The sequence below is a fragment of the Amblyraja radiata genome, chromosome 45 (genome assembly GCF_010909765.2).
Source record: "Amblyraja radiata isolate CabotCenter1 chromosome 45, sAmbRad1.1.pri, whole genome shotgun sequence".
Lineage (NCBI taxonomy): Eukaryota > Metazoa > Chordata > Chondrichthyes > Rajiformes > Rajidae > Amblyraja > Amblyraja radiata.
Window position 1 is genome coordinate 5223093 of NC_046000.1, and position 72089 is coordinate 5295181.

General features: G+C 45.5%; 1 long non-coding RNA gene and 1 pseudogene across 1 annotated transcript; both read right to left on the reverse strand.

Annotated features, from left to right (window-relative positions):
• Window positions 1–33270: 33270 nt before the first annotated feature.
• LOC116968636 lies at window positions 33271–53752 on the reverse strand. Its single transcript, XR_004410493.1, has 3 exons — window positions 53694–53752; window positions 39764–39769; window positions 33271–33280 (listed from the first exon to the last, which is right to left on the reverse strand). It is a non-coding gene; the product is annotated as an uncharacterized LOC116968636 (long non-coding RNA).
• A 9173-nt stretch (window positions 53753–62925) lies between these two features.
• LOC116968437 lies at window positions 62926–63261 on the reverse strand (annotated as a pseudogene).
• Window positions 63262–72089: the final 8828 nt, after the last annotated feature.

Here is a 72089-nt window from a genome sequence, read left to right on the forward strand (position 1 = left end):
CATTCTGCGCCTACGGCCCCTCCGACCACCACCAATCACTCACACACATTCACACACAGGCAAAGGTGGGTGAAGTGTCTTGCCCAAGGACACAACGACAGAATGCACTCCAAGCGGGATTCGAACCGGCCACCTTCCGGTCGCCAGCCGAACACGTAGCCCATTGTCGTCCCAGCTATGGGCACCCGCATGGGCCCCAGCTATGCCTGTTTCTTTGAAGGGTACATTGAACAATCCCTGTTCAAGGCATACACTGGCCCTATCCCCGAACTCTATGTCTGTTACATTGATGACTGCATCGGTGCTACCTCCTGTATTCATGCAGAACTCATGGACCAACTTCACCACCAATTTTTATCCTGCACTAAAATGTACTTGGACCATCTCTGACACCTCCCTCCCCTTTCTTGATCTCACAGTCTCCATCACAAGAAATAGACTGACTGACATCTATTACAAACCCACTGACTCTCAGAACCATCTCGACTACGCATCTTCCCACCCTGCTTCCTGCAAAGACTCTATCCCTTACTGCCAATTCCTCTGTCAATGCCCGTCCATGCATCTGTGCCCAAGATGAGATGTTCCATACTAGAACATCCGAGATGTCCTCATTCTTTAGGGAATGGGGGTTCCCCTCTCCCATCATAAACGAGGTCCTCACTCATGTCTCCTCGCTACCGCTTGCTCTGACCTTCCTCCCCCTCCCCTAGTCACAACCGAGACAGAGACCCCTAGTCCTTACCTTCCTCCCCATCAACCGTCGCATACAACACATAATCCTCTGAAATTTCCGCCACCTCCAACGGGATCCCAGCATTAGCCACATTTTCCCATCTCCACCCCTTTCCGACTGATGCAGAGACCATTCCCTCTGCAACTCCCTGGTTCATTCATCCCTTCCCACCCAAAACACCCCCTCCCCAGGTACCTTCACATGCAACTGCAAAGATTCAACATCTGTCGCTATACCTCCTCTGTCGACCCTGTCCAGGGACCCTGACAGTCCTTTCAGGTTAGGCAGAGGTTCATTTGCACCAACTCCATCCTCATCTACTGTATCCATATTTCAAGATGTCGACTTACAGGCGATACCAAACACAGACTGGGCGATCGTTTCGCGGAACACCTTCGCTCAGCTCACATGAACCAACCTGATCTCCCGATTGCTGGACACTTTAATTTTCCTTTCCATTCCTGTGCAGACCTTTCTGTCCTTGGTCTCCTCCATTGTCAGAGTGAGGCTAAACGCAAATTGGAGGAGCAGCATCTCATATTCCTCTTAGGCAGCTTACAGCCCAGTGGTATTAATATTGATTTATCTCACTTCAGGAAGCCCCAGCATTCCCTCTCGATATCAAAGATCTGCTATGGGAACTTTGCTCGATATGGGGGTTGCACGCAAGGTCATCGGGTCAAAGCGCGTGATGCACGGAGCAGCTCAATCCATTTGGAGGACATGGCAGCTTCCGGCATACACTGTTTACACATGAAACAGTACATTGTTACCTGTTAAAAACCGCCGAAATGGCCAATTTTCCACTGTTAATAATTGTGGAAGGTGACAGAGCGCTCTGAAACAAATGCTCTAGTATTTTTGCTCTAAACCCGAGCACCAAGGTGTAAGCAGCTGAAGGAGCGCATCCCTCGGGACAGCCCCCACTCTCTCCCCGGGGTCAGCATTGTCCGGCCACGGCCACCTTATACCCACCCTGCCCCCACCCTCCTCCTGTGTGGCCGCACTGTCACGGGCTCTGGATCAACAATCCCCACACACGGGGCCGGGTGGAGCGGGGCCACGGCTCCGGGCAGCGGACACACGCGGACGAAAACCTGGCAACTTCCCCGTCAGCTGCAGCAGAGTTGGGGACAACCTGGTCTCTCTACCCACCGAGAGTCACTGACCCACCCCCCCCCCCCATCCAATGACCACCCACCCCCACCGGCCATCCCTGCCCACCAGGCATCGTCCCCGTCAGCTGCAGCAGAGTTGGGGACAGTCTGGTCCCTCCGCCACCCAGAGTCACTGACCCTCCCCCCCCACTGCCCATCCTCCGCCACCCAGATTCACTGACCGCGCTATATCAGCATCCCCCCCCCCCCACCGAACTCCTCCCCACCCCCGGCCGCGGGGATAGACGGCCCGGGATCCGCGAGTGTGGAACCAGTCAGCGTGGAGTCTGGATGCTGGGACAGAAGATGGGCCCGCTACACTGGAATCCATGGTAAGTGTTTACCTGCAGTTAACCGTGTGTACTCCAGTTGGTGTTGTGTGGCAACATTACAGGTCATGGGTCGTGACCCGACTGCCGTGCAACCTCCACCACCCAAGTTGTACTAGCTTCTCATTTTCACCCTATAAACATAGAAACATAGAAAATAGGTGCAGGAGCAGGCCATTCGGCCCTTGAAGCCTGCACCGCCATTCGATATGATCATGGCTGATCATCCAACTCAGTATCCCATCCCTGCCTTCTCTCCATACCCCCTGATCCCTTTAGTCACAAGGGCCACATCTCTCTTAAATATAGCTAACAAACAGCTTACAATGACCTGTTTCCTTTATCATCGTTACTTTTTTGCATATCTTTCATTCATTGTTCTTTATCGATCCACATCACCGTCTATATCTCACGTTTCCCTTATCCCCAACCAGTGTGAAGAAGGGTGTGGACCAGAAACGTCCCCCATCCCTTCTCTACAGAGATGCTGCTGCCTGTCCCGCTGAGTTGCTACATCTTTTTGTGTCCACATTCACTAAGCAATTTGCGCGTTGACGTCACTCACAGAGGCCGCGTCCCGTCACTGACGTCGTTGCCACGGCAACCGGCCGGTCCGGGCGCGGGTCGGCGACGAGGCCCACGGAGGGGGAGCGGCCTGGGCCCGGGGATGGAGCCTGAGGTTAAGGACGGAACTGAAGTGGGGTCGCTCGCTCGCTCGCTCGCTCGGTACTTGTGGTGTTTAGACGAATGAGAGGTGATCGCACGGATGCTCTTGTGGTTTGCAGAGATAGAGAAGGCGGCGATTGTATCAGACGAGCTGGTCCTTGCTCTCTGCCATTCTCGTGTGGATCTGCGGCCTGACTGGTGGAGTCTTGTGGGCCTAACTGCTCCTCCACTGTGGACATCCATCGGGGTCTTCTCTTCCTCCTTGCCGGGCAGTGAACAGTGAGTGTGTGTTAGTGCCTCACTCTATCGGCTCCCTCCCTCCCTCACTCACTTTTACCATTCTCATCCTTGTGCAGCAACCCCTCCTTCACCCTCTCCCCTCACTCTGCCTGTAATCTCCTCCATTTCTAGTGACCCCCTGAAATCTCTGCTCGTTGATGTTGATGTTGCTGTTGTTCACAATGTTGGTGGTGCTGCATATGTATTGTGTTCAGATTTAGTCACCAAGGTCAATGAAAGATGCCAGTAAAATGGAAAGAGTGCAGAGGAGATTTACATGGATGTTGTCTGAACCTGAAGTTATGGGGTGAGATTGGACAGGAACTTTATTCCTTAGATCGTGGAAATCTGAGAAAAGGTCTTCGAGGTTTATAAAATTCTGAGGGATGTAGAGAGGGTGATCCCACATAGTCCTTTTGCCAGGGTATGGGAATCAGGAACTGGAGGGCATGGATTTGAGGTGAGACAGGAAAGATTTAATAGACACCCAAGGGCCATTGTTTTCACATGGAGGGTGATGGTATGTGGAACTAGTTAACTGAGGAAATAGACAAAGTGGTATGGAAGTCGCTCCTAGTGGCCAAGTATGGAAGTCGCTCCTAGTGGCCAAGCGTCTGAAGAAGGGTTTCGGCCCGAAACGTCGCCTATTTCCTTCGCTCCATAGATGCTGCTGCACCCGCTGAGTTTCCCCAGCAATTTTGTGTAACTGAGGAAATAGTTCAGGCAGGCACGATCACAATATTTAAAGACATTTTAGGACATTTAGGACATTTACTATTTTGAGGAAGGACATTGCTATTAAGGGAGTAGGTTCACAAGGTTAATTCCTGGGATGGTGGGACTGTCATCTGATCAAAGAATTGAGCAACTGGGCTTGTATTCACCGGAATTTAGAAGGATTAGAGGGGATGTTATAGAAGCATATAAAATTATTAGGGGATTGGACAAGCTAGATGCAGGAAACATGTTCCCGATGTTGGAGTCCAGAACCAGGGGCACAGTTTAAGAATAAGGGATAGGCCATTTAGAACTGAGATGAGGAAAAATCTTTTCACACAGATAGTTGTGAATTTCTGGAATTTTCTGCCTCGGAAGGCAGTGGAGACCGATACACTGGATGGATTCAAAAGAGAGTTAGATGGAGCTCTTAGGGCTAGCAGAAAGATTCAAGGGGTATGGGGAGAAGGCAGGAAGGGGGTGCTAACTGTGGGTGATCAGCCATGATCATATTGAATGGCAGTACTGACTCGAAGGGCCAAATGGCCTACTCCTGCACCTATTGTCTATGTACATATATGTATTTGGATGTGTACATGGATGGGAATGGTTTAAAGGTATATCGGTCAAATAAGAGGAAATGGGATTTGCTTGGATGATATTCTTAATCAGCTTGGTGAGTTGGGCCAAAGTGCCTGTTTTCCAGCTGGATCAAGTCAAGTCAAGTCACTTTTATTTCTATAGCACATTTAAAAAACAACTCTCGTTGACTAAAGTGGGGTTACTAACGTTGTACAACATTGGTTCATAGATTAAGTACATACATCAATACATACATATAGCCCTCCCTAAGAGGACGTCAGGAAAGGTTTGAGAGTAAAGATGAGTTTTAAGTCTCAAATTAAAGAGTCGATGGAGGGGGCATTTCTGATGGGAAGAGGGATTCTGTTCCACAGTCTAGGAGCTGCAACCGCAAAGGTACGGTCGCCCCTGAGCTTATGCTGAGACCTCGGGATGTTCAGTAACCCCAAGTCGGCCGATCTGAGAGACCTGAAGTGGTGTGGTGGGTAAGCAGACTTTTGATGTAGGTGGGTGCAAACCCATTAAGGGATTTGTAAACATAAAGAAGGATCTTGAAATTTATTCGGAACCGCATAGGGAGCCAGTGGAGAGAGGCCAGAATCGGGGTGATGTGTTCCCTTTTTCGGGTGCCCGTCAGGAGTCTCGCTGTGGCGTTTTGGACCAGTTGCAGGCGGGTCAGGGAAGATTGGCTGATGCCAGTGTAAAGGGAATTGCAGTATGTTGATCATTCTATGTTGATATTCTGAGGGACCCAGGGATTTCAATAGACTACCGACAATAGGTGCAGAAAAAAGGCCATTCGGCCCTTCGAGCCAGCACTACCATTCACTGTGATCATGGCTGATCATCCACATTCAGTACCCCGTTCCTGCTTTCTCACCATATCCCCCGATTCTTTAAGAGCTCTATCTAACTCTCTCTTGAAAGCATCTAGAGAATTGGCCTCCAATGCCTTCTGAGTCTGACGCAGAGAATTCTACACATTTGGAACTCTCTGGTAAAAATGTTTTTCCTCATCTCCATTTTAAATGGCCTACTGCTCTTACTCTTAAACGGTGGCCCCTGGTTCTGTACTCCCCCAACATCGGGAACATGTTTCCTGCCTCTCACGTGTCCAATCCCTTAACAATCTTATATGTTTCAATAAGTTCCGCTCTCATCCTTCTGAATTCCAGAGTATACAAGCCCAGCCGCTCCATTCTATCAATATATGACAGTCCCGCCATCCTGGGAATTAACCTGGTGAACCTACGCTGCACTCCCTCAATAGCAAGAATGTCCTTCCTCAAATCTGGAGACCAAAACTGCACACAATACTCCAGGTGTGGTCTCACTTGGGCCCTGCACAACTGCAAAAGGACTTATTTGCTCCTATACTCAACTCCTCTTGTTATGAAGGCCAACTAGGAAAATGGACAAGGGAGAGACAGTGGATGTAGTGTACCTGGACTTTCAGAAAGCATTTGATAAGGTCCCACATAGGAGATTAGCGGGCAAGAGGGGTAAGGGGGTAGAGTGCTGACATGGATAGAGCCGTGGTTGGCAGACAGGAAACAGAGTAGGGATTAACGGGTCCCATTCAGAATGGCAGGCAGTGACTAGTGGGGTACCGCAAGGCTCGGTCCAGGGACCACAGCTATTTACAATATACATAAATGATTTGGATGAAGGGATTCAAGGTAACATGAGCAAATTTGCGGATGGGCGGCGCGGCTCTCGTCAGCAGCGGCCTCTGCAGTCCGTCTGTGTTTTATTATTTTTTGTCTCGTTTTTATGTAGGTTTTTTTTTTTTTTTTGGGGGGTATGTGTGTGTGGGGGGGAGGGGGTAACTTTAAAATCTTTCCCCTGCACGGGAGACCCGACCTTTTCTTTGTCGGGTCTCCGTTGTCGTTGGGGCTGCAACGTGGAGCGGCCTCCAACAGGAACGACCTGGGGTTCCAGCTGCGGAGCTGCCGACTACTCACCGTCACGGGGCTGGCCGAGTCCGGAGCGGTGGTGGAGCGCTGCTGCCACCCGACCTCCGGAGTTTCGGAGGCTGCGACTGCGAGTTTGGCGGTCGGGTGCACCGGGAGCCCGCGGGTCCCTGCTGGGTGACCGCTTTTCGGGGCTTCCGCAGCGGCGACTTCTCCCGCCCGAGTTGCGGGGTTGAAGAGCACCTGAGCGGGGCCTTACACCATCGCCCCGCGCGGCTTGGAATGGCCGCGGGACTTTGCGAGCGCACGCCGGGGGCTCTAACACCAAGACCCGGTGCGCGACCTTGCATCACCCGGCGTGGCTTTGGTGGCCGCGGGACAATCGCCATCGCCAGCCGGGGGCTTTGACTTTGACTCTGACTCTGACACCGGGGGGGAGAGTGCAGTGGAGAGATAAGTTTTTGTTTTTTTTTGCCTTCCATCACAACAATGTAATGGATGTTTGTGTAAACTGTGTTGTGTCTCGGGTCTTTTTGTTTTGTAATGTATGGCTGCAGAAACGACATTTCGTTTGGACCTCAAGGGGTCCAAATGACAATAAATTGAATTGTATTGTATTGTATTATACAAAGCTGGGTGGCAGTGTGAACTGTGAGGAGGATGCTATGAGTGCAGGGTGACTTGGACAGGTTGGTGGAGTGGGCAGATGCATGGCAGATGAAGTTTAATGCGGACAAATGTGAGGCTATCCACTTTGTTAGCAAAAACAGGAAGGCAGATTACTATCTGAATGGCGCCAAGTGTGGAAAAGGGGAAGTACAACGGGATCTGGGGGTCCTTGTACATCAGTCTATGAAAGTAAGCATGCAGGTGCAGCAGGCAGTGAAGAAAGCGAATGGCATGTTGGCTTTTATAATAAGAGGAATCGAATATTGGAACAAAGAGGTCCTTCTGCAGTTGCACAGAGCCTAAAGCGGCCTTTTCACGGGGCGAGTTGACGCAAGATGTCACCAGAGTGAAGAGGTCGTGGTCCAGCACGAGTCTCGCACGATATAACGGCAGTAGATAAAGAGTTCCCACGGTACTCGGCATTTCTGCTATTTGTGCGAGTGACTTGTCCGTTTCCCGAGCTGTCCCGTTAAATCTTGAATGAACATCGTGAACTACACGTGACACAAATGATGTAACTTTTTTTTTCACACACTATATATATCCTCCCTTGGTTGAATTGGCTCATTTGGAGACATATTTTACTGTGTATGTGGGAGACACAGATGGATTGAGCACAGTACCTCGGTCTTACTGTGTGTGGGAGAGGGGGAGAAAGAGACGTACACTCACAGAGGCAGAGTCTCTCAGCCTGTGTAAGAGGGAGGGAGAGAGAGAGAGAGGCACACACAAGGTGGATGTGAAATCTCACCTGCCTGTTTCAGTGACAGACACCCGCCGTCAGTAAATGAAGACACCCCCATCTGTCTCCCCCTCCTCTCCCTCGACTCCCCCACCTTTCTCTCCCAACTCCAGTCCCGTCCCGACCCCCTGGGAAACTGAATAGAGCAACAGTCAACTGCTGCCTGTGCGCTGATATGACAATAAAGGCTACTTTACTTTACTGAGTTAAAGAGTTCCCACGGTAGACTGTAAAACTGGGACCCTGGTTCTGGACTCCCCCAACACCGGAACCCTTCTTCAGACAGCCTAATCGGAATTGAGTCTGAAGATGTGTCTCGTCCCGAAACATCAGCTTTTTTTCTCCAGAGATGCTGCTTGACTCGCTGAGTTACTCCAGCTTTTTGTGTCTGTCTTCGGTTTAAACCAGCATGTACAGTTCACTCCTTACACGGGTCTCTGTACAACATTGATTGGTAGCGTTCCGGACCCCTGGACCCGAGGACTCCGACCTGTATCTCTCAAAGAAGTACATGTGAAAAATTTCTCACGGACCATAAAAATGCGTAACCTTTCAGTAAAGTCCCTTTTAAAGTCCCTTTTAAAGATTATAGTTATTTTCTTGAATCTCATTAACATAACTCATGAATAAGTTGATGTCCATATGCGGATGCAAATCTTTATTTTTATTTATTTTTTAAATTCAATCCCACATAAGATAATTTTTACTCACCTTCTGTTCCCTCTGTCCAGCTTCCGGGTTCACCGTTCGCAGGAGTTCCCACGGTACCCGCAAGAGTTATTACGGATATCGCACTGGCCACTACGTTCATATAATGTTGCAATACTCAACCACAAGTGTACAAGTCAATCTTGGAGAAATTCAAACTTTCTTGAATTTTCTCCCGAGTGACCAAGTTACACGATGACCTGCCGTTAGCGCTACGGTGGTCCACGGTGGTCCACGAATGCCGCACTGTTATCGCACGAGGTTCCCACGATGTTAAACTCCGGTTAACTCTTGCGTCAAGTCGCCCCGTGAAAAGGCCGCTTTAGTGAGACCACACCTTTTGGTCCCCTAATTTGAGGAAAGACATTCTTGCTATTGAGGGAGTGCAGCGTAGGTTTACAAGGTTAATTCCCGGGATGGCGGGACTGTCATATGCTGAGAGAATGGAGCAGCTGGGCTTGTACACTCTGGTGTTTAGAAGGATGAGAGGGGATCTCATTGAAACATATAGAATTGTTAAGGGTATGGACATGCTAGAGGCAGGAAACATGTTCCCGATGTTGGGGGAGTCCAGAATCAGGGACCACAGTTTAAGAATAAGGAGTAAGCCATTTAGAACGGAGACGAGGAAACACTTTTTCTCACAAAGAGTGGTGAGTCTGGAATTCTCTGCCTCAGAGAGGCGGGTTCTCTGGATGCTTTCAAGAGAGAGCTAGATAGGGCTCTTAAAAATAGCGGAGTCAGGAGATATGGGGAGAAGGCAGGAACGGGGTACTGATTGTGGTGACAGTGGCGGCGCGGCTCTGGCTGCAGCGGCTCTCCGGCAGTCCTGTTTGTTTTGTGTTTTTTGGTTTGTTTATTTTCGTTTTGGTTAGTCTAGTTTTGGTTTTTAGTTTGTGTTTTGGGGGGGGGGGTTGAAACGGGGCTTGCTGTCTCTCCCTGCGGGGGAATGCGACTTTTTTGTCGTATTCCCCTTCTCTGCCTCCGTCTGCGCTGAGGCCTAATGGCGGAGCTGGCGACCTCGAGGCTCAGGAGGCAGAGCCCGCCAGGACACGCACTGAGCTCGCTCCCGTGAGGACGGCCCGGCTCGGGGCTGGAACAGGGCTTTCGTGAAGGGCTGTGACGGCCGGCCAGAGGAAGGAACGGTGCTCCCATCGGAGTGGCCGAGCTCGGGGAGGTACGGCGTTCCCAGCCCGAGGGAGGAGCAGCGCCCGGTCGGGGCGGCCCAGCCCGAGGGAGGAGCGGCGCCCGGTCGGGGCGGCCCAGCCCGAGGGAGAAGCGGCGCCCGGTCGGGGCGGCCCAGCCCGAGGGAGGAGCGGTGCCCGGTCGGGGCGGCCCAGCCCGAGGGAGAAGCGGCGCCCGGTCGGGGCGGCCCAGCCCGAGGGAGGAGCGGCGCCCGGACGGGGCGGCCCAGCCCGAGGGAGGAGCGGCGCCCAGTCGGGGCGGCCCAGCCCGAGGGAGGAGCAGCGGCCTGGCGCGAGGCTGAGACGGTGGCAGTACTCACGTGAGGGCGATCCGGCTCGGGGCTGGAACGATGCTCCGGGGGCTGGGACGGCAGTTCTGGTGGCGGTGACCTGAGTCCGGGGTTCGGCCGCGGGCCAGCGGCTGCGTCAGCAGGTCTGGTGAGCGGCAGCTTCGACCACCCCGGGCCGCGGGACAGGTTTTAACATCGCCCGGGGGGTATCGCCTCAGCGCAGAAGGAGAAGAGGAGGGAAGAGACTGCAGCCCTAAGACTTTTGCCTCCATCACAGTGAGGAGATGTTGGGTGGACTCACTGTGGTGGATGTTAATATGTGTTTATTGTTGTTTTTTATTGTATTGTATTGTATGTATGACTGCTTCAATTTCGTTCAGACTTCGGTCTGGATGACAATAAAAGGCTATCTAATCTAATCTAATCTAATCTGATTGGGGATGATCTACCATGATCACATTGAATGGTGGTGCTGGCTCGAAGGGCCGAATGGGCTACTCCTGCACCTATTGTCTATTGTCTATAACATGCCATTAGCTTTCTTCACTGCCTGCTGTACCTGCATGCTTACTTTCAGTGAGTGATGAACAAGGACTTTCCCTTTTCCCAACGACACCATTCAGATAATAATCTGCCTTCCTGTTTTTGCCATCAAAATGGATAACCTCACATTTATCCACATTAAACTGCTTCTACCATGCATCCGCCCACTCACCCAACCTGTCCAAGTCACCCTGCATCGTCATAGCATCCTCCTCACAGTTCACACTGCCACCCAGCTTTGTGTCATCTGCAAATTTGCTGATGTTACTTTGAATCCCTTCATCTAAATCATTGATGTATATTGTGAGTAACTGCAGACCCAGCATTTCCCCAGGTCAAATGTCTGGATTCAACGTTCAGAGTAAGGGGCAGGCATTTTTGACTGGTGCAAAATCTCCTCACTAGGAGTGCACTGATTTACCCCACAGAGATTGGTGAGGACTTGCATAGGAAGTGTCAGGGACAATAACAACTTTAAAAAATACACTTGGACAGGTACATTGGTCAGGACAATTCAGAGTGATATGGACCAAATGCAGTAGTAGAGCTGCTCCATGCCTTGGTGCCAAATCCGGCTCATATTCTAGCTTTGATTCCAGCGGAAGCTAAGATCTTTTCAATTGTGGACCTGCAACATGCCTTCTTCTCATTACCTCTGGACAAGAACAGCCAGTATCTATTTGCCTTTTCTCACAGGGGACAATGATATATGTGGACAAGACTACCGCAGGGATTTATTAATTCGCCTACCTTGTTTTCTCGATGTCTTCAAGAACAGTTAAGCACTTTGAGTTTTAAAAGGAAACCCACATTAGTACAGTATGTGGACGATTTGCTGGTGGCTGATGTAGATCAGCAGAGCATCGTGAGGACACTGCTCAATTATTGAATCATCTGGCAAATGTAGGATATGTGGTCTCTCAGTCCAAACTATTGATGGCTCAACAAAAAGTAATGTTTCTCGGAGTAATAATTTAGGCTACGGAGAGAAGCATAGAAAAGAGCAAACTGGAACCAATTTGCGAATTTCCTATTCCAAAAGAGGCGAAGCAAATCTTACAGTGGCTCGGTATGGTGAACTACTGCCGACCCTGAATCCCTAATAATTGTGCTGAAGGGCCTGTTTCTTTTATGATTCTTTGACTCTTTCAATCTTTACGACGGTCCACCTTGGGAATGTGGAGCCTCTGTCACTGATGCCACTCGAAGCCCAGCTCAATAGATCTTCTTCTTATTGAGTCCACACACAAGATTAGAAGTTGTTCAGCCCGAGCTGAACACCCCTCTCGGTAACTACATACAATGGTGTCTGTCTTGTCGCTTCTTGTGCATGGCGGTGGAAAGATTGGTGGAAACAGTGCCGCGACATGAACGCTCTTTCCTTGACCGCAGCTCAATAAGCGAGTTCGGTATTCCGAAAAATGCAAGGAATCATGGGATTTGTCAACGGTCACAAGCGATAAAAACTCTCGGCAGCTGTGCCGTGGCATGGACATAGACCTGTGCCTCATCCACAGCCAGGATCGATCCCGGTTCTCCAGCGAAGCAATCGCTGCCGAACCGCCAATGGACCTTCCCCGTCCACTACCGAATGCCTCCCTCCCCCGTCCGTCCGTCCGGGGGCGGCCAGAGACGTCGGGAGTCAGACAGGTGCTGCGCCCCCAGGCATACAGCCAGCGCGGAGAAGCTGCGCTAAATCCAGCACAACTCTGCGTGTTAACCTACCAGTCCTGCCTGGACTTGCGGCAACGATGGCCCAGGCTTATAGGCAGCGCGGAGAAGCAATGCTAAATCTAGCTCAACTCTGCCTGTCTCACCGGGTTAACCTACAGCCCTGCCTGGACTGACGGGACACTAGCCCGGAGCCATGGAGTTAGCCCTGCTTCTCCGAGCTGGCTGTAAGCCTGGGCCGTCATTCCCGTAAATCCAGGCAGGGCTGTTAGGTTAATAGGCAGAGTTGAGCTGGATTTAGCGCTGCTTCTCCGCTCTGTCTGTGGGCGCCGCTCCTGGACGGGGGTAGGGGTCACTCGGGAGGGGACGAGGATAGTCCAGTGGAGGTTCGGCAGAGATTGCGGCGCCGGAGGCCCGGGATCGATCCTGGCTGCGGATGCCGAGAATGTTTTCCTCTTGTGATCTATGACCTGGGCATGTGCAGTCAGAATACCGAAATCGCTTATAGTTGAACGGAATCAAGGCTGGATGTGAGATGTGAGAAGGATCTGAAGAGGATTTGCTGAAAGAGTGGGCAGGAACACCTTCATCAGCCGAGGCATTGTACAAGGATTGGGACGCCATGTTACAGTTGTACTAATGGTCCGTTAGGCTGCACTTGGAGTATTGTGTGCAGTGATAGTCAATGCTCCACAGAGAGCATGTGATTAAGCTGGAGAGGGTGTAGAAAAGATTCACTAGGATGTTGCCTGCATCGGATGGTTTGAGTTATCAGGAGACATTGGACAGGCTGTATTCTATATCCTCTGGAGTAAAGGAGGCTGACATGACATGATAGAAGCATGTAAAATTATGAGGCATAAACAAACTAGATGGCCAGGATCTGCCTCCTATGGTAGGTCTAAACGTGCATCAGTTTAAAGTGAGAGAGAGGAGGATTAAATGAAACATTTTTCACATAAAGGTTAATTGGCATCTGGAATGAGCTGCCAGGGCAGAGCAAGAAATGTAACAACATTTCAGATGCATTTACAAAACGATACGATATAAATTTATTCATCCCAGGAAGGAAATTAATCTGCCACTAGTCATAGAATTATAAAATACTTGAAACATGAAATTAAAATTACGAGTGGAAACGATTGGGGATGTGCAGGTTGTCTACACAGTGGTGCAGTGATAGACCTACTGCCTTACAGCGCCAGAGACCTGGGTTCGATCCTAACTACGAGTACTTATCTGTACACAGTTTGCTCATTCTCCCCATTTCCTCCCACGCTCAAAAGATGTCCAACGTTGTAGGTTAATTGGTTTGATCAGAATGTACAAAAATTCCTTTGTGTGTTGGATGGTGTTCATGTGTTGGCATCTCTGTTCCGTGTGGAATCGCTGGCCCGAAGGGCCTGTTTGCGCGCTGTACCTCTAAACTAAACTAAATTGATGTACATGTTTGTCATATACATCAATGATCTGGATGATGGTGTGGTAAATTGAATTAGTAAGTATGCAGATGATATTAAGATAGGTGGTGTTGTGGATAATGAAGTAGATTTTCAAAGTCTACAGAGAGATTTAGGCCATTTGGAAGAGTGGGCTGAAAGATGGCAGATGGAGTTTAATGCTGATAAGTGTGAGGTGCTACATCTTGGCAGGACAAATCAAAAAAGGACGTACATGGTAAATGGTAGCGAATTGAGGAATGCAGTTGAACAGAGGGATCTAGGAATAACTGTGCATAGTTCCCTGAAGGTGGAATCTCATGTAGATAGGGTGGTAAAGAAAGCTTTTGGTGTGCTGGCTTAATCAGAGCATTGAGTCTGAAGATGGGTTTCGGCCCGAAACGTTGCCTATTTCCTTCACTCCGTAGATGCTGCTGCACCCGCTGAATTTCTCCAGCTTTTTTTGTGTACCATTGAGTATAGCAGTTGGGATGTAATGTTAAAATTGTACAAGGTATTGGTGAGGCCAATTCTGGAGTATGGTGTACAATTTTGTTCGCCTAATTATAGGTAGGATGTCAACAAAATAGAGAGCGTACAGAGGAGATTTACTAGAATGTTGCCTGGTTCAGCAACTAAGTTACAAAGAAAGGTTGAACAAGTTAGGTCTTTATTCTTTGGAGCGCAGAAGGTTAAAGGGGGACTTGATAGAGGTCTTTAAAATGATGAGAGGGATAGACAGAGTTGACGTGGATAAGCTTTTCTCATTGAGAGTAGGGAAGATTCAAACAAGAGGACATGACTTGAGAATTAAGGGACATAAGTTTAGGGGTAACATGAGGGGGAACTTCTTTACTCAGAGAGTGGTAGCTGTGTGGAATGAGCTTCCAGTGGAAGTGGTGGAGGCAGGTTCGATTTTATCATTTAAAAATAAATTGGATAGGTACCTGTATATGGACGGGAAAGGAATGGAGGGTTATGGTCCGAGTGCAGGTAGATGGGACTAGGGGAAAATAAGTGTTCGGCACGGACTTGAAGGGCTGAGATGGCCTGTTTCCGTGCTATAATTGTTATATGGTTATATAAACATGAAACAGCAGATGACTGATGCGGAAGGGTAAATTTAGGCAGATATTCCTCGAAACAAAGTTTGGCGGCGACTTACAGTAAGAGATCCACCTTGAAACCAACTCCGTTTCCCTCTCACCTACAGAACAATTAATGCAGCAACTCTAAATTTGACTCGAGGCTTCTCTCCCAAAACAGTGACTTATATCCAGTCTCGGGCAGAGCTAATTCCTTCATTTCAGCTAGCGGATCAAATACACACCGTATACGATTTATGGGGACATTAAAGTAGATTGAAATTGATGGAAACAATATTATAAGATAGCATTTCCCTCTGTTTTTGGTTGCAGTGAAATTGGCAGGCAATCACAATGCAGTCTGTGTTCTTCGATTGACTGAGCTCCGACCACTAGTCACAAATAACATTTGGTCACAGATAATATTCCCTGCCCCCTGCCCGCAGCCCAATATATAACACTCTGAAAATAAAAAAACAAAATGTAAAATCCAGAAATCTGAACTAAAAATAGAAAATGATAAAAAGGTTCAGTAGGTCAGGCAGCATATTACAGAATCATTGTTAGTCGGTGCGAAAACAGGCCTTTTGTCCCAATGTTCATGCTGACCTAGAGACATCCTGAGCGAGTCGCATGTGTGTATCCTTGGCCCTTTAAACATTTCCTAACAATCTAGCTGTCCAAATATGATTTTAAACTGTGAACTATACTTGCCTCTACATCTGGCAGCTCGTCCCAAATACCCATCTACCTCACTGTCGTCATCCCTCAGCCTGTGTTGTTTCAAGGCAAACAGTCTCTGGGGAAGATAAAACAGAGATCACGATTCAGGGCAAAGATCCTTCATCAGTTAACATTCTGGTCACCTTCCTAGTTGGTTATGTACCTGCCTATGAGTCATTGTAATTCAGGCAACAGGACCCCAAGATCCTTCTGAACCTCAGAACTCTGTCATGTCTCACATTTTAGATAGCATGATTCTGTCTTTCCCAAAGTGGACAATTCTACATTCAGAGCGACAGAAGGCTGCAGCCCAGAAAGGGAAACATTGGCCCTCTGTGTACATGCCCACCTCTTTCCCCATCTCATCATCATATCAGCGGTCACTCGAACGAGTATGACTGTCCTCTCCTCCCCATAGAGTCGTCTACTTGTGGGTCTGCAGATGTCTGTAGAGGCCGATCCGCAATCCACACACCTTGGTGCAACGCGGGCAGTGGAGTCTGGCAGTGGTTGGTAGTCGTCGAGCCCCCTTCTCTCTCTCCTTACGGTGCTGTCACTTTGTCTTTCCAACACTGCGTAGTTCCATTTCGTGACGTGCAGCTCCTTCCTGCACGGAATTCTTCCAGGAGCACCTGTCCAATGCAATGTGCTCCCAGTTGCTCAATGTGATGTGGAATTTCTACAGACTGTTCTTGATGTTGTCCTTGTAGCGTTTCTTAGGCCCGCCGGGGGCTCGCCGACCTTCCTTCAATTGAGAGTACAGCCTTTTCCCCATATCCCCTGACTCCGCTATCTTTAAGAGCTCTATCCAGCTCTCTCTTGAAAGCATCCAGAGAACCTGCCTCCACTGAGGCAGAGAATACCACACACTCACAACTCTCTGTGAGAAATGGATGGGTCCAATGGATGCACTCCCATCTACGTACAGTGGCATATTAAGGTCTTCCAGAGGAGCGTCTTTTAGAACTTCACTTACAGATGTTTCTTCTTGTATTATGAACAAACAATTATGTCCTGATTCTGACTGTTCCACTGGAGGTGAATGAGGAAAGATGCCAGATTAATAGTTGTACAGTCTGAATTGAAGTTTAGGATTATTCAATAGAAAAATGTCACATTTGTTTTGATGAGCCATTGTCAGTGCTGAGTTTGCAGTTATCCTAACAAGGCTGCCACCAAATGGTAACTGTACACTACTATTTCCTGCTGTAAGGTCAGGTTTGCAGCAGACTGCAGACTATTATAGATTGCTGTTAAGATCTGGGTGCATACTGGGTGTCCTCTCGCTACCAGGTTAAGCTTTGAAGAATAATAAACCACTGGTCTGTGCTTATCCCATGTTTTTGGGTGAGGACTGCAGTTGAACATTCGGAAAGGATGGTACAGTAAAGTTGGAAGGGTCTATCGTAGAGTGGCCTTCCTAGTGCTGGATCCTGCATTAAAGATCTCTTTAAATTCTCGAAAGCTTTCTGAGCTTCTTTGGACAACTGAAATTCGCCCTCTAGGCTAGTATAAGTAGTCATATTAGGGATCCAGGGTCGGCAGTAGTTCACCATACCGATCCACTGTCTCATCTGGTTCGCCTCTTTTGGTACAGGAAATTTGCAAATTGATTCAAGTCTACTACCCTCTAGACTTCTTTCCGTGGCCAAAATTATAACTCCCAGAAACGTTACCTTTTGTTGAGCCATTAATACTTTGGACTGAGAGGCCACATATCCTATGGTTGCCAAGTGGTTCAATAATTGAGCAGCATCCTCACGATTGCTCTGCTCATCTAAACTAGCCAATAACAAGTCGTCCACATACTGAAGGTGGATTTTCTTTTAAAACTTAAGGTGCTTAACTGTTCTTGAAGACATCGAAAAAACAAGGTAGGCAAATTAATGAATCCCTGAGGTGGTCTTGTCCATGCATATTGTTGTTCCCTATAAGCAAAGGCGAATAATTACTGGCTGTTTCTGTGCAGAGGTAATGAGAAGAAGGCATGCTGCAGGTCTACAATTGAAAAAATCTTCGCTTCCGCTGGAATCAAAGCTAAAATATGAGCCAGATTTGGCACCAAGGCATGGTGCGGTTCTACCACTGCATTGACAGATCGTAAGTCCTGAACCAGTCTGTACTGGCCCTCTTTCCCTTCCTTGGGCACTGCAAGGATTGGGGTGTTGCAAATAGACTGGCACTTTACTAAGATGTCTTGTTCCAGCAATCCTCGAATCAGCTTGTCTATACTAGGAATTGCCTGTTGTTTCAATGGGTAATGCTGTATCAAAGGCAATGTCACCCCTTTCTGGAGAGCTACCTGGATGGGATCAATGCGAACACATCCTACCTGAGTTGCGTCCTCTGCCCAAACTTGCGGGTCCTCATACTCACATACCTCACTCCCCAGATGTTGGCGTAGCTGGGCAACAACTGTCTTCGGGGTCTAATAAAACAGAGTACATTGGTTAGAAGTTTTATTCTTCATATATTCTATTCTTCGTATATCAGATTCAGATTCAGATTCAGATTCAATTTTAATTGTCATTGTCAGTGTACAGTACAGAGACAACGAAATGCATTTAGCATCTCCCTGGAAGAGCGACATAGCAAATGATTTAAATAAATAATAATAAGTGATAATAAGTGTCCGGGGGGTGGGGGGGTGATTGGCAGTCACCGAGGTACGTTGTTGAGTAGAGTGACAGCCGCCGGGAAGAAGCTGTTCCTGGACCTGCTGGTTCGGCAACGGAGAGACCTGTAGCGCCTCCCGGATGGTAGGAGGGTAAACAGTCCATGGTTGGGGTGAGAGCAGTCCTTGGCGATGCTGAGCGCCCTCCGCAGATAACGCTTGCTTTGGACAGACTCAATGGAGGGGAGCGAGGAACCGGTGATGCGTTGGGCAATTTTCACCACCCTCTGCAATGCCTTCCGGTCGGAGACAGAGCAGTTGCCATACCATACTGTGATGCAGTTGGTAAGGATGCTCTCGATGGTGCAGCAGTAGAAGTTCACCAGGATCTGAGGAGACAGATGGACCTTCTTCAGTCTCCTCAGGAAGAAGAGACGCTGGTGAGCCTTCTTGATCAGAGTTGAGGTATTGTGGGTCCAAGAGAGGTCATCGGAGATGTTGACTCCCAGGAACCTGAAGCTAGAAACACGTTCCACCTCCGTCCCGTTAATGTGGATGGGGGTGTGCGTGCCGCCCCTGGACTTCCTGAAGTCTACAATGAGCTCCTTGGTCTTCTTGGAGTTAAGGGCCAGGTTGTTGTCAGCGCACCATGCTGCTAAGTGCTGGACCTCCTCCCTGTAGGCCGACTCATCGTTGTTGCTGATGAGGCCAATCACCGTTGTATCATCTGCATACTTGATGATGGTGTTAGTACCATGTACAGGTGTGCAGTCATAGGTGAAGAGGGAGTAGAGGAGGGGGCTCAGCACACAGCCCTGTGGAACGCCGGTGTTCAGGGTGAGGGTTGAAGAGGTGTGCTTGTCTAACCTAACAGACTGGGGTCTGTTGGTTAGAAAGTCCAGTATCCAGTTGCAGAGGGAGGGGTCGATGCCCAGGTTACCGAGTTTGGTGATCAGTTTTGATGGTATAATGGTGTTGAATGCTGAGCTGTAATCGATGAACAGCATTCTTACGTAAGTGTCTCTGTTGTCGAGGTGGGAGAGGGCGGAGTGAAGTGCCGTTGAGATGGCATCCTCCGTACTCCTGTTCTTGCGGTAGGCAAACTGATAGGGATCCAGTGTGGGGGGTAGGCAGCTTTTGAGGTGTGCCAGGACCAGCCTCTCGAAGCACTTGGTGATGATGGGGGTAAGTGCAACTGGGCGGAAGTCGTTGAGGCTTGCCGCAGTGGAGTGTTTTGGCACTGGCACGATGGAGGTGGATTTAAGGCACGTGGGGACAACTGCTTGGGCAAGTGACAGGTTGAAGATGTCAGTCCAGACGTCTGTCAGCTGCGCAGCACAGGCCCTGAGCACGCGCCCGGGGATCTGCCAGATCAATTGCTTTCTTTACCATTGCTCCCAAGTCTTTCGCACTTGCTGGAAAATTCACTTTCCTTGTGATGTGTGGAGCAACCTCTGAAGCTCGTTTCCATATGACATGGGGTATTTTAACGTACTCTGCAGTTCCTTATTGTCCTGTTACCCGTGCCAAAATATTCACATTCCAATTTTTCCCTTCAATGGTGCAAGGGGGAGGGATTCAAATTTTTAGGGCATTGGAACCAGTTCTGGGGGAGGTGGGACCAGTACAAACAGGACGGTCTGCACCTGTGCTGGAATGGAACCAATGTCCTTGGGGGATTGTTTGCTAGTGCTGTCGGGAAGGATTTAAACTAATGTGGCAGGGGGATGGGTACAAGAGCAGAGAGGCAGGGGGGTGTTAAAGGGAAAGGGTTTCTTAAATGTGTGAGCGTAGAGACAGAGGGGTGTAAAATGAAGGTAGAAGCAATAGGTAGCAAGGTGAAAAGTAAAAGTGGCAGGCAGGCAGACAAAACCAGGGCAAAAATCAAAAAGGGCCACTTTTCAACATAATAGTATAAGGGGTAAGAGTGTTGTAAAAACAAGCCTGAAGGCTTTGTGTCTCAATGCAAGGAGCATTCGTAATAAGGTGGATGAGTTGAATGTGCAGATAGCTATTAATGACTATGATATAGTTGGGATCACGGAGACATGGCTCCAGGGTGACCAAGGCTGGGAGCTGAACATCCAGGGATATTCAATATTCAGGAGGGATAGAGAGAAAGGAAAAGGAGGTGGGGTAGCGTTGCTGATTAGAGAGGAGATTAACGCAATGGAAAGGAAGGACATTAGTTTGGAGGATGTGGAATCAGTATGGGTAGAGCTGCAAAACACTAAGGGGCAGAAAACACTGGTGGGTGTTGTGTACAGGCCACCTAACAGTAGTAGTGAAGTTGGAGATGGTATCAAACAGGAAATTAGAAATACGTGCGACAAAGGCAAAACAGTTATAATGGGTGACTTCAATCTACATATAGATTGGGTGAATCAAATTGGCAGGGGTGCTGAGGAAGAGGATTTCTTGGAATGTATGCGGGATAGTTATCTAAATCAACATGTAGAGGAACCAACGAGAGAGCAGGCTATTTTAGACTGGGTATTGAGTAATGAGGAAGGGTTAGTTAGCAGTCTTGTTGTACATGCCCCCTTGGGCAAGAGTGACCATAATATGGTTGAGTTCTTCATTAGGATGGAGAGTGACATTGTTAATTCAGAAACAATGGTTCTAAACTTAAAGAAAGGTAACTTTGAGGGTATGAGACGTGAATTGGCCAAGATTGACTGGCAATTAATTCTAAAAGGGTTGACGGTGGATATGCAATGGAAGACATTTAAAGACTGCATGGATGAACTACAAAAATTGTTCATCCCAGTTTGGCAAAAGAATAAATCAGGGAAGGTAGTGCATCCGTGGATAACAAGGGAAATCAGGGATAGTATCAAAGTGAAGGATGATGCGTACAAATTAGCCAGAAAAAGCAGCATACCAGAGGACTGGGAGAAATTCAGAGACCAACAGAGGAGGACAAAGGAACTCCTTAGGAAAGGAAAAATAGATTATGAAAGAAAACTGGCAGGGAACATAAAAACTGACTGCAAAAGTTTTTATAGAGATGTGAAAAGAAAGAGATTAGTTAAAACAAATGTAGGTCCCTTGCAGTCAGAAACAGGTGAGTTGATCATGGGGAACAAGGATATGGCGGACCAATTGAATAACTACTTTGGTTCCGTCTTCACTAAGGAAGACATAAATAATCTGCCGGAAATAGCAGGGGACCGCGGGTCAAAGGAGTTGGAGGAATTGAGTGAAATCCAGGTTAGTCGGGAAGTGATGTTGGGTAAATTGAATGGATTAAAGGCCGATAAATCCCCAGGGCCAGATAGGCTGCATCCCAGAGTACTTAAGGAAGTAGCTCCAGAAATAGTGGATGCATTAGTAATAATCTTTCAAAACTCTTTAGATTCTGGAGTAGTTCCTGAGAATTGGCGGGTAGCAAACGTAACCCCACTTTTTAAGAAGGGAGGGAGATAGAAAATAGGGAATTACAGACCAGTTAGTCTAACATCGGTAGTGGGGAAACTGCTAGAGTCAGTTATTAAAGATGGGATAGCAGCACATTTGGAAAGTGGTGAAATCATTGGACAAAGTCAGCATGGATTTACGAAAGGTAAATCATGTCTGACGAATCTTATAGAATTTTTCGAGGATGTAACTAGTAGCGTGGATAGGGGAGAACCAGTGGATGTGGTGTATCTGGACTTCCAGAAGGCTTTCGACAAGGTCCCACATAAGAGATTAGTATACAAACTTAAAGCACACGGCATTGGGGGTTCAGTATTGATGTTGATAGAGAACTGGCTGGCAAACAGGAAGCAAAGAGTAGGAGTAAACGGGTCCTTTTCACAATGACGGGCAGTGACTAGTGGGGTACCGCAAGGCTCAGTGCTGGGACCCCAGCTATTTACAATATATATTAATGATCTGGATGAGGGAATTGAAGGCAATATCTCCAAGTTAGTGGAAGACACTAAGCTGGGGGGCAGTGTTAGCTGTGAGGAGGATGCTAGGAGACTGCAAGGTGACTTGGATAGGCTGGGTGAGTGGGCAAATGTTTGGCAGATGCAGTATAATGTGGATAAATGTGAGGTTATCCATTTTGGTGTCAAAAACAGGAGACTATTATCTAAATGGTGGCTGATTAGGAAAAGGGAGATGCAGCGAGACCTGGGTGTCATGGTACATCAGTCATTGAAAGTAGGCATGCAGGTGCAGCAGGCAGTGAAGAAAGCGAATGGTATGTTAGCTTTCATAGCAAAAGGATTTGAGTATAGGAGCAGGGAGGTTCTACTGCAGTTGTACAGGGTCTTGGTGAGACCACACCTGGAGTATTGCGTACAGTTTTGGTCTCCAAATCTGAGGAAGGACATTATTGCCATAGAGGGAGTGCAGAGAAGGTTCACCAGACTGATTCCTGGGATGTCAGGACTGTCTTATGAAGAAAGACTGGATAGACATGGTTTATACTCTCTAGAATTTAGGAGATTGAGAGGGGATCTTATAGAAACTTACAGAATTCTTAAGGGGTTGGACAGGCTAGATGCAGGAAGATTGTTCCCGATGTTGGGGAGGTCCAGGACAAGGGGTCACAGCTTAAGGATAAGGGGGAAATCCTTTAAAACCGAGATGAGAAAAACTTTTTTCACACAGAGAGTGGTGAATCTCTGGAACTCTCTGCCACAGAGGGTAGTTGAGGCCAGTTCATTGGCTATATTTAAGAGGGAGTTAGATGTGGCCCTTGTGGCTAAGGGGATCAGGGGGTATGGAGAGAGGGCAGGTACGGGATACTGAGTTGGATGATCAGCCATGATCATATTGAATGGCGGTGCAGGCTCGAAGGGCCGAATGGCCTACTCCTGCACCTAATTTCTATGTTTCTATGAGGTCTGAAAAAGGTTTCTAATTCTTTATTTTCCCCTCATCTATCATAGGCCAATGTCATATCAACTGGTGGCTTCATTTAAGTCTAAGGACCACCATTGGGGTGTCACTGTTGAATAGCATTGCTTTTCGGGAGCCCATGGGGTTACTATTATTCCACCGTCCCTGCATTCAATTTTCAATTGAAATGCGCAGAGCAAATATCTAGTCATTAAATTGCAATCCAATCCAGTTGTTATTATGAATCTATACTTTATTGCCTTGCTCAGATACACCACTTCAACAGGCTTAGAGATGGGATACTGGGAAACTTGTCCCTGAAATCCAGACAGGCTCTGACACCACTTCACTAGACTTGGGAAGGGTATAAATGGATTGAAGAGATGACATGGATGCCCCTGTATCTACCAAAAAGGTGCATATCCTTCCTTCTACTCGCAATGACAGTACAGGTTCTACGTCGGATTTCCATCCATTCACCATCAAGTTAGCTAATCAGGAACGTGAGAATGGATTATTTTGAGAGAAGGGTTTATTTGCCAGATTCCTCTTTGCACTCTGTGCTTTCTCTGTTGGCCCCCTCCTTCCTGTTGTTTTCGTGTCGTCCACTCCCTACTCCAGTGACCTAGCCCGCCGTGAGTATACCATTGTCTGGTCACAATATTCCATTTCCAGTGTTGTGTTCGGGAAATTGGTTCTAAGGGAGGTTGTTCATCAGAGACCTGGATAATCCGGTTCTGGCGCCCTTCTCCAATGTGGCGCATCATGCCTTGCTCTTGTCTGAGGACTATTCCATAAGTCTAAATTAGATCTTGGCACCTCCTTTTTCGTTACATATTCAGTTTTTGCCTTAACTACTGGCTGGTTCTCTTGTTTTCTAATATCTTTCCAGTGATACCTAACTGAACGAGCCATTTGACTTGCACTGTTCTCTAACCAATCCATGTTGTTTGTCTTAATTGCTTCTGCTACATTAGTTGGCAGACAGTTTAACAATATTGCTCAGTACTGGGGAGAATTCGCCCCATTCCGAAAATGTAAATCTCCCGACTGATCCATATATAGTTCCGAGAACCTTTCTAAAAACTCATTTGCTCCCTTTCCTTTCTTTGGTCTAACATACAGAATCCTAGCAGTGTCTATTGGGTTTTGGAGGGTAGTGGCAAGGGCAGTTAAAACTGCATCATCTCTTGCGTTGTTATCAGCGATTACATTAGCCAGTGCCTCGTGAGTTGGGTGTCCTAAAGTGGCTAGGAAGCTGGTATGCTCTGTAGAAGTTATGATCTGTTGTATTACAGCCCACAAATCTCTCGAATCCCCATGATACACACGCGTAGTAGTCCAGAGATAGTCCACAAAGGAAGCAGGTGATTTCTTTCTGTCAGATATTTTACTCAGTACTGCCATCATTACTCAGAGCTACCAGCCTTGGAGGGCATCTACCACACGCGGTGCCTCAGGAAGGCCCTCAGCATCCATAAGGACTCATCACACCCCTGCCACGATCTGTTTCAACTACTTCCCTCCGGCAGACGTTACAAGGCCTTCTACGCCCGAACCTCCAGACTCAGGAACAGTTTCATCCCAAGAGCTATAGCGGCTCTGAACCGGCCCTAATGAGTGCCCCCCCAGCCTTTGGACAGTCTCCCTCAGATGGTCACGTGAATCAATTCAGCTTGTTTATTTATGTATTGTATTTATTTACCTTTCTTGTACATCAGTGGAGCTGCACACTAAATCTCGTTGCACTGACGTGCAATGACAATAAAAGATATATTATTATTATTATTATTATTATATTATTTCATTTGGTTTCCATGAGGAATACACATCAATGGTTCGAGGATTGTTTGCACCAACTGCATTATCCGGATCAAAGGCTGGGTTAGGGATCTTCCTAACTGGGAACTGACGACAGGATAGTTGCCCTTCCTTCATAATATTTCCTATGTCTGACTCACGCTCTGTGTCCCCAGAGACTACTTTACCCTCGATGTATCATCCTCATCACTAGGGGGAAGGCGGTATTTTTTAAAGGCATATCTTGTCTCTCTAGGTGGTCGTTTTTATTTTCCTAGGTTTAGCTTCGTAAAATGGTTCTGGTGATCGCACTCTGTCTTTAAACACGGGAGCTATTTTCTTTGTCTTGCTCCTTGTACTGAGCACTACTGGAATATCTGTTAGTGCTGGAGCTGTTGGGGTCAAAGAACTCTGTGCTGGTGCTGCTGTCTGGTGAGCAGGTGATACTATAGGATCAGTAGGGAATGTGAGGGTGCTGCAGGCACAGGAGTTGATCTGTGAGGCACATGAGGTGTTGGATGTGGAGGTGGCATTTAGGGAGTGCAAGGGGAATTAGGTGGAGGCTGCACGCTTCTCTTAATTCGAATACTCTCCCAATCTTCCAAATATTCTTCATCTCCTCCTTCCAAACCAAAGCCAACCAACTTACAATGGAAACAATAGCTCAAGCTATTCACACTTCACTCACAAAACTTTACAAATTTAACACATGACTTAACAAGTTCGCTCACAAAACAATGGCCAAAAGTTCTTCAATGCACCAGTAAGTCTCTCACACAATCAATCTATCTCCTTTCAACCGGGTACCGAAGAATCTTTCACGCAAATCTCACACACAGAAATCACACAAGCTTTATCATTGTACCGCTGCTCACAAATTCATTTCACTTGCACTTTATGTGCAATGTGACGAATAAAACTGATTGATTGATTGATTGATTGATTGAGCTTTTAAATCGGTAAACACTCTCAGCTCAAAGTGGGGACCACCTTCTCAACGGAACAATCAAACACACTTCAGCAGCAAATCTCCTACACTTACACACTTCAATCCAAACAGTTTAAGAATAAGGAGTAAGCCATTTAGAACGGAGACGAGGAAACATTTTTTCTCACAGAGAGTGGTGAGTCTGTGGAATTCTCTGCCTCAGAGGGCGGTGGAGGCAGGTTCTCTGGATGCTTTCAAGACAGAGCTACATAGGGCTCTTAAAAATAGCAGAGTCAGGGAATATGGGGAGAAGGCAGGAATGGGGTACTGATTGGGGATGATCAGCCATGATCACATTGAATTGCGGTGCTGGCTCGAAGGGCCGAATGGCATACTCCTGCACCTATTGTCTATTGTCAAACAAAAGCAGATAAGGTTGCAACACGCAAGCAAAATCGCATTTAAACAAGAAATAATACTACTAATACCTCTCATGCAAAAACGCACTGTAATATAAAATACAAACATTCAATTAATAAGCATTCAATACAATACTGTTCTAAAGTATATCACAATATTCTAAATTATGCTCTCGCCCGGACTGCGGCCGCGCCTGTCACGTAACGCGAGACGACCTCACCCAGCCAATTGCGATCTGACGTCACGAAGATCTTGCAGCATCGCTGACGTCGTTCCCTCGGCAACCGATAGCGAGGCCCACAGAGGAGGCCCACAGAGAGTTCCCCCAGGCCGGAGGTGTTTGAACGACCAGGGGCCCGTGTCCTCGGTGCCCAAGCGCGGGTCCAGCTTGTCCCGGGGCCGCACTGAAGGGAGCAAGGGTGAGAAGGGGCGGATGGAGCCTGGACATTAGCACGCAGGAGGAGAGAAGAGCTGCGAGGGGACTGGAGCCAAATTGGACAATAGACAACAGACAATAGGTGCAGGAGTAGGCCATTCGGCCCTTCGAGCCAGAACGATATTCACTGTGATCATGGCTGATCATCCATAATCAGTACCCCTGTCCTGCCTTCTCCCCATATCCCTTGACTCCGCTATCTTTAAGAGTTCTATCTAACTCTGGAAAGCCTCCAGAGAATTGGCCTCCGCTGCCTTCTGAGGCAGAGAATTCCACAGATTCACAACTCTCTGTAAAAACGTTTTTCCTCATCTCCATTCTGAATGGCTTTATTCTTAAACTGTGGCCCCTGGTTCTGGACTCTCACAACATCGGGAACATGTTTCCTTCCTCTAGCGTGTCCAATCCCTTAATAATAATTTATGTTTCAATAAGATTCCCTCTCATCCTAAATTCCAGAGTGTACAAGCCCAGCCGCTCCATTATATCAATATATGGCAGTCCCGCCATCCGGGAATTGACCTCGTGAACCTACAATGATAAGAATGTCCTTCCTCAAATTTGGAGACTAAAACTGCACACAGTACTCCAGGTGTGGTCTCACTAGGGCCCTGTACAACTGCAGAATTGTTAGTTATTTTTGATTATAACATATAACAACACAAAATGTAGTAATACAATAATGTCTTTACTTCGTCAGGCGGGTGTGGGAGTCAACTCTCACAGTATGTAAAATATACACTACAGAGTCTCTTTCACAGAGAAATGGCTCACCCCCAGCTCCCCAGACTCAGCGGTCCAGCCTGAAGGGTTCTCCATCCACCGTATGGACCGTACTCTGGCATCTGGGAAAGGGAGAGGAGGGGGCGTCTGCCTCATGGTCAACTCTGCGTGGTGTTCAGACGTGGCAGTCCTGTCCAACTCCTGCTCTCCGCACCTGGAACATCTGCCGGTGAAGTGCCGTCCCTTCTACCTCCCAAGAGAATTCACCTCCATTATCCTGACCGCGGTCTACATCCCACCGCAGGCAGACGTTCGTCTGGCACTGGAGGGAGCTGCAAGCCGTGGTCAACAAACACCTGACGTCTTACCCCGAGGCATTTACCACCATTGCTGGGGACTTCAATAAGGCGAACCTCAAGAAATCACTCCCCAACTTCCACCAACATGTCTCCTGCTGCACCAGAGGACCTAACACCCTCGACCACTGCTACACCTTCCCGATCCCCCATTCGCTGTGATGGCATTTCAGTCTCAGTCACAGAGGCCGACGTCAGGAAATCCTTCAGAGGGGTGAACCCCCGAAAAGCACCTGGTCCTGATGGTATACCCGGTCGTGTTCTAAAAACCTGTGCGGACCAACTGGCTGGAGTTTTTACGGACATTTTCAACCTCTCACTTCTGAGGTCTGAGGTCCCCACCTGCTTTAAAAGGCATCAATTATATCGGTGCCCAAGAAGAGTAAGGTGACGTGCCTCAATGACTATCGACCAGTGGCACTAACGCCGGTGGTGATGAAGTGCTTTGAGAGGCTGATCATGGAGCAAATCAACTCCTGCCTCGACAAAAACCTGGACCCACTGCAGTTGGCTTACCGCCACAACAGATCAACGGTGGATGCGATCTCGCTGGCCCTCCACTCCGCACTGGACCACTTGGACAACAAAAACTCATATGTCAGGATGTTATTCATAGATTACAGCTCGGCATTTAACACAATCATCCCATCCAAACTGGTTACCAAACTCGAGGAACTGGGTCTCTGCACATCCCTCTGCAACTGGATCCTCGACTTCCTCATCCACAGACCACAGTCTGTTCGTATTGGTGGATATGTGTCAGCCTCGATAACAATCAGCACGGGAGCACCTCAAGGCTGCGTGCTCAGCCCCCTGCTGTACTCACTCTATACCCATGACTGCGTAGCCAACCACAGTGCGAACTCCATCATCAAGTTCGCTGATGACACCACTATTGTGGGGCGTATCACTGATGGGGATGAGTCAGAATATAGAAGAGAGATCGAGCAACTGTCCCTATGGTGCCAGCGCAATTTGAGCACCCTGGAGAGGAAAAGACTACAAAAAGTAGTAAACACTGCCCAGTCCATCATCGGCTCTGACCTTCCTTCCATCGAGGGGCATTTCCTCAAAAAGGCTGGCAGTATCATCAAAGACCCACACCATCCTGGCCACACACTCATCTCCCTGCTACCTTCAGGTAGAAGGTACAGGAGCCTGAATACTGCAACAACCAGGTTCAGGAATAGCTACTTCCCCACAGCCATCAGGCTATTAAACCTGGCTTGGACAAAACTCTGATTATTAATAACCACTTTCTGTTATTTGCACTTTATCAGTTTATTTTTTCATGTGTGTATATATTTATATCATGGTATATGGACACATTTATCTGTTTTGTAGTAAATGCCTACTATGTTCTGTGTGCTTAAGCAAAGTAAGAATTTCATTGTCCTATACAGGGACACATGACAATAAACTGACTTGAACTTGAACTCTCTACACACACAGAGGTAAGGTTCAATTAGATATATTTACACCCTAATAATCAGCAATTCAGCAATTCTTTATCTTACAGAGCATTGTACAGCCTCTTGCCTTGTCCATATACGGAATAAATCAGGGGATTGACAGGTTCTTCCAATAGAGGAAAGGTTAACCCATATATGGTTATGCTGAAGGTGCTATTTTTTGCAGATTCAAGCACTCTTGTTTTTTTTACCTTGTTGTTTAATTGTTTGTACATTGCATAGATACATAGATACATAGAAAATAGGTGCAGGAGTAGGCCATTCGGCCCTTCGAGCCTGCACCGCCATTCAATATGATCATGGCTGATCATCCAACTCAGTATCCCGTACCTGCCTTCTCTCCATACCCCCTGATCCCTTTAGTCACAAGGGCCACATCTAACTCCCTCTTAAATATAGCCAATGAACTGGCCTCAACTACCCTCTGTGGCAGAGAGTTCCAGAGATTCACCACTCTCTGTGTGAAAAAGTTTCTTCTCATCTCGGTCCTAAAGGATTTCCCCCTTGTCCTGGACTTCCCCAACATCGGGAACAATCTTCCTGCATCTAGCCTGTCCAACCCCATAAGAATTTTGTACGTTTCTATAAGATCCCCTCTCAATCTCCTAAATTCTAGCGAGTATAAGCCAAGTCTATCCAGCCTTTCTTCATATGAAAGTCCTGACATCCCAGGAATCAGTCTGGTGAACCTTCTCTGCACTCCCTCTATGGCTATAATATCCTTCCTCAGATTTGGAGACCAAAACTGTACGCAATACTCCAGGTGTGGTCTCACCAAGACCCTGTACAACTGGAGTAGAACCTCCCTGCTCCTATACTCAAATCCTTTTGCTATGAAAGCTAACATACCATTCGCTTTCTTCACTGCCTGCTGCACCTGCATGCCTACTTTCAATGACTGGTGTACCATGACACCCAGGTCTCGCTGCATCTCCCCTTTTCCTAATCGGCCACCATTTAGATAATAGTCTGCTTTCCTATTTTTGCCACCAAAGTGGATAACCTCACATTTATCCACATTATACTGCATCTGCCAAACAATTGCCCACTCACCCAGCCTATCCAAGTCACCTTGCAGTCTCCTAGCATCCTCCTCACAGCTAACACTGCCCCCCAGCTTAGTGTCATCCGCAAACTTGGAGATGTTGCCTTCAATTCCCTCATCCAGATCATTAATATAAATTGTAAATAGCTGGGGTCCCAGCACTGAGCCTTGCGGTACCCCACTAGTCACTGCCTGCCATTGTGAAAAGGACCCGTTTACTCCTACTCTTTGCTTCCTGTTTGCCAGTCAGTTCTCTATCCACATCAATACTGAACCCCCAATACCGTGTGCTTTAAGTTTGTATACTAATCTCTTATGTGGGACTTTGTCGAAAGCCTTCTGAAAGTCAAGATACAACACATCCACTGGTTCTCCCCTATCCACTCTACTAGTTACATCCTCGAAAAATTCTATAAGATTCGTCAGACATGATTTACCTTTCGTAAATCCATGCTGACTTTGTCCAATGATTTCACCACTTTCCAAATGTGCTGCTATCCCATCTTTAATAACTGACTCTAGCAGTTTCCCCACTACCGATGTTAGACTAACTGGTCTGTAATTCCCCGTTTTCTCTCTCCTTCCCTTCTTAAAAAGTGGGGTTACGTTTGCTACCCTCCAATCCTCAGGAACTACTCCAGAATCTAAAGAGTTTTGAAAATTATCACTAATGCATCCACTATTTCTGGAGCTACTTCCTTAAGTACTCTGGGATGCAGCCTATCTGGCCCTGGTGAATTATCGGCCTTTAATCCATTCAATTTACCCAACACCACTTCCCGACTAACCTGGATTTCACTCAGTTCCTCTATCTCCTTTGACCCGCGGTCCCCTGCTATTTCCGGCAGATTATTTATGTCTTCCTTAGTGAAGACGGAACCAAAGTAGTTATTCAATTGGTCCGCCATATCCTTGTTCCCCTCTCTGCAATCTATAGAGCAGAGAGAAAGAACTGTTGTCTGAACATCTCGCTTGTGCAATAGAAGGGTAAAACATTCATGTTATTGTGCTGTAATGTCGCTAGTGTAGTAGGAGAAAGGTTAGGCATTCATTTTCTAACTTCTAAATCTACAACAGAATCCATTTTGTAACTTCTAAATCTTTAAATTATTTGAGAAGGACTACTTTGCTCCTATACTCAACTCCTCTTGTATGAAGGCCAACATGCCACTGGCTTTCTTCACTGCCTGCAGTACCTGCATGCTAACATTCAGTGACTGATGATCAAGGACCCCCAGATGTCCCCTTGTACTTCCCCTTTTCCCAACTTGACACCATTCAGATAATAATCTGCCTTCCAGTTTCTGCTACCAAAGTGGGTAACCTCACATGTATCCACATTAAATTGCATCCGCCGTGCATCTGCCCACTCACCCAATCTGTCCAACTCATCCTGCCTCCTCATAGCATCCTCCTCACAATTCACCCTGCCACCCAGCTTTGTGTTATCTGCAAATTTGCTAATGTTAGTTTTAATCCTTTCATCTAAACCATTAAATGTATATTGTAAATAGCTGTGTCCCAGCACCGAGCCTTGCGGTACCCCACTAGTCACTGCCTGCCATTCTGAAAGGGACCCGTTAATCCCTACTCTTTGCTTATGTCTGCAAACCAATTTTCTATTCATCTCCACACCCTACCACCAATACCATGTACTCTAATTTTGCCCACTAATCTCAGGTTATGTGGGACCTTATCATGCTTTCTGAGAGTCCAGGTACCCCACATCCACTAGCTCTTCCATGTCCATTTTCCTAGTAACATCCTCAAAGAATTCCAGAAGATTAGTCAAGCATGATTTCCCCCTTCGTAAATCCATGCTGACTCGGACCGATCCTGCTACTGCTATCCAAATGTGCCACTATTTCATCTTTTATAATTGACGCCAGCATCATCCCCACCACCGATGTCAGGCTAACTGGTCTATAATTGGAAAATGATCACCAATGCGTCCACAATTTCTAGAGCTACTTCCTTAAATACTCTGGGATGCAGACCATCAGCCCAGGGGATTTATCGGCCTTCAGTCGCATCAGTCTACCCAACACCATTTCCTGAATTTCCTTCAGTTCCTCCGTCACCCTAGATCCTCTGGTCACAAATACGTCAGGGAGATTGTTTGTGTCTTCCTTAATGAAGACAGATCCAAAGTACCTGTTCAACTCGTCTGCCATTTCCTTGTTGCCCATTAAAAAAAAAATCACCTTTTTCAGTCTTCAAGGGTCCAACTTTGGTCTTAACTAATTTTTTCCTCTTCACATACCTAAATAACCTGACGCATCCAATATTCCCTTCTCCCTCTCAAATTGTAGATTAAAACTTATCATGTTATGGTCACTACCTCCTGATAATAATAATAATAATAATAATAATAATAATGGATGAGATTTATATAGCACCTTTCTAATACTCAAGGCGCTTTACATCGCATTGTTCATTCACTCCTCAGTCACACTCGGTGGTGGTAAGCTACTTCTGTAGCCACAGCTGCCCTGGGGCAGACTGACGGAAGCGTGGCTGCCAATCTGCGCCTACGGCCCCTCCGACCACCACCAATCGCTCACACACATTCACACACAGGCAAAGGTGGGTGAAGTGTCTTGCCCAAGGACACAACGACAGTATGCACTCCAAGCGGGATTCGAACCGGCTACCTTCCGGTTGCCAGCCGAACACTTAGCCCATTGTGCCATCTGTCGTCCCAATAATAATAATAATACATTTTATTTTTGGGCGCCTTTCAAGAGTCTCAAGGACACCTTACAAAAATTTAGCAAGTAGAGGAAAAACATGTAAGCGGAATGAAATAAATAGTAGAGACATGACTAGTACACAAATTAAAGACAGAATTCAATTCAAAACACAATATGAGGCAATTCAAGCACAGATGAAAAGGGAGGGGGACGTGGGGCTAAGGATAGGCAGAATTGAAGAGATGTGTCTTGAGGCGGGAGTGGAAGATGGTGAGGGACACAGAATTGCGGATCAGTTGGGGGAGGGAGTTCCAGAGCCTGGGAGCTGCCCTGGAGAAGGCTCTGTCCCCAAAACTGCGGAGGTTGGACTTGTGGATGGAGAGGAGACCGGCTGATGTGGATCTGAGGGACCGTGAGGGTTGGTAGGGGGAGAGGAGGTCAGTGAGATATGGGGGGGGCCAGATGGTGGAGGGCTTTGTAGGTGATCCGGTGGGAGATGGGAAGCCAGTGAAGTTGTTTGAGGACTGGAGTGATGTGATGCCAGGATTTGGTGTGGGAAATGTGATGGTAAAGGTGATGGCTCCTTTACCTTGAGTTATCATTGAGGTAAAACATGGGTCCGGCCGTAGCTGTCCCAGGATGGAAGTGTGGGCCCTGGTCCTGATCTTCGGCCCGAGGAAGCAGGACCATGAGGTTTATTCCACGTCCTGGGACCAGGGGTCGTGGGATGGGAAGGGGAAGTATTGACTTGACTGAACAGAAACGGTCGATGCAGAGAAACTGCTCCCTGCAGCAGGTAAGTCTAAGAATGGTCGACAGGCGCTCCCACTGAGAAATAAAAGTAGAACATTTTGTAAACACTAGGCAGGTCGGTCAGCATCTCTTGGCGAAAAGCAGAGTTTCGGTTCCAGGACTCAGCTCTGTTTCTATCACCGCAGTCACTGCCTGGGCTGCTGAGAACTCCCAGCAGGTGTTCTGTTCATCTCAGACTTCCAGCATCTACAGATTTTATTTTCTTGCCATCTAAAAAATGGAAGCTGAGGTTAAGGACTGAAGTGAACTGGGGTTGGTCTGTACTGCTAAAGTTTAGAAGAATGAGAGGTGATCTCACGGCTACTCTTGTGGTTTGTAGACTGACCCGGAGGGATGAACGAGATGACGATTGCATCGAACGTGCCATTCCCATGTGGATCTGGGACCTGACTAGTGGAATCTTGTGGACATGAGCGCTCCTCTACCATAGACATCGGGGTCTTCTCTTCTTGACTGCCGGTGAGTGAACAGTTCGTGTGTGTGTTGGTACCATACTCCACCAGTCCCTGCCTCAGGTTTAACAATGCCATCCTCGTGTTCAAATCCCTTCTTTGCCCTCACCCTTTCTGTAACCTCCTCCACTCTTCTGGCCCTCTGAAATCTATGCTCTCCTCCACCTGTGTCAATGTCATGTCCCTTCCCTTTTCAGATTGGAGGACTCTGACCAGTGGTGTGCTGCAGGAATTATTACTTGGTCTTTTCTTGTGTGTAAATAACTTAATAACCATAGATGCTTAGCCACATTAGGGTGGCTATCACTAACTGCACTAATTGTAGTTGTAGTTGCTTTTCTTTTTTACTTTCCACACTTTACTAACCCTATTAGCTATCACCTTTTTTATCTTATATCACATTATATTTTGTATTTGGAATGGAATTGCATATTTCATTTAAGGAGATACGTTCGGATGGAAAACAGACGTGACCTAAAATTCATCTACCTGAAGTTCAAGTATAAGGTAGGGTTGAGTGTGCTGAATCATCTGCTCTACCACTTAATCACAAGATGCAAGACATGAATATAAAAATTGGGGGTGAGGGAATTAAATTCTGTAGTTGGAATGTTAAGGGAATTAATGAACCTATCAAGAGAGGCAAAGTGTTAGCACATTTAAAATCATTGAAAACAGATATAATATTTCTCCAGGAGACACATCTTAAAAAGGAAGCACAACATAGACTGAAAGCAAAATGGATTGCTAAAGCGTACCATTCTTCATTCTCACATAAATCAAGAGGTGTTGCAATATTAATTCGTAAAGGTATACCCTTTAAACATATATCAACGATAGAAGACATTGAAGGCAGATATATTATAATAATAGGGGAGTTATACTTAAAAAAGGTGACTCTCCTCAATGTGTATGGATCAAATTTTGATAGCCCTCTGTTTTTTAAGAGAATTCTTAACAATATCCCGGAAGGTACACAACAAAACTTAATAATTGGTGGAGATTTAAATTGTACATTGGATGCTTGTTTGGACAAATCATCAACTCAAAGAAAACTAAAATCTCGATCAAGTGAATTTTTAAATTCATACATTAATACCACTAATATTAAGGACGTTTGGAGAATTGAAAATCCATCGGGCCGAGAATATTCATTTTACTCACCAGTACATAAAACTTACTCAAGGATAGACTATTTTTTGGTAGATTCAAAACTTATCCCATTCACCTATAACTCACAATATCACAACATCATAATCTCAGACCATGCCCCATTAACATTTATGATCAAAGTAAACGGAATGGCAGAGACACAGTCACAATGGAGATTTAATCCCCAAATCTTAAAAGATAAGTCATGTAATGAATATCTAGTAAAACAGATTAAAATGTTTTTTGAGGCTAACGATAGCCCTGAAATCTCTGCCTCGCTTCTTTGGGAAACATTTAAAGCATTTGTACGAGGAGCATTAATTTCTTCCCAATCATTTTTTAATAAAGAGAATAGGGCCAAACAAAAGAAACTGGAAATGGAAATAAAGCAATTAGACACAGAAAATGCAGCAGCACCATCCACGATAAAACACAATAAAATTGCAGTGTTGAAATATAAATTAAACAAGATTTATTCAGACCAAGTTATAAAACTTTATCAACATACAAAACAATTAAATTTTGAATTTGGTGACAAACCACAAAAACTATTAGCGCGTCAACTTCGCAAATTGGACGGGGAAAAAACAATATACAAAATTAGAACAGACAAGGGAGAAACATTAACACTGCCTAAAGATATTAATGATAGATTTCTACAATACTACCAAAAATTGTATTCATCTAAAATAACAGAACAATCAACGGGAATGGAAACATTTTTACAGAATTGTAAGTTTGCGGGTCTAGATCAGAAAGAGAGAGAATTGCTAGAGGCTGAAATTACGATAAAAGACATTGAAGAATCAATAAAGTCCTTAAAAAACGGAAAGTCGGCAGGACCCGATGGTCTAAATTCGGAATTTTATAAAAAAATTTATGACTTGCTTTCCCCACGCCTACAGACAGTGTACAAATATGCTTATACTCAACAGAAACTCCCAGAAACTCTAAATGAATCAACAATCATACTTATACCAAAAACGGACAAGGATCTTGAAGACCCAGGTTCATACAGAGCTATAGCCCTCTTAAATACTGATCAGAAAATATTAACTAAGATTCTATCTAATAGATTGAGCTTAGTGATCAGTAAATTAATACATCCTGACCAAACAGGGTTTATCCCCAAACGGTATTCATTTTTTAATCTGAGAAGATTATTTAATATTATATACTCCAATAGAATCCCCAACGCAGAGCTAGCAATTATCTCGTTAGATGCTGAAAAAGCATTTGACCAGGTAGAATGGCCATATTTATTTTCGGTGATGGAAATATTTCAACTAGGAGAGAAGTACTGTACATGGGTTAAATTGTTATATTCTAACCCAACAGCTAGAATATTAACAAACAAAATGTTATCAACTAAATTTAATCTCTCTAGAGGCTGTAGACAAGGATGCTCACTATCCCCACTATTATTTGCTCTTGCAATCGAACCCCTAGCAGAAAGCGTTAGAAACCATCCAGGAATATTTGGATACAATACTAGAGACACAAGGAATAAAATCTCCTTATATGCAGATGATATACTAATATATATTACAAAATTAGAAACTAGTATTCCAAACCTATTAAATCTAATAACTCAATTTGGTCAGTTTTCGGGATATAGAATCAATTGGAATAAAAGCGAAATCATGCCAATAACAAAATTCAATTTACATACAATACAACAATCCCCTTTTAAAATAGTTAAAGATAAATTTAAATACTTAGGAATCTGGGTAACTAAGACATATACCTCTTTATTTAAACTAAATTTCCCACCCTTACTGAATAAACTACATAAGAATATTCAATACTGGAAAACACTCCCCATTTCAATGCTTGGGAGAATTAATGCTATAAAATGATTTTTTTTACCGCAACTACTGTACCTACTTCAATTAATTCCGATATATATCCCAAAAACTTTTTTCAAAAAAGTCGACTCCATTGTTACAAGTTTTGTCTGGGATTATAAGAATCATAGAATAAGTAAAAAACATTTATGTAAATCAAAGATAAATGGAGGTCTGGCTTTGCCAAATTTCTTATTTTATTTTTGGGCAGTCCATATTAAAAACATGAATTTTTGGCTGGAAGAAATGGACCAACAACCAGATTGGCTAATGATGGAAAAGGAAGACTGTCTACCTTTCGAAATTGGACCGATCATATTTGCCCCCACAAAACAGCACAAAAAAACCTATAAAGAAAACCCCATAATACATAGTGGAATACGAATTTGGAAACAAATAAAAAAAGATTTAAAATTGAATAATATACCACTCTGCCTTCCCATTGTAAATAATCCTTTGTTCAAATCATCCTTTATGGACAAAGGTTTCACACAATGGAAAAATCATGGAATCAAAAATATAGGACATCTTTATGGGAAAGGTACTTTTCTTTCATTTCAAGAGTTACAACTGAATTATGGACTGCACTCAAATAATTTTTTCAGATATCTACAAATTAGAGATTATGTTAAATCTAATACACAAGTTTACAGGAATAGGGAATCAGAAATTCTTGATGAGTGTCTGAACAAGCATCCTAATACTGAAAAACTAATAGCTTATATTTATAACACCCTACTAAATAACGAGGTACCACCGACCGAACTACATAGATACAAATGGGAAATTGAAATAGGTCATCCTATCACGAAAGATATGTGGGACGAAAGTTTACAACAAATACATCAATGTTCATTAAATGCCAGACATATTTTAATACAATTCAAGGTCTTACATAGACTACACTTCTCTAAAATAAAACTAAATAGAATCTTCCCACAAATCTCTCCTATTTGTGATAAATGTCTACATTTAGAGGCTAATTTAACACATACTTTTGCAAACTGTATAAAACTTAAACATTTCTGGACAGATATTTTTGAAATAACTTCAAAAGTTATTAATACAAAACTGGACCCAGACACAAAATTAATAATACTTGGAATATCAGAACAAAGCTTAACACTCACAACAAACCAAAGAAACTTCCTCAATTACAGTATAATAACCGGAAAAAAATTAATATTAAAATTTTGGAAAGGCCCTACAACCCCCACAATCAAAATGTGGATTACGGAAATGTCGGAGACCCTATACTTAGAAAGAATTAGACTTGTCTTAATGGACAAACAAGATCTTTTCCATAAAATTTGGGCTCCATTCATTAACTATCTGAAGGGATAGACTGGCACAGCACGAGGACCCAGCTGAAACTTGAACTCAGGAACAGATGAAAAACTATACTCTATACTTTATAACCTACGAACCTATCTCCATTGATGTATCACAGGTAACCCATTCCACCTCCCTTGTTTTTCTGTTGTTTTTTTTTGCTTTCTTTTTTATTTGTAACTTTCTACCCTCTCTTTTTCTCGCTTTCTATAAAAAATAAAAATACTAGAAGCAGAAGTAATTGATAATGGAAAATTTTAATAATGTATGACTGATGTATATGAAAAGTTTTTTTTTTCTATTATAATATGTAACTACATTGTATAATATGTCTACTTCTAATAAATAAATAAATAAAATGAAAAAAATAACTTAATTCCCTTGCTCCAATCCCGACCTGAAACATTCCCTCCATAAATGCAGCATATACGTGTTGAGTTCATCCAGCACAGTGCATAAATGTAGAACTGTTGGTTTGTAAGTTCGTTGACAACCCCAAAATTGGTGAAGTTGCGGTCAGTGAATAAGGTTGTGAAAGGAAACAACAGGATACAGATCAGCCTCAGAAATGGATGGAGAAATGGGAGATGGTGTTCGATTGGAGCAAATGAAAGGTGTTGCACTTTGGAAGGTCCAATGTAAGGGGAAAGTATACAGTTAATGTCTGGATCCTCAACAGCATTGACATGTAGGGGGATTTTGGGGTCTACTACAGCAACTTAAAAGTGGGATCATAAGAACATAGTGTGGTAAAGACGGCAGATAATGTACTTTGTCAGTCGGTGTATTGTGTAAAAGGGTCAGGAAGACAAGTTGCAGCCTTGGTGTATTGTCTGGTCACCTCATTACAGGAATGTTGGAGAGAGTGCAGAATAAGTTTAACAGAATGTTGCCTGGATTAGATGGCATTTGCTATAAGGCAAGGTTGCATAAAATTGGATTGTTTTCTCTGGAGCATCGGAGTCTGTGGAAGAAGTAGATAGAATTAGGAGGGGCATATATAGTGTGGATAGTCTGATCCTTTTTCTCTGGCTGAAATTGTCAAAAACGAGATGGCTTAGCTTTTAGGTTTGAGACACAAAGTTTAAAAGAGATGTGTGTGACCGCTGATTTACACAGGATGCCTGGAATGTGTTGTCTGGAATGTGCTGGTGGTGCTGGCAGATAGAATAGTGGCATTTAAGAGGCTTTGGATAGACACATGGATATAATAATAATAATAATACATTTTATTTATGGGCGCCTTTCAAGAGTCTCAAGGACACCTTACAAAAATTTAGCAGGTAGAGGAAAAACATGTAAGTGGAATGAAATAAATAGTAGAGACATGACTAGTACACAAAGTAAAGACAGAATTCAATTCAAAACACAATATGAGGCAATTAATGCACAGATGAAATGGGAGGGGGACGTGGGGCTAAGGATAGGCAGAGGTGAAGAGATGGGTCTTGAGGCGGGACTGGAAGATGGTGAGGGACACGGAATTGCGGATCGATTGGGGGAGGGAGTTCCAGAGCCTGGGAGCTGCCCTGGAGAAGGCTCTGTCCCCAAAACTGCGGAGGTTGGACTTGTGGATGGAGAGGAGACCGGCTGATGTGGATCTGAGGGACCGTGAGGGTTGGTAGGGGGAGAGGAGGTCAGTGAGATATGGGGGGGCCAGATGGTGGAGGGCTTTGTAGGTGAGGATCAGGATTTTGTAGGTGATCCGGTGAGAGATGGGAAGCCAGTGAAGTTGTTTGAGGACTGGAGTGATGTGATGCCAGGATTTGGTGTGGGTGATGAGTCGGGCGGCTGCGTTCTGGACCAGTTGGAGTCGGTTGATGTAGGTGGAGCTGATGCCAAGGAGAAGTGAGTTGCAATAGTCCAGTCGGGAGGAGATGAAGGCATGGATGAGTCTTTCAGCAGCGGGAGGTGTGAGAGAGGGTCTGAGTTTGGCGATGTTGTGGAGATGAAAGAAGGAGGTTTTAATGACATGGCGGATGTGAGGCTCAAGGGAGAGGGTGGAATCAAAGATCACGCCAAGGTTGCGGGCCTGGGGAGATGGGGAGACAGTGGCGCCGTCGATGGTGAGAGTGGGGTTATTGATTTTGCTGAGTGTGGCTTTGGAGCCTATGAGGAGGAATTCTGTCTTATCGCTGTTGAGTTTGAGGAAGTTATGTTGCATCCAGGTTTTTATAGCTGACAAACAGGAGTTGATATGGGAGAGGGGGGGGGGGGGGGGGTTGTGGGGGGATTTGGTGCCGAGGGAGATCTGGGTGCCATCGGCGTAACAGTGTAAGTCCAGGTTGAAGTGGCGGAGTATCTGACCAAGGGGGAGGATGTAGATGATGAAGAGGAGGGGGCCGAGTACGGAGCCTTGGGGAACGCCTTGAGTGACTGTGGCTGTAGCAGAGGTGTGGTTGTGGAGAGAGATGAAGTGGGAGATCAGGGCTATCGCTTAACTTTTTTTCCCTGTTGCCAGCTGGGCAACCTTGGCAGCTATTTAGGTTGCCAAATGACATTTTAGGTTGTCATTTAAGATGGCTTGCATGACGCGTGCTCGGACGAAGTGCGTAGTTACCAGTCGAAATTATGCTCAATGAAGCATTCACATATTATTTCTCCTTCAAATAAAGTCACAAACTAATATATTCACCAATCAAGACATGATATATACCACAATGACATGCAGCAAAATTATAATACGGTATCTCAACTCTTTTTGCACATTGCAATTAATGCAAATTTTATTATTTCTTTCCACTTCCAAACACAAATGATTCAGCGTATGATCAACCTGTGTCAATAAATCCTGGACCTTGATAACATATATGCTTAACCATGCACACTACAGATTGATGCAAGTATGTTTTCTGTGAATGACCGGAAATTATTATGACATGGCCATAACATGGGTCGTTATTGCTATTGGTACAGAAACACTCTCGCTTCCCACATTTGATACAAATACATTGATAGATGCTCCTGAACACATCATCAGTGATGTAACCTGGGGTCATTGGGTGTTTCGGGTCTTTCAACATCAGACACCATCACCCAGGCGACCCAGCCGTGGTTGATCAGACCACGACTTGTGTTCAGGTGACATTCGCTCCTCCCCATGGACCTCCTCTCCTGATCCAGAGCCATCGCGAGGCCTTCTCCGCTGCCTCTATGGTGTTCTTGATAGCTCTTCTCCTCGCCGCTCCGTTGATGCCCAGTGCACTCAAGACTTTGTAGAGCGATTGCCCTGCAAAACCTCTGCAGCCAAACTCGATGGGCATACACCTCGCCTTCCAGCCCTGCTTGCGGCAATCTATGACCAGCTCTTCATATTTGGCCATTTTCCTCTCGTGGGCCTCCTCCAGACGGTCCTCCCAAGGCACTGTCAGTTCCAACAAGATGATGTTTTTGGTCGCCTCTGAGACCAGGATGATATCTGGCCTCAGGGTGGTCGTGGCAATGTGCTGTGGGAACTTCAGCTGTTTCACCAGGTCTACGGAAAGCTGCCAGTCCTGCGCAGTCGCCAGGATTCCTGACAGATTCCTGGCTGCTGTGGTTCTTGGCAGCTGCACTCCGGCCTTCATGAAGGTGATCATCTGGGTGGTTGGGCGTTCTCGTCTGCAGCTGCTCATTCCCATGCTGATGGCTTCTGAAATGGGTTTAAGAACCTGGTCGTGACGCCATGTGTACCGGCCCTGCCCAAGAGCCTTTGGGCAACAGCTCAGGATGTGCTCCAACGTCCCCTTGCCTGAGCATTGCGGGCAATCTGGAGATTCCGCTTTGCCCCAGATGAAGAGGTTCGATGGGCTGGGCAGGACATCATACACTGCCTGGACCAGGAACTTGATGCGCTGTGGTTCAGCCTGCCAGTCCATGTGGCTTTTCGGTCCATGGCCTGCTCCCACCTTGTCCAGGCTCCCTGCTGCCTCAATCCAACTGCTCTGGTACACCCCTCCTCCTCCACCACTGCCCTCACTTCCTCCTGGACCAGCCTGCGCCTCTCCTTCCCCTTGGCCTCGTCAAACTGGGGAGATGGGAAGATTCCCAGGCCTGCTCCTCCCCGAGTCACTGCTCCCACCAGGACTCTGTGGCGTATCCGGGACTCTGCTTGCAGCACGGCTTCACCGGCTCTCCACTTCCTCACAGTTTTCACCTCCAGCCCTGCTCGAGCCACCTTGGGGTCGCTGGAGTCCCTGTACAGCATCACCTCTCTGGCCTGAGTCACCTTGAACTCCTCCAGGGACTTCAGGGGCAGCTGGAGCTTGGTGTTATTTCCGTAAAGGGCGATGCTGCTAAAGCTCCTGGGCAGTCCCAGCCACCTTCTGAGAAAGCTGCTGACTTTCCTCTCCAATCTCTCTACGACCGATATTGGGACTTCGTAGACAAGCAGTGGCCAGAGTATCCTTGGCAGGATACCATGCTGGTAAATCCATGCCTTGAACTTGCCGGGAAACCCCGACCGGTCCACTGCTCTCAACCAACTCTCCAGCTCCTGACAGGTTGCCTGGACAGATGCTGTATCCTTCAGGCTGCTGTTAAACACCTTGCCAAGACTCTTCACTGGCCTTTCGGAGACAGTTGGGATTGATGTCCCTTCGATGCTGAAGCGGAACCTGTCCATGACTTTGCCCTTCTTCAGCACCAGTGACCTTGATTTTCCTGGCTTAAACCTCATCCTTGCCCATCCAATCAGCTTCTCCAACCCCTGCAGGATCCACCTGCCTCCTGGCACTGACTCAGTGGTGACAGTCAGGTCGTCCATGAAGGCTCTGATTGGTGGCTGGCGCATTCCTGACTTGCTCCGAGGGCCCCGGTACTCTGGCTCAGCAGACTTGACGATCATGTTCATCGCCAAGGCAAAAAGGATCACAGAGATGGTACAGCCTGTGATGATCCCAAACTCCAGTCTGTGCCACTCTGATGTTACTGACCCTGATGAGACTCTCATGCTGAACTGGTTGTAATAGTCCAGGGTGAGATCTGCCACTTGGCCCGGCACATGATGCTTGGCCATGACTGTCTGGATCAGCTTGTGCGGGATGGAGCCGTAGGCGTTGGCCAGGTCAAGCCAGAGCACTGTCCGGTCACCCTTGTTCTCCCTGGCTTCTCTGATGAGCTGGGTCACCACTCCCGTGTGCTCTAGACACCCCGGCACTCCAGACAAGCCTCCCATTTGCACTGAGCTGTCAATGTAGCCATTGCTGGAGAGGAAGTTGGTCAGCCGCCTCGCCACTATGCTGAAGAAAATCTTGCCTTCAACGCTTAGCAAGGAGATAATTCTGAACTGATCGATCTTCTTGGAATATTCCTTCTTTGGGATCCAGACTCCTTCAGCGAATCGCCCCTGCTGTACCACTTTTCCTCTCCTCCAGATGACTTTCAGGATCTTCCACAGCCGTTTCCACAACAAAATATACAGGTTGCAAGGAATTTTCTAAGGCATTTTATGATAATAGCTGTTAAAACTGACTATACCCATCTGACAGGTTAAACATTACACTAACTAACAAGAAATGGCCAAAGGACATAAATGCAGCAAATGTTTGGTGATATATTTAAAGGTGTCAAGACGCCACATTACCAAACATTCAGATTAGATGTATGTTGCAATGAAGATACTCAGTTCGTAAGCACCATTTAAAAAAAGAATTGTTGATAAACGCTTTTTCCATTATTCCCACTTCAGAATTAACGTTAAAATTTAACTGAAATATCTCCTGACCAAATTTGTGATGTATATGATTGACTGTAGAAGTAAAACCTGGATAAATCCAACGTATAGTTGTGAATGTTGCTCATTAAATAACTACAGTACTGATACTCCATATTAACAGGTACACAAAAAAGCTGGAGAAACTCAGCGGGTGCAGCAGCATCTATGGAGCAAAGGAAATAGGCAACGTTTAGCGCCGAAACCCTTCTTCAGACTGATCGGGGGTGGGGCGGGGACAAGAAAGGAAAAAGGAGGAGGAGCCCGAAGGCTGGGGGATGTGAGGAGACAGCAGGGGGACTGAGGAAGGGGAGGAAACAGCAAGGACTAACAAAATTGGGAGAATTCGATATTCATGCCCCCAGGATGCAGACTCCCCAAGCGGAATATGGGGTGCTGTTCCTCCAATTTCCGGTGCTGCTCGCTGTGGCCATGGAGGAGACCCAGGACAGAGAGGACGGAGTGGGAGGGGGAGTTGAAGTGCTGATCCACCGGGAGGTCAGCTTGGTTATTGCGCTCGTTTCGCCGAACACCTCCGCTCGGTAGCGGAGGTGTTCGGCGAAACGATCGCCCAACCTCCGCTTGGTCTCACCGATATAGATCTGCTGACATCTAGAGCAGCGGATGCAATAGATGAGGTTGGAGGAGATGCAGGTAAACCTCTGTCGCATCTGGAACGACTGCATGGGTCCTTGAACAGAGTCGAGGGGGGAGGTAAAGGGACAAGTGTTGCATCTCTTGCGGTTGCAAGGGAAAGTGCCTGGGGAGGGGGTGGTATGAGAGGGAAGGGAAGAATTGACAAGGGAGTTATGGAGGGAGCGGTCTTTGCGGAAGGCAGATATGGGGGGAGATGGGAAGATGTGGCGAGTGGTGGGGTCACGTTGGAGGTGGCGAAACTGACGGAGGATTACTTTTTGTATGTGACGGCTGGTGGGGTGAAAGGTGAGGACTAGGGGGACTCTGCCCTTGTTGCGAGTGGGGGGATAGGGAGGGAGAGCAGTGTTGTAAGAGACCCTGGTGCGAGCCTCATCTATGGTGGAGGAGGGGACCCCCGTTCCCTGAATAATTAGGACATTTCAGATGTCCTGGTGTGGAACGCCTCATCCGTGGAGCAGATGCGGCGTAGACGGAGGAATTGGGAGTAGGGGATGGAGTCCTTACAGGAAGCAGGGTGGGAAGAAGTGTACCTTCGATTTTCCAGCACCTGCAGTTCCTTCTTAAACACTCCATATTAACAGCATTGATTTGCCATTAAAATGAATTCTGTAACAACGTGTCAGTGACAATCGAACACTGCGGTTTTAATGTTTCACGTGTTCAAAATTTAATTAAACCATCTTTATGGATTAAAAGAAATAATAACATTGGGAATTAAAACATATTTGATTGCATTCCGTTATCAAACCTACTCACTGTCAGCTGAAGACATTTCCAGCACAATAGGGTCGGGAGCGGGGGGGTGTATGAATCAGTGCAGGATGGATAGATGGTGGTGGGGCGGGGAGGGGGGGGGGGGGGGGGGTGGCTTGAGAAGGCAATCGGTGTGGATTGGATGGATTGAGGCAGGGGAATTAGTGAGTGCTGGTTGGAGTAGGTAAAATTGTGAGGGGAGAGTGCGGGGGATGTCAGTGGGGTTGAATGGGGGGGATATGTGCAGGATGGATGGGGGGGAGCAATGCAGGATGAAGGGGTGAGCAGTGCAGGATGGATGGGAAGGGGGGTCAGTACAGGATGAATTGGGAGACCAGTGTAGGATTGATGGGGAGTGGCAAGAGAATCAATGCGAGGTGGCTTGGGAGATCACTGCAAATTTCGAGCCCTGGAGATGAATCACATGCAGGCAGAGAGGATTAATTAAACTTGGCATCATGTTTGTTTAGTTTGGAGATACAGCGTGGAAACAGGCCCTTCAGCCCACCGAGTCTGCACTGACCAGCAATCCCCGCACATTAACAGTATCCTACACACACTAGGGACAATTTACACATACACCAAGACAAGCCAATAACCTACATACCTGTACATCTTTCGAGTGTGGGAGGAAACCGAAAATCCCGCAGAAAACCCACAAGGTCATGTGGAGAATGGACAAACTCCGTAGAGACAGTACCCGTAGTCGGAATCATTTGGGCCTGTTCCTGCGATGTTCTATGTTCTTCTGTTTTTAGATGCTGCAGGGATCAATGTTGTTTGCTGTTGTGTGTCATGTATATTTACATAAATAAGTGGCATAATTATAAAGTTTACAGATTACTCCACAGTTAGTGGTAGAGTGGAGAGTGAAGAGGGGTATCTAAGTTTACACTGAATACTGATCAACTGGGAAAGCGGGCATGGGAATGGCAATGTAACTTCATTTGGACAAGTGTGTAGTGATGCATTTTGAAAGTTAAACCAGGTATGAGTACACAATGATCACACATAATCTTATACGTCTTCAGCTGGTCAGCCTCCACTGCTCCAAGGAAATCAAGCCCAACCTGTCCATTCTCTCCTTATAACTGAATGATTGCCCCTCAGGATACATCCTGGTGAATCTCCTCTCCAGTGTAATCTCGTCCTTCCTACAATATGGCACCAGAGAAGTCCACATTGTTCCAGCTGTGTCCTCACCAAAGTTTTAAAAGGTTCTTGTAAGACGTGTGTTCTGACCAATAAAGACAAATATCCCACAGGCCTTCTTCACCACCCATCCTAACTGTGCCGCCACGTTCAGGAGTATTTTGCATGTCCATCAACATCTCTCTGTTCCACAATATCTCCTCAGCCCATGGTACATCTGACTCTTGTTTAACCCTGCAAAATGCTTCACCTCACATGTATCAGGACTATGTTCCATTTGTCAATTTACCAGCTGATCCATATCATTCTATAGTCCAAGACTGCGCTCCTCACAGCAGTTCTTGTGTTATCTGTAAACCTGTCAACCATACCTCCTGTATTTGCATCTGAATTGTTAAATAAGATGGCAAATAGCAAGGGACCCAGCACTGATCCCTGTGGTACACCACTGCTGACAGGATTTCAATCACAAAAGTAACCTTCTGACATCACCTTCCATCTCTTATCACAAAGCTACTTTTGGACACTTATGGCCACATTACTGTGAATACCATGGGTTTAATGTTTTGGACCAGCCTTCTGTGTAGGCCTGTCTGAGGTCCATGTGAACCACATCTACCAAACAGCCATTATCAATATATTTAGTTACTTTTTCATAAATCTCAATTACATTCGTCAGATTGGATCTCCAACCAACAAATCAGTGTTATCTGAACAATCCCAGCCTTTCCAAATGCAGATTATTCCCGTCACTCAAAGCTTAATCTAAGAATTCCCACACAAGTGCCCCTAAACTAACTATCTTGTTATTGTCTGGCTTATCCCTGTTGCCCTTCCTGAATAAAGGTGCGTCATTTGTTGTCTTCCAGTCACTCAGCATCTCAGCTGTGGTCAGTAAAGATATAAATATCCCCGTAATCATTTCCATGCCCAACAAAGTAGCCTCGGATATTTTTCATCAGTCCTGGGGAATTATCCACCTTTCGGCCTGTTAAGATATGTGAGTGATCTCGAGAAATTCAATTAACACTTAAAATCTCCAGCCATAATGAATTATAAGAGAACAAACAGGCCTGATTCTTTCCCTGGTAACACTTTTGCTCTTAATCTATTTAGCAATCTTCCTGAGATTTTCTTTGATCTGAGCTGCCACTAATTTTCCTGATTCCTCTTTCCCTCCTGAATTTATTTCACAACTACCACCTTCTCCCCCCAGCCCCCTCTCTCTATTCATGAAGTCTCTGCGTGGGACCTTGTCAAAGTTTGTTTGATGTCCATGTGAACCACATCTCTCTTTACTGCTTTTCTTAATTTATTTAATCAATCCCTCAACATCCCTCAAGATTCAGGAATCCCTGGACTTTCTGCCCTAATGGAGCACGTTGGACATGAACTGTGAAAGAACTCCAACTTCCCTGTACATGTACATTTCCCTGCAAAGTCACATCTCCCCATCCACATTTGCCAGGTTCTTTGTAATAATAATAATAATAATAAACTTTATTACGGACTCAAGGTCCATACAAGGGGCAACATTACATAAAAAATGCATTGCATATTAAATATCATAAAATACATATAAAATCTTAGTACAGGTGCACAACCTTTAATCCGAAATTCCGGAAACCGAAAAGCTCCGAAAATTAGACATTTTCGGTCCTGGAAAAAAGGGAGCGTATATTGCCCGGGAGAGTAGGAATCCCTAGACCTAGTACAGTGAGCGTCCACCGAGGGTCGCCCGAAGAGGTTCCGCGGCCACCTCTCCGGGTGACCCTCGGTGGACGCTCACTGAACTAGGTCTAGGGATTCACAAAAATGCTGGAGAAACTCCACGGGTGCAGCAGCATCTATGGAGCGAAGGAAATAGGTAACGCTTCGGGCCGAAACCCTTCCTCAGACTGCCCTATCAGTCCCCCCTATCAGTCTGAGGAAGGGTTTCGGCAAAGGGAGGGGAGAGAAGGGAAAAGCGAGAGGAAGGATCTGCCGGACATGCTGTGTGTGTGTGTGTGTGTGTTTGGCGGAGTCTGAGGGAAGAAGGGAAGGGAAGGGAAGGGAGGGAAGGGAGAGGTCCAGCAGCAGGAACGGATGCCTGGGTCCGGGCGTGAGCTGAGGCCGAAGTTTGTAAACGTTGCTGCAACCCCCGGCCTGGCCCTCCGTGTATTGTTCACCGCGTCTTCCTGGAGAGGGAGGAGGGCGGGAGCCGGGGTTGTGTGCGTGAAGCACGGCGACTAGAGGGACGGGAGAGCTGCCCCGGGAGCGTGAGGGCACCTCCCCCTTCTCCATTCCCCCTCACACCCCCCTCCCCATCTACCCCTTTCTTCCCCCTCTACCTCTCTACTCTCTCGGCCCACAGCGATCTGCCGGACATGCTGTGTGTGTGTGTTTGTTTGGCGGAGTCTGAGGGGAGAAACGCCGGCACTAAGAGCGAACGAACGCGCGGACAGAACGGACAAAAGCAACGATCATAGGTTGGAATAGGTGACCAAAGATCTTTGTAGGTGACATTTCGGGTCGAGACCCCTCTTCTGACTGACTCAGGGGAAAGAGGAGCAAGAGCTATGGACGGTACTAAGGCCAAGTGAATGGAAGATATGCCGATATCTCCCGTTTCCCTTTCCCTTGACTATCAGTCTGAAGAAGGGTCTCGACCCGAAATGTCTACCAGCGCCGCTCTATGAACGTTGCTTTCATCCGTCTGTCCACGCTTTCGCTCGCTCTTGGTGCCGGCGCTTCTCCCCTCATGGCAGCTATTGAAAAAGTCGACCCGAAATATCACCTATTTCCTCCTATTATCACGTATAGGGTGATTTCACGAAAGGTCACTGGAGCGTAAATCCCCACTCACGTGACCGAAAATTTTAACTGGGGGACAAGCGTCACTTCCGGTACATGTTAGTGGATGGGAAAACACACACTTTCACACCCGTTAAAAACATCGAAAACGGCCAGTTTTTGAGCTGCAATTAAGTGAGCCGGTCGGGGTGACCGTGAGGCACAGCTACCTAAATTTACAGTCCAAAAAAAAGATAGAAACTAAGGTAAATACAAGAGGGAGCTGAAGGTGTAAAAACGGCGGAAGTTGAAGCGGACATTTGCCGTGGAAATTTAAAGATCCAAAATATCGGGAATTATCGCGTTTGCTCGCTGCATTTCATCAAAAGTGGCATTATTGGCTTTTTATCTTTATTCATTTGTTAGATGAAAAGTATTAAAAGTTAGAAACCCGTCAGTAAAATTGCAAAATCGCCCATGGTTCTCGGGTGGGTTTTAACATGCAAAATGAAAACGCTTCTGAAGCTACATTTACCATTTAAATAATCGTAAACTATCAATGCGTTTGGAAATCAATTTTACTGAGATGCAAGTTTACGATTATTTAAATGGTAAATGGAGCTTCAGAAGCATTTTTATTTTGCATGTTAAAACCCACCCGATAACCATGGGCGATTTTGCAATTTTACTGACGGGTTTCTAACTTTTAATACTTTTCATCTAACAAATGAATAAAGATAAAAAGTCAATAATGCCACTTTTGATGAAATGCAGCGAGCAAACGCGATAATTCCCGATATTTTGGATCTTTAAATCTCCACGAAAAATGTCCGCTTCAACTTCCGCCGTTTTTACACCTTCAGCTCCCTCTTGTATTTACCTTAGTTTCTATCTTTTTTTTGGACTGTAAATTTAGGTAGCTGTTCCTCACGGTCACCCCGACTGGCTCCGTAAATTGCAGCTCAAAAACGGGCCGTTTTCGATGTATTTAACCGGTGTGAAAGTGCGTGTTTTCCCATTCACTAACATGTACCGGAAGTGACGCTTGTCCCCCAGTTAAAATTTTCGGTCACGTGAGTGGGGATTTACGCTCCAGTGACCTTTCGTGAAATCACCCTATTCCTCATCAGAGATGCAGCCTGATCCGCTGATTTACTCCAGCCTTTTATGTCTGTCTTCGGTTTAATCAGCATCTGCAGTATGTGCCGTTTAAAAAGTATAAGGCATGGGCCGTTTAAAAAGGAAGTGATAAAAAACATTTAAAACATTTAACAACACCTAAACTGTTCCCCCGCAACGCTGCGAGAGGCATAATTGAAGTCGGTAGGGGTTACTGAAATGACGGAGGTTATGCACCGGTGCGGACTACGCGTCAGTTCATTGTATTTCGCAGGAATGGACCATCTTGCTCCAATTGATTTGATTACTCTAGCGCGGGGCCCCCTTAGGCGCGGGGCCCAATTGTGAGAAATAGGTCCTATCGGCGAAAGGCCGGCCCTGACCGGGTAACTGCCGGGATCGTGGCGCAAATTCGCGACCTTGCGGCCACGAGCCGAGCACTCTACCACTGAGCCACATGTTAAAATCTACGCTCAAAACCTTCCGTTCGGAAAACCGAAAAATCCCGAAATCCGAGAAGTGTCTGGTCCCAAGGCTTTCGGATAAAAGGTTGTGCACCTGCATAGCACACAAAAACATCATAATTTATATATTTTTTAAACCATCATGAAATGGTCCTTTCTCCAATTCAGACACTTAAGTTCCAGAAAATACTTCTCATTTTTCCATAACTACTTTGAAACTTTGAGTTACCCTCACTATCCCAAAAGTGATTGCACACTGACACTTTATCTACTTGCCCGGCCTCACTGCCTGGGATTGGGCCCATCCCTAGTGAGACTATTAATGGACTGAAACAAAGATTCTCCTTGATGCACTTTTAAAAATCCTACCCCTGATCCTTCATAGACCAAAATGCAACGTCTCTTATTTGTCAGATTTAAATTCCATCTGACATTCCTTGTCCCACCTTCCCAACTGCTCTAGATCTTGTTGCAAACTTGTGGCCAAGGATGGTGCTATCCCAAGAGGGATACAATGGGGCAAACAGTGGATCTGGTTAAACAACTAATGGGTGATGGGGGCAGAGGGAGAGGGAGGAGAGTGTTGGTGGAAGTCATTTAAACACAGAGAATCACTGTTCATAAGCTAAACATCAGGTGCTGTTCCTCCAATGTCCAGACGGAAAGGTAAATTGTTGCCGGCCCTGATTTGACCCGGTCTATTCTCGCCTCCAACTTTCCACGCCCTCCCCACCCCACCCTTAATTTCCCCACTCCTCCTCCACAATTTCAGGCTGAAGAAGCGTCCCGAGCAAAAACACCACCTATCCCTTTTATCCTGAGATGCTGGTTACTCCAGCACTTTGTGTGAACCAACATCTTATCTTGTGTCTGAACCAGCATCTGCAGGTCCTTATTTCGACCAATTCAACACAGGGATTAGCGGGGGAGCTAAATTTAAATTCTATTGTTGATTGATGGTTGAGAATGGGCAGTTGCAGAAACGCGAGGGCAGAGCTAGAAAATGAGAGGCGTCCCTCTTTCGGTCTGTCACTCTGATTCTCCCTCTTCCCCTCCTCGCCTCTTTCTCTGCATTTCCCTGGCAGGTCGGGGTGCTGCGTATAAAAGGAGACAACAACAGTTAAATTGTCACTGAGCATCGACTCGAGTAAAGCAGCATCTTGTCTAGCAGCGGGAAAGGAGGCAAAGGACAGGGAGAATGCGGAGCAAAGCGGCACCGGAAATTGATAACATCCAGGGCAATACAGGTGCAGGAGTAGGCCATTTGGCCCCTCGAGCCAGCACCGCCTTTTAATGTGATCATGGCTGATCATCCCCAATCAGTACCCCATTCCTGCCTTCTCCCCATACCCATGACTCTGTTATCTTTAAAAGCTCTGTCTAGCTCTCTCTTGAAAGCATCGAGAGAGCCAGCCTCCACCACCCTCTGAGTCAGAGAATTCCACAGACTCAAAACTCTGTATGAAAACGTTTTTCCTCATCTCCTTATTCTTAAACTGTGGCCACTGGTTCTGGACTCCCCCAACATCGGGAGCATATTTAATTCCTTTAGCGTGTCCAAACCATTAATAATCTTATAGGTTTGAATAAGATACCCTCTCATCCTTCCAAATTCCAGAGTATACAAGCCATATACTCCATCTATCAACATATGACAGTCCCGCCATCCCGGGAATTAACCTTGTGAACCTGCGCTGCAAGGACCTCTTTGTTCCTAAACTCAACTCCTTTTGATACGAAGGCCAACATGCCATTAGCTTTCTTCACTGCCTGCTTACTTTTATTGACATGAACAAGGACCCCCCCAGATCCTGTTGTACATCCCCTTTTCCCAACTTGACTCCATTTAGATAATAATCTGCCTTCCCCTTTTTGCCACCAAAGTGGATAACCTCACATTTATCCACATTAAACTGTGTCTGCCCACTGACCCAATCTGTCCAAGTCACTCTGCATCCTCATAGCATCCTCTTCACAGTTCACACTGTCACCCAGCTTTGTGTCATCTGCAAATTTGCTAATTTTGCTTTTAATCCCTCATCTAAATCATTAATATATATTTTAAATAGCCGCAGTCCCAGCACCGAGCCTTGCGGTACCCCACTAGTCACTGCCTGCCGTTCTGAAAGGGACCCGTCAATCCCTACTCTTTGTTTCCCGTCTGCCAACCAATTTTCTATCCATGCCTGCACCCTACCCCCAATATCATGTGCTCTCATTTTGCCCACTAATCTCCGATGTGGGACCTTATCAAATGCTCTCTGAAAGTCCAGGTACACTACATCACTGACTCTCCCTTGTCCATTTTCCTAGTTACATCCTCAAAAAATTCCAGAAGATTAGTTAAGCATGATTTCCCCATCGTAAATCCATGCTGACTCGGACTGATCCTGCAACTCTTATCCAATTGTGCCGCTATTTCATCTTTTATAATTGACTCTGGCATCTTCCTCACCACCGATGTCAGGCTAACTGGTCTATAATTCCCTGTTTTCTCTCTCCCGCCCTTCTGAAAAATTGGAAAGAGCCACTTCCTTAAGTACCCTGGGATGCAGAGCATCAGGCCCTGGGATGTAGACCATCAGGATTTATCTGCTTTCAGTCTACCCAACACCATTTCCAGTCTAATGTGAATTTAATTCAGTTCCTCCATCAACCTAGATCCTCTTACCACTAGTACATCAGGGAGATTGTTTATGCCCGGGCATCACCAAGCCAGGTATCCGCCGTACGAGTCAAGCGGATCTCGGGTCTGATCTACGAGGAGACCCGCGGGGTGTTGAAGGTTTTCCTGGAGAATGTGATCAGGGACGCGGTCACCTACACCGAGCACGCCAAGCGCAAGACGGTCACTGCCATGGATGTGGTGTACGCTCTGAAACGACAGGGCCGCACTCTCTACGGGTTCGCCGGCTGAATAACTACCCCCTTTATTCCAACACAAAACAAAGGCTCTTCTGAGAGCCGCCCACAGCCTCACAGAGGGAGCAGTGACCACGAGATGTGACTAATTATACTTTATTAAAGGTTAAATGGGGCAAATTAGATTTTCAACTAATTATATTTCATCCTGCAACAGTCAATATGTTCCTGTAAATGAACATTTTGTTACATTGGTGATCGGTTGTACTGTTGCGGAGTGGTGTCTAAACTCATGTCAAAAAAATTCATCCGACATTTTTGGAGGCTATAGGGGGGTTGCACGTAAGGTCACCGGGTCGTAGGGCTTGACGCACGGAGCCGCTAAATCCAACTGGAAGACATCCGTCACTTCCGGGATATGTTATTAATGCTAGAAACGCGTACTTTCCTACCTGTTAAAAACCGCCAAAATGCGCTTGGTAAACATTGAAAATATTGGGAATTATCACGTTTGCTCACTGCATTTCATCAAGTAAGGCAGTATTTGTGTTTTTTCTTGATTTGGTATCTAAAAATTCTCAGAAGTGATAAATCTGGCTGTAAATTTTTCTTCAGATGCGTTTTTTTTTTGTATGTAAAAACTCACTTGGGAACCATGGGCGATTTAAAAAATTTACAGCCAGATTTATCTCTTCTGAAACTTTTTAGATGCCAAAGGAATCAAGAAAAAACACAAATAATGCCTTGGTTGATGAAATGCAGTGAGCAAACGGCCAATGTTCGCCAAGCACTGTGGCTGTTGTTGTCCCTTCAGCTCTCACTTCTATCTACTGTCATTTCTCATCACTTTTGGAATTGTGAAGTATGCTAAATGTCTCACAGGCTTATCCCGATTTCCATAATTATTTACAGTGCAAAAATTGACAATTTCAGCAGGTTTTAACGGGCCCGCTACGCTGGAAACAATGGTAAGTGCCTACCTGCAGTTCATCGCGTGTAATCCATTTGGAGTAGCGTAGCAACAGTAAGGGTCATGGGTCGTGACCCGACTGCCGTAAAACCTCCCTATACAAATTGTTCAATACAGTCTATACATTTTTCCAACGTCCCCCACCCGTGCCACTCATGTGGCCCCCTGGCGTGGGATACCTTCCCTTATTTTGAGAGGCGTCTCCACCATACCGTGCCCCCCATGTCCATGTCCAGCAGCGGAAGGACCCTAGACTGTGGTCCTCCCCCACAGAGCCTTGGTGTTGGCTGCACCGAGCTTCAGTGAGTCCCTCAGCACATACCCCTGCAGTCTGCAGCGGGTAGGTCGGCAACATTCCCTGACGGACATCTCGCTCTGCTGGGTGGTGAACACCAGCGTCTTTCACCGAGTTGATGACCTTCCAGCAGCACTCGATGTCAGTCTCTGAATGTGTCCCTGGGAACAGTCCGTAAATCACAGAGTCCTCTGTGACGGAGCTGTTCGGGGATAAAGGGCACAAAGAATGAGGAAATCCTCCTGCACTCGCCCTTCTTGTAACTACTGGAGGAATGCGATGGGACGCTTACCATTGGTGGCGCAGCGCTTCTTCTGATTTGGAATATGAACTAGGCCAATCATACAGCTGCCTCTTTCCCCAATGACCAGACGCCAACAGCGTCTCTGGATACATTCAGGAGAGAGCTGGATAGAGCTATTAAAGATAGCGGAGTCATGGTGATATGGGGAGAAGGCAGGAACGGAGTACTGATTGGGGATGATCAGCTATGATCACATTGAATGGCAGTGCTGGCTCGAAAAGGCCAATGGCCTACTCCTGCACCTATTGTCACGAGTCAAGAGAGATTTATCGTCATGTGTCCCAGATAGGACAATGACATTCTTGCTTGCTGCAGCACAACAGAATATGTCAACATAATACTGAAAATAACAGTCCCCAAAATAAGTGAAATTTGAAAAGCCCGCACAAAAAGAAAACATATTTTCAACAATACCTTAGACTTTAAAAAAAATTAACGACACATCTGTGTGTGATAATGTATCCCGCATCCCCAGTTATTCTACGTTGAACTACCTACAATGCACATCCAGTGTGAATTAGTTCCAAGGTGAGAGATTCCTAGGAATGCGTTCTTACTATTTTAAACCGCTCACCTATCGGGACAAACGCGATCCACAGAACTTGTTAGAGATCGCTCATTGCATAAAGCTCAATAGTCTAATGACTCTCGGAGCCGTCGCACCAATGTGTACTCTTAAAGTTTGTTTCTCGGATAGAAAACCGGACTCACTCGTTCAAAACAACATACTGCAGTCACTAAAAGTCAGTCACTTCACAATTAAAACAGCAGCAGCAACAAACACACAAACATCTTCTTTACGTTAATTCAATCTGAAGGGATGGATCACTGCATTTTGTTGTCTCTGTACTGCATTTCGTTGTCTGTACTTTACACTGACAATGACAATTAAAGTTGAATCTGAATCTGTATCTGAGATAAGTGTATGAAGATTGAGACAAACTAACGGGGAAGTTGGGTGAAGTTTCTGTTTCAATGCAGTGGGCAGGAATGCAGAGCGCCGTCTTGGATTATACCGTGGTTTGGACGGCTAATTTGATCAAATTAAACAGAATGAGAACTATCACCTGCGAATGAAATATCGAACCAGTTGCATCAATGCGGTGTCCAAATATCAACACAACACTTTCAGTGAGACCGTGCGTGAGCAGAGCCATTGGGATTTCCGTTAGCAGCGTCAGCGCTGTGTCGGTCGTTACTTGGAGTTGGAGTATGTGGTCGCCGCCTTTGTACCTCCAACCGGCCTCATCATTATGGAGATGGTGTAACTCAGTGTCTGTGGAAGGACTGATCAGCGACTGAGGGGCGCGCGTGGAAAGTGCGTAATAAAGGCGTTTGTTGTCCTTGAACCCGGAGCGCGTGAGAAAAGGGGGCGCAGAGCGAACAGGGGCTGGTCGTGTACATACCAGTAGAATTATTAGAATTAGAATTAGATCCTTTATTTGTCATTCGTAAGGTCTGAACGAAATGTCGACCGTAGTATGAACCGTGTTGGCAATTACATCGTAACCAATTACGGGGGGGGGATACAGAGATTTGTGACCGGCGGGTGGGGTGGGGGAAGCTCGGCCAAACAGACAGCACAGACTGCAGTATCATTGGTTGCGGGTTGAATTTCAAATTGCCCGCCAATTTCATTTCAGCCGGGAACCGAGGGCTGTATTTTATATATGATTCTGAGTTAATTCAGTTTCTGTCAACTTAATATCAAATCCACTTTAACTTACCGCTTAAATCATTGACTGAATATGCGGCGCGGATTTACAGACCGGATCCCGGTGCAGACGGAATTCAGCTCTGCTCGTGACTGGAAATAAGCGACTGTTACCCAGGGAACGGTTTGGAGTCGACCCTCCTGTTGCTGCATTAATCATAAATTTTACTTCGGAGTCACGTAAGTGACTACGTGAAGAAGGCCGTCCAGGCGCATGCGCGTCATCTCGTCAGACGCATTGCGCTGCGACCGCGGTAGGAGGTGTGGAACCTCCAAGCCGTGAGTGAAAGAAAACCTGAATGTAAGTATTTTCTACTTTTACTTTCAGGCTGCTTTTCTCCGGAGACTGCGTGCAGAGACACAGGCAAGTCTTATGTATGGAGAAAGGTGGGAGGAAGAATAGTAAGCGCACCGCAGTAAGCACTCAATAAGACAAAGTGTCAGAGTAGCGGGCGTCCGACTAAAAAGTCGATTGTAAAGAAATAACTATTTTACACGGGAGAGGAAAAGTCCCGTTGAAACTCCCATAGAAGATACAACAATGGATGAAGTTATGAATAAATATGAAATCCCGCAGAACTGCTCTGCTAGGAGTGCCAGCTATTAACAAAGAAGTGTGGAAGTATATGGGCATTGCAGTAAGAGCTCAAGAAATGAGATTACAGCGGGTATTAAGATTGATTGGGTCAAGTATTACGGCATTTGCCAAAGATCTGGAAGAAGGAAATGTGATAATGGCACAACAGGATGTAATGGGATTGATGTGTAATGCACACTTTGAAATAAACTGTATTTGTAAAACTGTGATAAGAAATAACAGGCCTGGAAAACTCTGAGGAGTCTGAACTATAGAATTTATAAACTGGAATTCCTCATGGGTAAAACAAACTCCAGAATGAGTATAAAAGACGCGGGCTTAAAGAGCAACCGCATGGAACACCCAGAAGATGTTCTGGGAAACGTTGGCCCAGATTTGAGCCAGCGACCGAAATGCCTGATGATCAAGATGAAAATATGGGCTGGCCTGACAGGGAGGCAGCACCAGAAATGTCTGATAGATAATACAGACGCTGGTCTACAGGAGACCCAGAATATGGAGCAGCACCCAAAAGTGGGCTGCCAATATACAGCTCAAATGAAGAGCTTGATGTACCCCAAAGAGGGACAAAAAAGCGTCGGCCTATAACAGAGCCATCGCATGAAATACCTGATGATGAATATCCAGGTGAAACCCATTTTGAGGAGGAATATCCAGAATACTCTGATAATGAACCAGTTGAGGGCCAGAACCTAATGCAAAAAAGAAAAATGCCAGGGCTGGCCCAAAAGTTCTATAGTCCCAGACACAAGGGACAACCTCTTCCAGAGGAAATAGCTGAGAGTATAAATTACCTGCTTTCCCATCAATCAGAAGATACAACAATGGATGAAGTTATGAATAAATATGAAATCCCGCAGAACTGTGCTCTGCTAGGAGTGCCAGCTGTTAACAAAGAAGTGTGGAAGTATATGGGCATTGCAGTAAGAGCTCAAGAAATGAGATTACAGCGGGTATTAAGATTGATTGGGTCAAGTATTACGGCATTTGCCAAAGATCTGGAAGAAGGAAATTTGACAATGGCACAACAGGATGTAATGGGAATGATGTGTAATGCACATTTTGAAATAAACTGTATTAGTAAAACTGTGATAAGACCTAACATGCATCCTAAGTTTGCAGGGCTCTGTAAACCATCTAATATACAATTGCCAAATTTACTCTTTGGAGAAGAGCTTGCCAAAAAACGAAAGGTTCTCAAAGAAGAATCAAAAACCATCGGGATGATGAAACCACCGATGTTTGGCAGCACAGCTAGAAGGCAATATCCATACCGAAGGGGAACTGGTGAAGGAACAAGATATGGACATATAACCCCAGGACGTGGAGGTCATGGTATTTCCACAAGGGGCAAGGTACAAAAAGTGACACCAGTAAACTCTGAGGTAGGTGGCTCTGGTTCTGAAAGAAACATATCAGAAGTATCCTACTTACAAGTTGGGGGTAGGTTACAATTATTTTTAAAAGAATGGAAACTAATAACATCTGATGCATATATACTGTGCAGTACTAAGGGGTTTAGAATTGAATTTTTACCAGAATGAAAATCCTCCTACACAACATACTCCAAAAAGAATATATTCCTTCTCTAAAGAAGAGATGAGAAGAATTCAAATAGAAATTGAGATTTTGAGTAAAAAAGGGGTAATAGAGAAAACAACTTATCAAAACCATCAGTTTGTATCTAGTATTTTCTCTAGAACAAAAAAGGATGGGGGTACTAGAATCATTTTGGACTTCACAAGTCTCAACTCTTTTGTCCAGTATAAACATTTCAAAATGGAGACTTTTACTAATGCTTTGCAATTAATTTCAACAGAATGCTATATGGCAAGCATAGATCTCCAAGATGCATTATTCTGTTGCGGTGCATGTGCAACATCGCAGATATTTCAAATTTGTCTGGATATCTCAAATGGGGCAGTTTAAAGCATTACCAAATGGATTGACGTCCAGCCCCAGATTGTTTACAAAACTGTTGAAGTCAATTTTAGCATTGTTAAGAGGAAGGCCATTTGATAATGGCTTATTTGGATGACATTTTAATTGTGGGAGATACTGAAGCCATGGCAACAGCTTCAGTTTTAAAAATTAAACCTCTCATTTCAAAGAATGGGATTTGTCATTCACTCAGAGATATCCAAACTAATACCTCACAAAATAATTGATTACTTGGGGTTCACTATTAATTCACACCATATGACAGTGAGCTTACCCAAGGAAAAGAAGCTGCAATTGATTGAGGGTTGTAAGGAACTAATTGCAGGCAAACAACCATCAATCAGGCAAGTGACTAGTAACTTCTATTCCTGGTTTTATTCTATTTTAAATATTTTATTTGATTGCTTTTAATTTTGTAATTATTTTACCTGAATAATCTAATAATCGTTTTACATCTAAATGTCATTTCATATGTGTTTCTTTCCAATGCTTATAATGTTTTATGTAAAGCACTTTGAATTACCTTGTTGTTGAAAGGTGCTATACAAATAAACTTGCCTTGCCTTTCCTTGCCTAATCTGCTGGATAAGTTAATTGCTTCGTTTCCAGCTGTCCAGCTGGGGCCACTGCCCTATCAGCAATTGCAGAGAGCTAAAATTGCAGCATTAAAAAGACATGCTGGACATTTTGATAGACCTAAGCAATTACCGAGCACAGCAATTGAGGATATAAAATGGTGGATTAAAAATGTGGATTGTTCCTACAGGAAAATAATGATTGAATCACGAGCTACCATTTTACAAACAGATGCAAGTGCACTGGAATGGGGAGCTGCGGATGCCATCTCAAGCTGTGGAGATAGATGGAATGCAGAGGAAGAAACTTTGCTTGAGACACATGGCATAAATTATCTTTAATTACTAAGTGTATTGCATGGGTTGAAAGCCCTTGCCGAAAGGTACAAAATTTGCATGTACAGGTTCAGATTGACAACACTACGGCAGTGGCACATGTCAATCACATGGGTGGAATCAAGTCAGAAGCATGTGACAGATTGGCAAACATGATTTGGCATTGGTTCATTGAGAAAGATATTTGGCTTTCTGCAAGTTACCTACAAGGTAAATTCAACATAATTGCAGATACTAGGTCAAGAAATTTCAATGACAACACAGAATGGATGTTAAATCGTGATATTTTCCACAAAATTGTGAAAAAAATGTGGGAAATTAGATAAGTTTACGTTAAATTGGGGTGGAATGTTTTGTATGCATTTCCTCCCTTTTGTCTCATCAATAGGTTACAAAAGATCAAACAAGCTTATGCTTCTGGATTGTTGGTGGTTCCTGATTGGCCCACACAAACATGGTATCCATTAGGGTTAAAAATGGTGACTGAACCCATTATGGATGTCTTTAGCGTCTTGAGTATTCAAAGCGCCTTGAGTATTAGAAAGGCGCTATATAAATCCCATCCATTATTATTATTTAGACAAGAAAACCTACTTGTGCACCCTGTAACTGGTGAATTTCATCCTTTACATGATCGTGTTGCTTTATTGATTTGCAGATTCTAAAAAGTACCTAGAAGCAGTACATTTTCTTACATTAAGAAATGGGAACAGTTTCTTCAACACAAAATTTTCTTACCACACTGCAGACGCTTCAGATGTTGTTGAAATTTGTCAAAATTACATTTTGATGATAATTTAAGCTATAGTGTGATCAACGCAGCAAGGAATGCTTTGTCGGCATACTTATCGAGACCATCGGGACATCAAGTTCTAGGATCACATCCTTTGACTTGTAGATACATGAAGGGCATCTTTAATGCTACTTAGGGATTGGGATCCCATCTCAAATTTGTCGTTAGACAAAATTACGATAAAAGCAGTCATGTTAATGGCTTTAGTATCAGCTCAAAGAGTACAAACATTACACAAGTTAAGGATAGATAGAATGGGAATGAAAACAGGAAATTACATTCTATGTCTATGACCTGCTAAAACAGAGCAGACCAGGAGTCTCGGGGTGTAAATTGATTTTCAGCTTATCCTGCAGATCAAAGACTTTGTGTAGTTACATATTTAAAATACTACATTGAGACTACCAAACATCTTACAGGTGTAGAAACGGGATTATTCATCAGCCATAAAACCACACAAAAAAGTGACAACACAAACAACTTCAAGATGGCTGAAGAAGGTGCTATTGGATGCAGGAATTGTTACTGACAAATTTAAACCTCATTCCACCAGGGCGGCAGCAACATTGGCGGCCAAGGATTTGGACATTCCAATAGACCATATCCTTGCAGCCGCAGGTTGGGAAAATGAAAGGATGTTGCACAAATATTATCACAAAGAAATTGCAGACCCTGGTGTATTTGGTGGCACTATTTTGAATTCAGTATTAAATGTCTCTAGAGATTAAGATGGGACACATAATGTTTTACCATAAAATAAACCATTAATTAATTAAACAAGTATGATGGTTTGCATGTTATTGACTGTTTTTCACTCATAGAGTCAAGCAAAATGCAGTGATACGCCGGAACCCAATCTACGGCCTGAAATCACAGAAGCTTTAAAATGTTCACGTAGTCACTCACGTGACTCCGAAGTAAAATAGTAAGATTAAACGAGAACTTACCAGTTTGAAGATTGATCTTTATTTTATGAGGAGTTACGTCGAGGGACTACGTGCCCTCCGCTCCCACCCTAATAAGATCAAAGGTAAGTTAAGTTTGTATCACGTAGCTTACTATTATGCTTCGGAGTATATCATCTGTGATTTCACACCGCTGCTTTGAAGTTTGACGCGCGTGCGCCTGGACGGCCTTCTTCACGTAGTCCCTCGACGTAACTCCTCATAAAATAAAGATCAAACTTCAAACTGGTAAGTTCTCGTTTAATCTTACTATTAAACTGGCATCACCTTGTGTAGGTACACAAAATTTCTGGGGAAACTCAGCGGGTGCAGCAGCATCTATGGAGCGAAGGAAATAGGCAACGTTTCGGGCCGAAACCCTTCTTCAGACTTGTGTATGATCTTTTACTGTCGGCTGTCGATATTCTTTGCATTTCTAACGACAGCGGTGATCAAGCTACACACTTTTATGTTTAGTGGTAGAACAACTAGTTTCATAAAACATATTACAATCTACTCACTCCATAGTCAACAAATATCCTGTATCTTTGCTAGTCAGTGCTCCCTCTGTGAGGCGGTGGGCGGCTCTTAGAAGAGCCTTTGTTTTGTGTTGGAATAAAGGGGGTAGTTAATTAGCCGCCGATCCCGTAGAGAGTGCGGCCCCTGTCGTTTCAGAGCGTACACCACATCCATAGCAGTGACCGTCTTGCGCTTGGCGTGCTCGGTGTAGGTGACCGCATCCCTGATCACATTCTCCAGGAAAACCTTCAGCACCCTGCGGGTCTCCTCGTAGATCAGACCCGAGATCCGCTTGACCCCACCACGCCGAGCCAGGCGGCGGATAGCTGGCTTGGTGATGCCCTGGATGTTATCGCGAAGCACTTTGCGGTGCCGCTTTGCTCCGCGTTTGCCTAATCCTTTGCCTCCTTTCCCTCGACCAGACATGATGATGCTTCACTCGAGTCGCTGCTCAGTGATAATCTAACTGGTGCTATCTCTTTTTATAAGCAGCGCCCCGACCTGCCCGAGAGACGCAGAGAGTGAGAGGCCAGGAGAGGAGGAGACAAAGTGACAGACAGCTTCCTCTCATATTCCAGCTCCACGCCCCAGATTCCTGAAAACATTTTTCAAACGGTTTGCCCACAAACCACCCGAAATTTAGCGCTCCGGCCAAACTTTCAGACAGACATTCCGTGGTAAAAGTCAGTCAATTATATTACCCCTGTCAAATTAATTTGTCTCCTTCCGGTTCATCCTCGGAGCCCGTTCCCTCTGCCGATATCGCCCACCCCACAGCGTTCAGCAGCTTTTAACACGGATGATTTGACAATATTACTGAGTTGATGCATGGGCTCTGAGGCTGGGATTTTGTCAGTGTTATTGTCTCACTGACAAGGAAACGGCTTTGAACTCAGCTTGAAGCCAAACGTATGCCCAGTCCGAGTGAGGTTTAGCCCGGACATACCATTTGGTTGTATTCCATATACTGGAAACGGGGGGGGGGAGGGGTGGAGCGAATGTCAGCGAGTTACAAGGAACCCCCGGTAATTTAAACGAGTCCACACTGGCACTGAGCTTGTCTTGGGACAGGGATCGCTTGAGTCTGGATCAGCTCTTTCCTGAGAGATGTGGGTGGCTCTGAGAAGAGCCATTGGGTTCAGGTCTTTACAATGTGCGCTTTATAATAGTAAGATTAAACGAGAACTTACCAGTTTGAAGTTTGATCTTTATTTTATGAGGAGTTACGTCGAGGGACTACGTGAAGAAGGCCGTCCAGGCGCACGCGCGTCAAACTTCAAAGCAGCGGTGTGAAATCACAGATGATCTATTCCGAAGCATAATAGTAAGCTACGTGATACAAACTTAACTTACCTTTGATCTTATTAGGGTGGGAGCGGAGGGCACGTAGTCCCTTGACGTAACTCCTGATAAAATAAAGATCATACTTGAAACTGGTAAGTTCTCGTTTAATCTTACTATTTTACTTCGGAGTCACTTGAGTGACTACGTGAAGATTTTAAAGCTTCTGTGATTTCAGGCCGTAGATTGGGTTCCGGCGTATCACTGCATTTTGCTTGACTCTATGAGTGAAAAACAGTCAATAACATGCAAACCATCATACTTGTTTAATTAATTAATGGTTTATTTTATGGTAGAACGTTATGTGTCCCATTTTAATCTCTAGAGACATTTAATACTGAATTCAAAATACTACCACCAAATACACCAGAGTCTGCAATTTCTTTGTGATAATACTTGTGCAACATCCCTTCATTTTCCCAACCTGCGGCCGCAAGGATATGGTCTATTGAAATGTCCAAATCCTTGGCCGCCAATGTTGCCGCGGCCCTGGTGGAATGAGGTTTAAATTTGTCAGTAACAATTCCTGCATCCAATAGCACCTTCTTCAGCCATCTTGAAATTGTTTGTGTTGTCACTTTTTTTGTGTGGCTTTATGGCTGATGAATAATCCAGTTTCTACACCTGTAAGATGTTTGGTAGTCTCAATGTATTATTTAAATATGTAACTACACAAAGTCTTTGATCTACAGGATAAGGTGAAAATCAATTTACACCCCGAGACTCCTGGTCTGCTCTGTTTTAGCAGGTCATAGACATAGAATGTAATTTCCTCTGTTTTCATTCCCATTCTGTCTATCCTTAACTTGTTTAATGTTAGTATTCTTTGAGCTGATACTAAAGCCATTAACATAACTGCTTTTATCGTAATTTTGTCTAACGACAAATTTGAGATGGGATCCCAATCCCTAAGTAGCATTAAAGATGCCCTTCATGTATCTACAAGTCAAAGGATGTGATCCTAGAACTTGATTTTCCGATGGTCTCGATAAGTATGCCGACAAAGCATTTCTGCCGTGTTGATCACACTATAGCTTAAATTATCATCAAAATGTTATTTTGACAAATTTCAAAAACATCTGAAGCGTCTGCAGTATGGTAAGAACATTTTGTGTTGAAGAAACTGTTCCCATTTCTTAATGTAAGAAAATGTACTGCTTCTAGGTACTTTTTAGAATCTGCAAATCAATAAATCAACACGATCATGGAAAGGATGAAATTCACCAGGGTGCACAAGTAGGTTTTCTTGTCTCAAGACATCCATAATGGGTTCAGTCACCATTTTTAACCCTAATGGATACCATGTTTGTGTGGGCCTATCTGGAACCACCAACAATCCTGAAGCATAATCTTGTTTGATCTTCTGTAGACACCTATTGATGAGACAAAAGGGAGGAAATGCATACAAATGCATACAAAACATTCCACCCCAATTTAACGTAAACTCATCTCATTTGTTTCCCAAATGTTTTCACAATTTTGTGGAAAATATCACGATCCATTCTGTGTTGTCATTGAAATTTCTTGACCTAGTATCTGCAATTATGTTGAATTTACCTTGTAGGTAACTTGCAGAAAGCCAAATATCTTTCTCAATGAACCAATGCCAAATCATGTTTGCCAATCTGTCACATGCTTCTGACTTGATTCCACCCATGTGATTGACATGTGCCACTGACGTAGTGTTGTCAATCTGAACCTGTACATGCAAATTTTGTACCTTTCGGCAAGGGCTTTCAACCCATGCAATACGCTTAGTAATTAAGGATAATTTATGCCATGTGTCTCAAGCAAAGGTTCTTCCTCTGCATTCCATCTATCTCCACAGCTTGAGATGGCATCCGCAGCTCCCCATTCCAGTGCACTTGCATCTGTTTGTAAAATGGTAGCTGGTGATTCAATCATTATTTTCCTGTAGGAACAATCCACATTTTTAATCCACCATTTTATATCCTCAATTGCTGTGCTCGGTAAATGCATAGGTCTATCAAAATGTCCAGCATGTCTTTTTAATGCTGCAATTTTAGCTCTCTGCAATTGCTGATAGTGCAGTGGCCCCAGCTGGAACCGAAGCAATTAACTTACCCAGCAGACAAGTCACTTTCCTGATTGATGGTTGTTTGCCTGCAATTAGTTCCTTGCAACCCTCAATCAATTGCAGTTTCTTTTCCTTGGGTAAGCTCACTGTCATATGGTGTGAATTAATAGTGAACCCCAAGTAATCAATTATTTTGTTAGGTATTAGTTTGGATATCTCTGAATGAATGACAAATCCCATTCTTTGAAATGTGAGGTTTACTTTTTAAAACTGAAGCTGTTGCCATGGCTTCAGTATCTCCCACAATTAAAATGTCATCCAAATAAGCCATTATCAAATGGCCTTGAGTTCTTAACAATGCTAAAATTGACTTCAACAGTTTTGTAAACAATCTGGGGCCGGACGCCAATCCATTTGGTAATGCTTTAAACTGCCACATTTGAGACATCCAGACAAATTTCAAATATCTGCTATGTTGCACATGCACCGCAACAGAATAATGTGCATCTTGGAGATCTATGCTTGCCATATAGCATTCTGTTGAAATTAATTGCAAAGCATTAGGAAAAGTCTCCATTTTGTAATGTTTATACTGTACAAAAGAGTTAAGACTTGTGAGGTCCAAAATGATTCTAGTACACCCATCCTTTTTTGTTCTAGAGAAAATACTAGATACAAACTGATGGTTTTGATAAGTTGTTTTCTCTATTACCCCTTTTTTACTCAAAATCTCAATTTCTATTTGAATTCTTCTCATCGCTTCTTTAGAGAAGGAATATATTCTTTTTGGAGTATGTTGTGTAGGGGATTTTCATTCTGGTAAAATTCAATTCTAAACCCCATAATACTGCACAGTATATATGCATCAGATGTTATTAGTTTCCATTCTTTTGTTGGGAGTTTACTGATGTCACTTTTTGTACCTTGCCCCTTGTGGAAATACCATGACCTCCACGTCCTGGGGTTGTATGTCCATATCTTGTATGTGAGTACGAGCGACTTGTTCCTTCACCAGTTCCCCATCGGTATGGATATTGGCTTCTAGCTGTGCTGCCAAACATCGGTGGTTTCATCATCCCGATGATTTTTGATTCTTTGTTGAGAACCTTTAGTTTTTTGGCAAGCTCTTCTCCAAAGAGTAAATTTGGCAATTGTATATTAGATGATTTACAGAGCCCTGCAAACTTAAGATGTATGTTAGGTCTTATCACAGTTTTACAAATACAGTTTATTTCAAAATGTGCAATACACATCATTCCCATTACATCCTGTTGTGCCATTGTCACATTTCCTTCTTCCAGATATTTGGCAAATGCCGTAATACTTGACCCAATCAATCTTAATACCCGCTGTAATCTCATTTATTGAGCTCTTACTGCAATGCCCATATACTTCCACACTTCTTTGTTAACAGCTGGCACTCCTAGCAGAGCACAGTTCTGCGGGATTTCATATTTGTTCATAACTTCATCCATTGTTGTATCTACTGATTGATGGGAAAGCAGGTAATTTATACTCTCTGCTATTTTCTCTGGTTTTTTTTGTTTTGCTTTGCGTTCTGGCCCTCTACTGGTTCATTATCAGAGTATTCTGGATATTCCTCATAATGGGTTTCACCTGGATATTCATCATCAGGTATTTCATGCGATGGCTCTATTATAGTCCGACGCTTTTTTGTCCCTCTTTGGGGTACATCAAGCCCTTCATTTGAGCTGTATATTGGCAGCCCACTTTTGGGTGCTGCTCCATATTCTGGGTCTCCTGTAGACCAACGTCTGTATTATCTTTCAGACATTTCTGGTGCTGCCTCCCTGTCAGGCCAGCCCTTTTTCCTCTTTGAGGTACATCGAGCTCTTGCATTGAGCTGTATATTGGCAGCCCACATTTGGGTGCTGCTCCATATTCTGGGTCTCCTGTAAACCAACGCCTGTATTGTCTTTCAGACATTTCTGGTGCTTCCTCCCTGTCAGGTCAGCCCATATATTCATCTTTATCATCAGGCATTTCGGTCGCTGGCTCAAATCTGGGCCAGCGTTTCCCAGAACCTCTTCTGGGTTTTCCATGCAGTTGCTCTTTAAGCCCGCGTCTTTTATACTCCTTCTGGAGTTTGTTTTACCCATGAGGAATTCCAGTTTATAAATTCTATAGTTCAGACTCCTCAGAGTCTTCCAGGCCTGTTATTTATTTATGGCCTTGCTCCCTATGGGAGTTTCAACGGGACTTTTCCCCTCCCGTGTAAAATAGTTATTTCTTTACAATCGACTTTTTAGTCGGGCGCCCGCTACTCTCAGACACTTTGTCTTATTGAGTGCTTACTGCGGTGCGCTTACTATTCTTCCTCCCACCTTTCTCCATACATAAGACTTGCCTGTGTCTCTGCACGCAGTCTCCGAAGAAAAGCAGCCTGCAAGTAAAAGTAGAAAATACTTACGTTCAGGTTTTCCTTCATTCACCGCTTAGAGGTTCCACACCTCCTACCGCAGTCGCAGCGCAATGCGTCTGATGAGATGACCCGCGTGCGCCTGGACGGCCTTCTTCACGTAGTTACTCACGTGACTCCGAAGTAAAATTCACTTTTTGGTCAATGCCTTCTTGGGTTTCGCCGATTTGGTCTTCGCCTGGCCTTTTACCGGCTTCTTGGCCGCCTTCGCCTTTTTGACTACGGCCTTTTTTTGTTTTTTCGGCGCCGCCTTCTTGAGCGGTGATTTCTTAGCCGCCATTTGTTTAAGCGCTGGTTTCTTGGCCACAACTTTCTTGGAGGGAGATTTCTTGATCGATGATCTTTTGGTGGTAGATTTTTTTGCCAGTATTTTCTTGGGCAGGGTTTTCCTGGACGTTGGACAGTGGACCCAGCACTGATCCCTGAAGCACACCACTGGTCATCGGCCAAACTCTAAAACAGCTCGACACAACCACGTCTATAGCCAGTTTTCCATCGATTTTCTCCCTCTGCGATTTCCATCGCAGAGGGAGAAAAGATGGCGGCGCTGCCTTAGCAGCCGCGCCTCGCCTGCAGTCCGTCTGTTTTTTTCTTTTTTTTTGTTATTCTTTTGTCCTGTTTTAGTTAATCTTTGGTTTATTAGGATGTGTGTGGGTGGGGGGGAGAAACATGTTTTTGGTCTCTTCCTTCGGGGGGGGGATGCGACTTTTCTTGTCGTATCCCCCGCCTCCGTCTCCACCGAGGCCTAATAGCGGAGCTGGCGGCCTCGGAGCTGGGGCAGCGGCCACCCGGCCTCGGAGCTGGGGCAGCGGCAGCGGCCACCCAGCCTCGGAGCTGGGGCAGCGACAGCTGACACCCGGCCTTGGAGCTGGGGCAGCGGCAGCTGACACCCGGCCTTGGAGCTGGGGCAGCGGCCCCCCGGCCTCGGAGCTGGGGCAGCGGCCACCCGGCCTCGGGGCTGGGGCAGCGGCCACCCGGCCTCGGGGCTGGGGCAGCGGCAGCTGACACCCGGCCTTGGAGCTGGGGCAGCGGCCCCCCGGCCTCGGAGCTGGGGCAGCGGCAGCGGCAGCGGCCACCCAGCCTCTGAGCTGGGGCAGTGGCGACCTGGCCTCGGAGCTGGGGCAGCGGCAGCAGCGACCTGGGCCTCGGAGATGGGGCAGTGTTCCGGCGGTAGCGGCCACGCGTCCCGACCGCGGGCCCAGTGTCGGGAGCTCGCAGGTCATAGGTTGCGGACCTGTTCTCCGGAGCTCCCGCAACAGCAGCTGCGTCCGCTGAACTGGAGGGCCGCAGCTTCGGCAGCTTCGACCACCCCGGGCTGCGGAGCTGAACCGGCCCGTTCGCGGAGCATGGATTCAGCCGCGGGACTGACATTACTTACCATCGCCCGGCGGGGTCACAACATCTGAAGCCTGGATCGCATCGGCGCAGAGTGAGAATAAGAAGGGATGAGACAAAGACTTAAGACTTTTGCCTTCCATCACAGTGAGAAGGTGCCTGGTGAACTCACTGTGGTGGATGTTAATTTGTGTTTATTGCGTGTTTTTGTCATTTTGTATTATATGTAGGACTGCAAGGCAACAACATTTCATTCAGACCGCAAGGACTGAATGACAATAAAGGCTACTTTGACTTTGACTTGACTTTGAATGACAAGCTCATCCTGGATCCCTTATGGTCTAACTTCTGGACCTGTGTACCATACATGACCATGTCAAAGGCCTTGCTAAAGTTCATGTGGCAACATCTACTGCCCTTCCCTCGCCAATTTCCATGGTCCATTTTTTGAAAAACCCAGTCTAATTCTTGAGGCATGATTTCTCATGCACAGAACCATCATGACTGTTCCTCCTCAGTCCTTGCCTTTCCAAGTGCAAGTGGATCCACTCATAATCCCCACCAGTAACTTTCCCACCACTAACATTAGGCTCACTGGTCTGTAGTTCCCTGCCTTACCCGAACTGTCTTTCTTAAGTAAAGGCACCACATTAGTCTTGCGGTTCCTCAGCCATGCCTAACAGTGATACAAATATCTCTGCAGAGCCTCTGCATTTTCTTGTTCAAGAAGGAACTGCGGATGCTGTAAAATCAAAGGTACACAAAAATGCTGGAGAAACTCAGCGGGTGCAGCAGCATCTATGGAGCGAAGGAGATAGGTAACATTTCGGGCCGAAACCCTTCTTCAGACTGAAGAAGGGTTTCGGCCCGAAACGTTACCTATCGAGTCTGAAGAAGGGTTTCGGCCCGAAACGTTACCTATCTCCTTCGCTCCATAGATGCTGCTGCACCCGCTGAGTTTCTCCAGCATTTTTGTGTACCTCTGCATTTTCTTCCCTGGTTTCACACAATGTCCAAAGATAGCCTTGATCAGGCCCCTGGGATTTACTCTTCTTTTTGCACTATAAGACCACCAGTATCTCTTTCCAGATTGAACGTAGAACAGTACGAGTCCTTCAGCCCACAATGTTTGTGCCAAACATGATGCCTAATTAAACTGATTTCATCTGCCTATGCATGATCCATACATCTCTATTCCCTGAACATCCGTGTGCCTATCTAAAAGCCTCTTATACACCACTATTGTATCTGCCACCACCAACCCAGGCAATGCAAACAAGACTCCCACTATTCTTAGTAAAAACCTGTCACACATAGTCCTTTATGCTTTCTCCCTCTCATCTTACAGCTATGCCCGCTGGTACAGGACATTTGCAACCTGCAAAAATATTTTGACTGTCTACCTTATCGATGCCTCTCAACGTTGATATGTTACCAGACAGCGTAGTTCTCTTCACTGAATCCCTCAGTTCATGTAACATTCTCCATGGTTCCAAATATAGCCATCCACATTGATCCTTCAGCGACCCTAATCTCTCCTGAGTTACCTTTAGCTCTTAATATTCACAAATCCACCCCTTTTATAACCTTCTCGGCCAAATAAATCTAGTGTCCTCTTTTTGGTCTTTTGCTTTTCCAGTTAAGTTACTAGATTTGCTTCATCTCAGCTGTCTACACATGATACATACCTACTTTTTCCTTCCTCTATATCCTAAAAGGATTGATCAATTCAGGTTGTTGACAAATACTTTATTTAACTTTTACAGGTGTACAGTTGCATCACGGTCTGGTTTGGCAACTCAAATGCCCTTGAACAAAGAAAACTATGGTGGAGACACTACCAGGTCACTCACAGGTATAACCTCTCCAACATCTGAGCGATCTGTAGAAGGCAATGCTTTAAAAGGCAGCTAATATTGCTAAAAACCCACTACACCCTGGCTGTGAACACATTTTGCTAATACCAACAGAATGAAAGTTGACGAATTTGAAAATCATGGTAGCCAATTTCAAGAACAGCTTCTTTCCAGTAATTATAGTGCTTTTAAACATGACACAACCTCAGTGATTTCCTGTGCACCAAGTTTTTGGCAGCACTATGGATTTCAGTTGTTGCACAATTT